We start from the raw sequence: 50,649 nt of genomic DNA on the forward strand, positions 1-50,649 counted from the left end.
CATTATCTGATATCCGTCCTGTACAGTAAAAATCACAATTCATCCATGAAGGTCACACCTAACGTGCCATCGACTGAGCATTTAGCCACTCAAGTCGTTTACGAAGACAGACTGCAGGTCGATGTAAAGTGCAATACAAATAATTGCATATTCAGCAAACGGGTCTTGTGCTGGTTGGAGGGAGAATGAATGCAAGTTGTCTATTCTTTGATTTTAATGCATCACAAACCTGAGTTTAACTGGATGTAAGAATTTCAATCAGTGCAATTAAGGAATCTCCACAACCACACGTTGAATTAAAAGATTTATTTTCCATATTACAACATACAATGTCACTGCAAAAAGATTTCCAGGGAGACTTGAAACTTTACAAATGTGCTAGAAAAAGGTGAAAACGCGAGAATATCAAAGTGATTCCATTGTTTAAAAGAAAGAAAAAAACCAAACACCAAGGCACTGACAAACAAGAAGAATGTAGAAAAATGCTTTCTGCTGTGTCGATAAGGTTGCAGTTTGAATAACCCATGTAAAAATACAGTACTTTGAATATTTGTAAAGTGAGGTAAGCATCCGTGAGAGCGATCCAGCACGTTGAGTGTCTGTGGCTGCTTCTGAGAACCAAAGGAAATGTCACAGATTCCATCCCCGACACAGAATTTACTATATCGGCGGGAGAAACGTTAAGGAGAGGAAGTCTGTTAAAAACTCCCCCATTATGTTAAACAGGAGATTCAGTCTGCCATTTTGTAAAAATCATGACTTTTTTTGTTTTATATACCAATGGAAAACAAAACTTTGCACACGAGTCTCTGGCCTGGCACCTTTATTGTTGCCTGAGAAAAGGTTCAACAGATCTGGAGAGAAATGGTAGAAATAACTGATTGGAACTGTACTTGGAGGTGTGAGTTTTCATCATCTACAGGATACATGAAATGAATGAAGAGAGTGGGGACGATCAACAAAACAAGGTGCATGAAGAAAAGAAACCCATAAAATTAAACAAAACAACCCCCCCCCCCACCCAACCCCACCTATAAGACGAAACTTCTTAATTACATGAAAAACAGAAAGCAGTGACTTGTTCTGAAATCAAGTAACTCCAATGCCTTGTAAAAAATAAATTACTTAAAAAGCATTCCTTGTTCAAATCTGACACCGTCTGCAGCCACGCACGTTGTGCATTTCATTACATGCTGCTCACTTCCTCTGCGGCCTTCAGAGATCGTGGGGCAAGACGGCGCTCAACATCCAACGCGCCTGTCCTCGCATGTGAATGGTGAGACAATGAGCGCTTCTTCAAATACGAGCTCTTCCTGTTCAGCTTGTTCACTCCATCGCGTCTTCTGTTGTCTTTCAGATATTTTCGCTTTATATATGCTGTTGTCGACCCTGTCCCCGGTTTTTCTCGCTGCCGGTTCTTTCCCGTCTTCCTCCTCCTCTTCTCTTCACGAGACGCCGCTCACAACTTGCGAATGACGAGGACGGTGGTGAGAACTCCCGCCAGGAAGACCCCCACCGTCTGCCATGTGGGAGTCCCGAAGTGAGAGCGGATCCCCTCCTGAGGGGATCATGAACAGATCAGAACAGACAACAACTCCTACGTCAGCCCACGGTGGCACCAAACAGAAGCGTGGCTCACTTATTTGGTGCTTGTTTATCTCTTGATAGTTATCAAATGAGTTTCTTTTGGCTGCTGCTCTCTCTGAAATGGGCTCAGGGTGGAATGCACTTCGTATGGGACCACAACCTGAACTCTACACCAAATGGTTTCATGGTTTGGTTTTGTGAAAAAAAAAAAAATTTGCATCACGTATATTCTCACTTTAAAGTTTAAATTTAAAGGTTGTTATGGCACAACACGATTTGTGTGTGCGCACACACACGTTGACAGAGAGACCTCTGTTATACGACGCTCCAATAGGACACAAGATTCATTTGTAACATGAGCTCCTCAGTGCCATCAAAAACAAAGTGATACTGAAGAACTTCCAGATATTAAAAGGTGATATCACACTCCACAGCCTGCTATGCGTTCACACTGTCGTGTTTTAAAGTTAAAAAACATTTGAAGCGTCTTACCCAGCCACCTTGCTCCCTGATCCAGTTGATGACGTGCTCCCGGAGGTAGTCAATCGTCCAACAGATGATGGTTCGGATGATGTCGGGAACTTTGGTTACAAGAGCCTGGAAAGAAGTAGAGACGAAGTTAATGAACAACTCCATGAAACATTAAGAGTTGAACATTACAATTGCGACGCGGCTTACTTTGATGACGAGTCGACAGGCGAAGTAGAAGAGCGCCACCACCCTGCCCCAGTTAAATTTCCCATCTGAGAAGATCTCGATGGCAACTTTCATGAACATGTCCTTTGTTGGACTGAGTGGCGAGTCATTTATCAATCTGGAGAGAAAAAAAGAAACAGACGGCGATTACTCTACATCTATCTTGGTAAAACCTCAAAGATCTCAGCATGTTTAAACTTTTATTAAGTTGTGTTTTATGCACTTTGTCAACTTCACTCATATCCTATGATCAATCAATGTTCATAAAACATACATTGTTATTAATGGACCTCGGGCCTACCTTTGCAGTTCTACATTTCCATCCAGCTCGTCTCCGATCTGCTGCAGACACTGGGCGAGTTTCTTGTGGTTTGGGTCGCACAGTTCTGATGCACCCAGCTGTGCCCTGGTCACAAGGGCACTGTTCTCTCCATGCCTCTGGACTCGCTGATAGATGAAACTGCATGAACACAGTTACAGTAAGTGAGCACAGTCAACTCTCATCTCTGTTGTAGTTTCACTATGAAGAATCCAAACTGTGTGGCTTCGACTTACTCTTTTAACAACTCTGCTCCGATTTCCAATATCTGGTCTTTGGCATTTCCTGGAAGACAAACATATATGAGCGATAATTAATGCTATGGCTCAATCCGATTACAGCAATAAATTACATAAAAGCATGGTTGATTATTGGCACAAAATAATAATATACTACTGAATTAGAAAAAGATTAAACCAGAGAGGAAAGAAGCGCTCAGTCCACAAACATTACGTGACTGAAAATAAAAACAAAGAATCAAGTAACCGAAACCACGCAACGAAATAAAGAATTAAAAAGAGCCATTGCGCATTTTAAGCGATATATCCAGAGAATCCCTGAGTTTTTGGTCCACGAAATTTGATAGAAAGTTGATGTTTGGAGGCAGAACAAAGTGGAAACCGAGTCTTTTGTGTTGGAGTAGAGGGGGAGGTTATAACAAATACAACATGTTAAGTACGGATGTATTAAACTAAGGAAGTTCTCACGTGACATATCTTTATATATTGTGCTGAATAAATGACCGATTATCAGTGCTGTTGTTCAGATTACCTCGATGTTTATCTTCGTATTTTGATATTGAAAGAAAACCAGACCACATGAGACAAAGTGTGCTCAGCTAAGTTAATTCACCGAAGTTGAACAATCCTACTGTGACACTAACAGACCTCGACATTCTTCTTAAAGCATACTCTCTGCGTGTCAGGTTTTGTTCTTTTTACAAACAACATCCTCAAACTCACTGATAAGTTGATATTTGAACAGCCGCTCAGGAAAAACGCAGTGTAAGTGCATGCTAACCACGTCGCTAACAGTTAGCTTCTGTTGCTAAGCTAACATTTAGCGGGTAAACCTCGTTAGAAAACGACAAGCTTCAGCCACAAACTGAGAGACGATCACTAATCATTCCGATTATCCGTGTCTACCGTGCAGTTTATCGGCACTGTCACGATGTAATGGTATAAATTGCTGCTCGCTGCTACCTTGGTCGCCTCCTCCCGGGTGTGATGCCATCTTGTCTTCTGCCGCTTCTACTTCTGTAAAATCATGTGACAATATTTATATTGTTTCCCCGGCCGGCTTAGGCGTGTTGGGTCATGTGTGCCGAGGCCACAGTCAGAGTTAAATAAGAGGCCGTGACTCTTTTCGGGAAGTCCTATGTCGTTCCGGTTTTCACCACCGTGTTGTTTTTCAGAGATCATGCTAAAGTTAGCCTCCGATCCAGCGCAGCTGATTCGAGCCGTTTCAAGGGAAACTCAACTCACAACACCGGGAGGTTGATTCTCCGCTTTTTGAGAACTTTAAAGCGGCAAGAATCGTGTCAAGACATTTAAATTAAAGCTTCGGGAACATAACTGAAATACGATTGTATATTTATATTAGTGTAAATAATACATTAAAAAAAAGTTCCCTGTCAAACATGAGTGGATTAGGAGCGGTTTATAAAGTCTCTCTCTCTGTGTGTGTGTGTGTGTGTGTGTGTGTGTGTGTGTGTGTGTGTGTGTGTGTGTGTGTGTGGTTTGGTGTTTATCTTATGATACCGTCATTTATCTCCTTCAATCCAAAACAGCATTTCTCTGAGAAATGCTGTTTTGGATTGAAGCGCTTCACCCTCCGGCCAGGAGGTGGCAGCAGGTGGCGTGACGTCACGACGCTGAGGCGGCAGCGACAGAAGAAGTCGCATTGAAGTCGTCATTAAGCGGGAAGCGTTTGCCCTGTTTTTCATTATTTAGCTGCCAGTTTAGCTAAATAAGGGACGACTGAACTCCTAAATATGCCACGGGAGATCATCACCCTCCAGCTGGGACAATGCGGAAACCAAAGTATGTTACATTACGTTAGTTTTATGCTCTCGCGCTGACCGTTTTGCTAGCACCAGAGTTAGCTAGCAGAGCTGTGGAGCATCGTGAGATGTAATGTGACACGAATAGTCCATTCGGCTTCAAATGTAACACAAACAGCAACGCTGCTGTTGCTTCTCATCTTATTTATATCTCCATTTTGAATGTGCACGTTTGCTGTTGTATAGTCAGCTATAGGTGATGTATAATCCACATGCGACGTCCCACACACTGACTGGATAGAATAGATACTTTTTTAGTCCCGGAGTTTTGCGCCACACAATAAATACAATAGAAGTCGAAATGCCAATGTGACGGAATAAAAATAAATAAGTATTTACAAGCATGGATCTAAACAGTGATTGTTACGAGCGTAGAAAGCAATAAGTTACCAGGAATAACACTCCTGCTGCTGACCAGGACGTCGTTGTGTGGGAGGAGAGGCTTTGTTCAGGATGGAGCTCAGTTTGGACGAGATCCTCCTCTCTGTATATATATATATATATATATATATACATATATACACCCCAAGATATTTGTTCTCCAGGAACCAACACTGTCTTTTCTCTGATGTGTCCCTTATTTTGTTCTGCAGTCGGCTTCGAGTTCTGGAAGCAGCTGTGTGCAGAGCACGGCATCAGTCCAGAGGGGATCGTGGAGGACTTTGCAACAGAAGGCACAGACAGAAAGGATGTGTTCTTCTATCAGGTAATGATGGCCGGCATGTACACCTCCACTTCATCACCTGGATTCATTAACGTTAAACTCATGGAAAGGCACATACTGTATGCTGTATGTATCAAAGTCTGTTCGAGTTGCACCTAATCATGATGATTGTGTGGGAGCCATTTATGCCTAATGTTGACATGTTCACCCACAATTGGGTCAAATCTACAAGCTGCTACAACTAACCTGCAGGGAGACTGACTGGAAATTCGTTTTTTGGTTCAAACCTTTTTCACCTGTGTAGTAATGGCAATAACTAGACATTGAAAAATAGTCACTGCTGATTGGCTTGCTATGAAGCTTTCTGCAGAGCTTCATGATGATACCTCCATTAATTTTGGTTGTGGTTGAGCAGGGAAACATTGAAAACATGCAGAACTCCGCCCCCCCCCCCCCCCCCCGGATCAGGAGTGCCCATCCTTACAGTGGTGACTTGAGAAAACCATTCAATTACTTTAGTTTTGCAATCGAAAGAACAGTCCAGCCCATGACAAAGACAAAGGAACACTTATTGACTTCTGTGAAAGCATTCTTTAAAAAAATGTTTGGATGTTACTTCATCTAGAAATATGAGGAATGGTTTTCAGATCAGAAGAAACTTCTTTATAGAACCAGTAATTCTTAAATCTTGCACCCTGATGGAAGACGTTTCATTTAACATCCCCATTATTTAATGTTTGATGAGCCTCCACTGAGTACATCTGCTAGTTTTTTTACTATCTTAGTTGTGAGACTTCTCTGGACTGGTCATGTTTTCAATGTAATATTTACACCCACTACAGATAATTCTGGTCAATTCATATCTATTTCCATATCCTATTACTTTCTTCTTTTTTTTACAATATCTGATGACGCATCCTACATTTGAAGGCTTTTACAGATCCTGCCTGCAGTGGAAATTCATATGCAACACTGTTTGTGTCTCTTCTGCACTATTAGTAGCGCTTGCTTCAATTCAGACTGGTGGATAAATGCACAAATTAAATAAGAATGTGTCGCTTTTCACCTCACACTTTCTATTTTTACAACATAGCTCACAATTTTAAACCTTACTTGTATGTAGTTTGATCATGTTATTGTTTTAATTACTCGGGTTAAGATGTGGCAGAAGTTGCCCAGTCCTTCATTTGCCCTGCTATGAGTATAACACGAGTAGCCACTAGATGGCAGACTTGTTTTGTAGAAATAATGGTTAACAGCACATTCACAGGTACAGCCTGCTTAGCATCCCCACCTAACCTTTATGTGTTGATAAAACTCCACAGGCTGATGACGAGCACTACATCCCTCGAGCCGTTCTGTTGGATCTGGAGCCTCGTGTGATCCACTCCATCCTCAACTCCCCTTATGCAAACCTGTACAACCCGGAGAACATCTACCTGTCAGAGCACGGCGGCGGCGCTGGGAACAACTGGGCCAGTGGATATTCACAGGTAGATGCTCCACATAATGTTTCTTTTAGCCTTCCATCTTCCGCCCAAAATGAAATGCACACATGATCGAGATCAGTGTAGTTCCGACCTGATGCACATTCTTTTATCTGAAAATCAACTTTTACCATCAGGTAGGTACCGGAGAATGTATTTGTATTGACCAATCAGAACCCTGTGTGTGAAGATTTTAACAGATTATACAAGCAGTCTGCACACACACACATACGCACAGGCACACGGGTTGATAAAGTATAATATAAACTGCATGTGGGTTGTATTTGTATTGTGATTTTCTTAGTTTTTTTTTCTCTGAGCAGCGCCATGTTACTGCACTGAAATTTCCCCGAAGAGGCCAGAAAGTCATTCCTATCTGATATGATCTAGAAAGTGTATTGCCTCTGACGCTGTTGTTTGGATTTTATTTCGATTCTCAGGGCAAAAAAATTCAAGAGGACATCTTTGACATAATCGACCGGGAAGCAGACGGCAGCGACAGTCTGGAGGTGAGTTCATCACTTCTCACATGTTCACGGAGGACCGGGAGTGACTTGGCAGTCTGGCTTGCGATACGGCTGTGAGTCGTACGGTTATATTGTCATCACACTTAAAAGCAGCCGGCTACTGAAGTCTGAACCTCAAACCTGCAGGAAAGGATCAAGCATGTGATACTTGGAGCTGATGGTTATTTTTAGCGCGAGCCTGTAGACTTTCAGACTCGTGGATAGAATTGACTCTTGTAGTTTTTCTGTTTATTTGCGATCGTTTCGCATCTCTCTGTAATCATCTTTTATGGTCAATTTCATTGAGACGGTTTTGTTTTGTGCCTCTTGGCTGTCATTGTGTATCTTTGAAGTCGGTGTGTGTCTTTGTGGCAACACTGTGTTGCCTTGTAGTCGTGTGGCTGGTGTCGTTTCGTATCTTCGAGTTGTCACTGTGTGTTTCTGTGATCAAGTGTCTCTGTAGTTGTGTGGTTTTCTTTCCTCGTTGGTTTCAGCGACATTTTTCAGGTGACGCTCAAAGCGTCTAAAATCACAACGTGGCATTTTTAATTCCACTCGTACGTAACTTCTGCGCGGTTCAGACATAATCTAGTAATCTTTGCTGTGGTGACGTGCACGTAGAAATGAATGAGTTGATAGAAACAGCATGCTAAGCTGGTGCCGGAGCCTGTCATCTCACAACTAGCTGTGCTTCACTATTATTCTTAGCCTCTTTTTTTTTTTTTTTTGGTGCACTTTCTTCAGCTGCCAGCCTCCCATAAAATAACACTCCCATTTCCCCTTTAAGGTCTGCAATTTCTGTACCTCATTCACATTACGACCCCACATTATTATTTAGTGTGTGCACTGGTAGAGGAAGGTGGGCCGTGCTGCCGTGGGCATGTGTATGTTGGCAGGGTGTGGCGTGCAGCGCGTCTGGTGATAATAGCCGGGCGAGCGCAGAAGGCAGGTATTACAGGGCTGCGTTAGGGGGGTGAGGGAGCCTATTTGTGAGGTGGGGCCGCACTCCATTTATATAACTGCTAAGGAAGAGAGGCATTTGCTCACCCCCACACATACACACACACACACACTTGCTGGGCTTTTCTGCATCAGTAGTTTACAGTAAGCTCCACACACGCAGCGGTGGCGGCGCACGCTGCAGCCTGAAATTGCAGGCAATGAGTAACTCTTTTGTCCTCTGTAGGGATTTGTCCTGTGCCACTCGATTGCAGGGGGCACGGGCTCGGGCCTGGGGTCCTACCTACTGGAGAAGCTCAACGACAGGTCCACAAAACGCACATCAACCGGATTCCAATTTCTCTCGTGGCCGTGGTGTGTGAGCGTTGTATTCCCCGCCCTTCAGGTACCCGAAGAAGCTGGTGCAGACGTACTCCGTCTTCCCCAACCAGGATGAGATGAGCGACGTGGTTGTCCAGCCGTACAACTCCCTGCTCACCCTGAAGAGGCTCACTCAGAACGCAGACTGCGTGGTGAGCGCCGACACTCAAGGAATTACTTCATAACTTCACAGCGTAACATGAAAAGTGTGCCATTTCCTCTCCTCGAACAAGCGGTAGTTAGTTTATAACTGAGGAACTTCCACCAAGTGAAGTCACAACATGGAAGAAAACATCTCCCGCTGAGGTGAAGCAGGAAAGTGAAATAACTTCTCCAAACGACCGGACAGTGAAGCTGCCAGTAATGTAATGATGTGATGTCAGACTGTTAAAGGAGTCTGGCTTCAGGATGTAAACTTCAGCTTCTGCAGTAGAAATGCAGCAAGCACCTCTGAGCAAACTCGATCGACACATCAGAGAACACAAATTCATGCATAAATGTTTAATCTGTCTCCAAGGCCTGTTATTGTAGTGCATTAAAAACTTGTGTGTTTTATAACACAAAGTCACAGTGAGACAAACCAGCTTCTGCCAGGATTCGTTTATGAGAGTTTTTACAGATTAAAATGATTCTTCACACCCTAAAATAATGACTACTGATATGGAAACAGTGCTACGTTCTTGTTTAACAGCACCATTCTCATATTTGTCTTGAAAAATCAGTCTGTTGTTTTACTGGACTTATTTTAAGTCTGGTGTATGTAGTGAAAGGTGAAGATAATGTAATAATGAGGGATGAAGCCAGTGGATTATTTATGTCTATCCTATATATTTTATGACTGACGTAGAATTTCTACAACTTCCAAACGGCTACACTTATGTTCATGGTTTGTTTCTATTTGTAGTTTTTCCTGACTGACCGTACTTGTTTACAACCGTTAGTTCAGACCTTCTCTCCCATGAGTCGACCATATTAACTCTTAAGAAAGACTTGGAGAAAAACATTCACATCAGGATACTTTGATAGATTGAACAGGAAATGAGGAGAACTTTCACCCCTTCATTTGGTTTGGTTTTCTCTCCCTACTGCACAAAACAGACGGAACCACTCCAACAAGGTCATGGAGTTGAAACAAACGAGGCCCAGGATCTCGGTTTTGGGTGATATTTCAATAATTTCTCGTTGATCTGGAGAAGTTCTGTAAATTTACTGCAAATGTGCTTGGTTGGGTTTCCTTGAATCCATTTGTTAGTCTGAAAGGTTTTCTTGAATAAAACTCAAGAGGATTCGAAGCTTTGAGTCCTTCTGATCACTATATACACACACACACACACACACACACACACACACACACACACACACACACGGAAAACAAAGTGATGCCACAGTGTTTCTCCATTTATTGAAAACCTCCTTGTAGCAGACTAATAAAGACGCGGCTTTACCAGTCCAAGTTATTTAACATCAGACTTAAACTGGTTATTGTATCAGTCTGCGATGCTGCGACAGTCTAATGGTGTTTCCTCTTTAATGCCTTCTTCCTTCGGGCTCTCGCACAAGGCTCTCATGTTGATTAGATTAGCCGCAGGGCTAATAGAATCTGCCCAAGAAGCGGTCCCCCTGTTGCGACTGTACAGTGCGTCTGTTATGCGGAGCTCTGCTAACAACGGCTCACTGTGTGGCTCCTTGAGGTTCCTTCACTCCGCTGCGGTGCCGTCTCACTCTGTCGTCACCACCAGGCCAGTGGATTGACTTTCACTGTGCCGCTGCTCCTCTCGCAGGTTCTCTCCGGGTCCGTCCGCTAATCGCTCCCCCTGCCTTCCTCCCCTCCCTCCCTCAGGTGGTGTTGGATAACACGGCCCTGAACCGCATCGCCACAGACAGGCTGCACATCCAGAACCCCTCGTTCTCCCAGATCAATCAGCTGGTGAGTAACAGGAGAGCGGGCCACGCCACAGCCTCGGCAGGTTTTTACGGCCTACCTGTCTGAGTCTGAACAAAGACGAACTGTACAGGACGTGACAAAAAAAACAAAACAATAAAAAACCTCATAAGATTTCCCAAACTAGTTTGGCGAGTCAGTTGCACGTTGGACTGGATTTCAGTTTTCTTAGAAACAAGCCGCACATGGCTGCACTTTTCTATTGGTACGTTCACTGGCTTCAAAGGAGCCTCACTTGGAAGTTTAAGCTTTTTGGTCTCTGGTAGGACCAGCAGGCCAAAATCGACACTTCTTTTGATGAAAGATGAAACCTGTTAAAACGTGAGACTGAGCATTGTCTGTCACAACTTTCACTTCATGAGGTTTGATTAAATTCTTCTCACTAGTACAACCACAAAATAAGATTGAGCAGTAGTTGAACCGCTCCAGTCATATGGCCATGTAAGAGAAACGTCCTGGAAGTGACGTAAACGCCTCCACAGCCTCCTGATCAGAGTGTTCTGAACTTCCCTCTGTACAGGTTTCAACTATCATGTCCGCCAGCACCACCACCCTGCGCTACCCGGGCTACATGAACAACGACCTGATTGGCCTGATCGCCTCACTCATCCCCACGCCTCGCCTCCACTTCCTCATGACCGGATACACACCGCTGACCACCGACCAGTCGGTGAGTCGCGTGTCTTGTGGCGATGGTGCACGAGATCGAGACGCTCCAATGTTCTAAAAGACTTCACATCGCTCTGTCTTAGGTGGCGAGCGTGAGGAAAACCACCGTGCTGGACGTGATGAGGAGGCTCCTGCAGCCCAAGAACGTGATGGTGTCCACCGGCAGGGAGAGACAGCCCAGTCACTGCTACATCGCCATCCTGAACATCATCCAGGGAGAGGTGGACCCCACTCAGGTACCGTCAGAATGGAACCCCCTTCTCATGAAGATCAAACAGCTCCATGTGTGAGCTGGTTTTAAAATGCCGTCTGCTGTAGGTGCATAAAAGCCTCCAGAGGATCAGGGAGCGCAAACTGGCCAGTTTCATTCCCTGGGGTCCGGCCAGTATCCAGGTGGCTTTGTCCAGGAAGTCTCCTTACCTGCCCTCAGCGCACAGAGTCAGCGGCCTGATGATGGCCAACCACACAAGTATTTCCTCCGTAAGTACACAGGGTGACGTTGCGTCACCTCAGCCTGTTCTGTAGCATTCTCCTCCAGCTATGTGGTGTGGCGGAGCCGTCCGTCTGTCTTCCGTCGTGCTTTAGGGTGTCCAAAAAACCCCCAATAAGCTGGAGCTTTAACCACCACTGCAGCAGATCCAGGGACATTCCACCCAAAAAAAAAAAAAAATACCATTTTGGATTGTTTTGCCACTAAACTAGACGTTTCCTCAGATTTATTTTCTCTTCTTTTGTCCAAATCGTTCGCTGCGGAGTTGAAATACAGTGCAGCTTTGTTTTGGCTGTGGCTCAATTGGGAGCGCTGGTCGTCTTCCTGTCTGTCCAACTGTCCTCGTGTCCCTATGCCATAGATACTGAACTCCAGGCGAGTGCGTGGAATGCAAAGTGCAACTTAAAAGCAGTAGGATCAAAAAGTCTCAACTGAGACTTTCAGGACACATCATAAACAGACCACGACTTCTGTAGATGTCCACGGCATGTCTTTGTTGCAAATATGTTCACAATCAGGTTAAAATGGCGACCTTTCTCCACAGTACTCTGCAGGCTCAGTGTATCTATTTAATCTATTTCTGTTTATCAATGTGTTTCATTCTTTTACATCTGCACAAGTTGAAAAGCAGAAGCCACAGTCAGATTGTGAGCTGAAGACAAAATAAAGCAGCAGAGTCAAAGAGACACTTCTGCTTAAGAAAAGATTATTTTAATGTCAAATAGAATGAAAACCCTCAGCACAGCTAAGACGGTTCCAGATGTTTGGAGAATAACAGGAGCTTTGTGTCTGACATCACCTTGTATGTACTCCAGAATAAATCTTTTAATAGTTTTTCTCAATTAGTGCGTGTCAGTGCGTCAGATCCCGTTGTAATAATGTGACTTACGGTCATTTAAATCACTTGAGAAGAAAGCCAGCTGCATCCTGAAGGACTCTGCCCACTCTGGACGTCAGCTGTGTTCATGTTGCTCAAATCCATTCTGATTCCTTACAACTTTAGGTCTTTAATTTTACGTAATGGGAAATTGCAGCTATTAGGGGAAGTTAGTATATAGTATTAGTTGCAACACAGAGGGGAGGAGGAAACCGCATGAAATTTGTAGGGAAATTGGCCTGTGGCCTCCGAGAATCCTTCCTCATTGTCTGCCATCCCACAGTTGTTCGAGCGGACCTGCCGGCAGTACGACAAACTGCGTAAGCGCGAGGCCTTCCTGGAGCAGTTCCGCAAAGAGGACATATTCAAGGACAACTTCGACGAACTGGACAACTCCCGCGAAGTCGTCCAGCAGCTGATAGACGAGTACAGCGCGGCCACGCGGCCCGACTACATCTCCTGGGGCACACAGGAGCAGTAAACAGACTCTGTGTCGGCACACATGCTCAGATTCAGTTCATGTTCCGTCTTGACTCCCCAACAATGTGTCACCTACATTTAGGTGTCACCGTTCAGCTGAAGCTGCTGCTGTAAAAATGTATTTATTGGCTTCGTATAGCATGTTCTAAAGCATTTGTGTCTCAAAATGCAAGAGTGACATGAATCCATCGTATTAACCAAAAAAGTTAACTTTATTTGTAGACGTGTTGGTGATTCTTACTCCTGTTAACACTTCAGTGGAGCTCATCTTGGAACTTCTGTTGTCTACAAAGAAAAAACCACCTGTAAGCGTGTATTTTTGCCTGCTTGAGCCATGTGAAACAACCTGTTGCCTTGTTTCGGCCTATTTTTATACAGAGTACAATGCTTTAGTTTCTGCAGGTGATTTACAGTAGAACGTCCACAGCCTACAGAGCCATCGCCTCCTTTAAAAGATGGGCCAGATAGACCAGACATTTGTCTGCTGCCGACATACACAGTTCTCGGTCATCACCGCACACGACCAGCAGGAATGTCCTTGTTGAGGCCGGGCTCGAGCCATGAAATGAAAATACCTGCTTTGACATTCACTTGCTTAGGAAGAAAAACATTTGCACAGATGAACACGACGTACAGGATAAACCTTCAATGTCTCCGCCTGTAAAGACACTCTCCTGTGAATATACCATCTCATGTTGCTTTGCTTGTTGGACCTGTTTCAAAATGATTAATAAACGCATTTTCTAGACTTCTGTTCAGTGTTTGGTTTTTTTTCTGAAGGCATGCTCGCATCATTTGACTTCCTGTATCTGGGTACTAAATGAAGGCAAAGCGGGATCGTCTGCAATATGATATACGGCGTATTGCTCCTCACCTGGAGCCGAGTGGACCCTCCATCTCACTCGGTCAGGGCTCATTAGCACGAGGGAACTTTACGGCACTTAGCAACGCCCGCTCAACTGGCCATTGTTCTCCACCAGAAGACCTTGGAGGGAGGCAGCGCTCAGCTGAGCGGCTGGCGCCAAACTTCAGCCGTTTCTGAAGTGTGCCTGGCTGAAAAACAATAGTCTGAACACGGTACGACAAGTCTGGAAACACAACATGATTAAAATGGTGCAGTTTTTTTTTTTTTTTTTTTATTAATTACATACAGTATTTATAGTTTCTTATTGCACTCCCAAGTTAGTTAGAAACAATAGTGCAATTGACTGTACACATTACATAAAAAGGTACCATGCAGCATACAAACAAGCTTAATACAAAGCAACATCTGCAGTTTTGATTCTTCTTTACATACATGTAGCTTGGAGCTGCCTGCAGCTGCAGTAGAAAAAGCAAAAGACCTGCTTTGTGGGCAGGAGACGGGGCTGACTGTGCAATGACTTGTCAAGGCCTTTCATGGTGAGACAACTACAGTTCTGGTTATTGCAATGGGGTGGGGGGTGTAGCAGACAGTACAACAGTATTATCTTTATAAGTCTCTATGGTCACTACTATAAAAACATAAATTGTACAATCTACAGTACAGGAAGTCTGGTGTTTTTGGAAAAGTGAGAATAACTGAATAGAGGGTGTGGGACCTGTCTGTGTAAAGGGTTAATTTCTTGTTAAAGCTTATTTATTGAGGAAGAAAAAAAAAACGTCTTTGGTCCGTGCTCAAACCCATGACTTGGCAAAACTTTGGCTTCGCAAGAATACTCAGATGGTGAACACAAACAGGGAGCAACGCAGGATTCACATATGAGCTACTTCGGGGAAACCGAGCCACAAGAATCTGTTCAAGCAAACCTAATTAAAAGAAAAAAGTCTGGGTCTGCAATTAAGACATATAGGACAGTAAAAAAAGAGTTATAAAAATATCCACGGCCTGATTAGAAAAGTTTAAGAGGACAGACGGGGCACTGAGTGAGAAGCACAGAGCCAGTTCTTCTGTGAGTTTCTTCATTACTCTGGGAAAATAAACAAAGAAGCACCTGTTATTTTCAGCAGAACAGAGCTGAATAAGGATGGCAGCTGACGTACATAAAATTATCCAATCAGTCAAGTGTTAACCAAGTTTCCTGTCATGGATTACAGCCGAAGACAAGCAGCACGGACAACGGTGGAAACCAAACAGCTCGGAAATGCTTTGGTTTCGGTGCTCAAACAAAGGGGTGTCAAATCCACACGCAATACCAGCGTTCAGTCACAAAAATGATAATCCCGAAGGTAAAGAGGCTCCGTGGCGGCCGGAGTGACTTCACTGCAGAGCTCAACATCTGTTTCCAGTTCCAAGTTCACATGGCTCGCTGCATCAACAGTTCCAGGTAACGCTCGCCCGGCGGGGACCTCATGGGAACGGCCCATCTCCCGACGGACGTGTCAATGTGAGGGCATGTGAGTGAGTGTGTGTCACTGAGTGTTCTCAACACTATTCCAGCAGTGCAAGAAGAAGAAAGGCGACCCAGAAATGGCACACTTGGAGAGCGCGTGTGTGCGTGTGAGCGCACGTGTGTGTGTGTGTGTGTGTGTGAGTGTCTTTTCACTCCAAGTCAGCTTAATGTCGCCGCAAGGCTCGACTCTCCCCGATGTCACAGGAAGGCTCACGCCAAAGTCTCACATTCTCCAAGGAGGTGGCGAGGGGAGGTGTGCGTTGCCATGTAGGGGAACTGAGACGGTTGCGTGACAAGACGGGGTGGGGGTGTGTGTGCGCGACACCTCATCAGCAACCACATTGGTTTCTGTGGGTTTTCTGGCCCTCGCTTGCTAAACAGAGCCCCGTTGCCTTCCCCAACTGCCCCCCCCCCCCCCGCACCCCCCCTCCCCTCGCCCGACTTCTCTCCTTCATTGGCTGGCTCCTCGGACTGGAAAGCTCGAGCCAGGGGTTTATTTTTCATGGATGGGGAGTGAAAACAGCCCTCTCTTTGTTTTGGCTGTGCTGCCATTCCCAGCGGAGGAGGCGCCCAGGGTCCTAAAGGAACTGGGACTTGGCCTCATTGGGGGGGTGGTGGGAGGTGGTGGGAGGAGGTGGTGGTGGCGGCGGCGGTGGTTGAAGGAGGAGGCGAGACCACGTGCAGAGAAGTGAAGATGGTGGGAACCCGTGGTGGAGGTTGTGAAGGTTCCTTTTTTTTCCCTTTTAGACCGGGTGCGAGGGCAGCTCCAGGAGGGCGGTGGGGGGCGCGGTGCCCAGGTGACGGAAGCCCACCTCCGTGCCGCCTGTGATGGTGATGTCCGAGTCCTCCCCTTTGCCCCGCTGGTGATGGATGGCACTGAAATACGCATTCATCAGCTGCATGATCTCAGTCAGCTGTGGTAGAGAGAGAGAGAGAGAGAGAGAGAGAGAGAGAGACAGAGAGAGAGAGAGAGAGAGAGAGAGAGGTCAGATTGGTGGCAGTCTCTCAGTGTCTGTCTGGCGCTGTCGCAGCAGGGCGGTGAGCAATGATGTCATCCAGCTGCTAGAAAAACTGGATCCTCCAGAAGCAGCAGATGATGTCTTTTGGCGGGCGTTCCGAGGACGCGCGCACACCCCCTCGATCGGGAAAACTTTACAAGCCGTACATGTGTGTGCACATTTCAACACTTTGACATATTTTGTCCTGCAGCTGTTGCAGTAAAAAAAAAAAAAAGAAAGAAAAAAAAAAAAGAGGGCAGTGTTCCTGTCTCTTTCCATTACCCGGACCATGGCGACCCAGACCGCCGAATCACAACGAGAACAAACTTCTTGATTCTTTGGGGCTTTAACCGTCACCTGCTCTTCAACTTTAACGACAAGCCTCGAATCGGCGGCTAATCTTGCCCTCACCCTCAGCTCCAGGCAAAACCATAATCACCCCCTGCAAATCTGCTCCTTCCTCCTTCCTGCTCTTCGCCCAGCAGCGACCAGAGGCCCCGCGCACTCGTCTCACAGCCGCTTCATAAAAGCCTTTCTGAGCTGCACTTTAATTCGCCTGTGCCTCCAATAAATAAATAAAAGCCACTTTTGTGCCCCAGTAGAGATCACAGAGGGATTTTGTTTTTGTTCCATGTGGGAAGATGCAGGCGAAATCAGCCCAGTGAAAGGCGAGATTTGTTCTCAATGGAGGAAAAAAAAAAAAAAAAGTTTGGAAGAATGTCCATCTTTCTGAGAAATGTTTTGCCTAATATTTTAATCTAACCGCAGCAATAAAACTCAGCCGCGTGCAGTTTAATGGCAGGAAGTTGGACTCTTAGAGCTTGCCATAAGCTGCAGAGGAGACGCAGGTTGTGTACTCTCTATTTAGGACAAATTAACGTGCGTCTCTAAAGTGGGTCGAGGAGCTCGGGGGGGTGGGGGTGTGGGGGGTGGGGGTCATGAGCAGTGCAGAACAGTATGTGATGATAAGGCCACTTGGCGCTGCGCTGTAAACAAACCAGACCCTCAGCACACTGGAGACACAATGTCAAAGCTCATTACAGAAACATGGAGAGGGACTGTCGGTACGCAGGTGCGTCGCAATATATTTATGTACATATATATATATTTTACACTTTCACGCTCAAGATGGAATGTTTTTCCTTTTTTTAAACCTGAGGCTGCGATTATCACAATCTGAATTCCCCAAATAATTACAAAACTTTTCTTTTTAGTTTGTGAGTAACAGCAAATGTTTCTTTTAGACAAAGATCTGTATATTCTGATTTGGTTTGTACCTTGGTGGTTTCGAATAGCAGATCCCGATCCCCGGCTGTGATCTTGAAGGTGTTGCTGTCAGAAACACCGTAAGAGCAGATCTGACCATAAGGGAAGGACTCCAGCGCCTCCGACTCCCCTTGCTTGTAAAGAGACACAGATGTAGCAGCTACACCCAGCCACAGCTTCTGGGAAAAACTCCCCGTCGAACTCTGCAGGCAGGAAGAGGCAACGAATGTCAGAACTGCTCTGAGTTTATCCCTCCATTCACCTCAACATCCAAAGTGGCTCTGGAGCCCCGAGGGAGCAAAAAACCCCAGATTTTGTATTTTTTTTTTTTTTTTAAATACTCACAATATAAAAATCCACTTCGTAAAGAGTGCATCCAAAGCCTGACCACTGGCGTGCAATTGTGAGGTAGGCGGCGATGCTGTCCCTGCGGCTGTAACCGGCCAGCCCTTTCCAGCGCTCCAGGATGGATCCCATGACGGCCGCCGCCTCCTCCTTCAGCCGGCTCCGCAGGCGCAGGTCCTGCTCCACCCTCTGCTTGTGCGCCGCCGTCGCCGCGTGGCTCCACAGCGTCCCCGCCAGGAGGCCCGTGTGGAAGCGCTGCGTGGCGGGGCAGCCCTGAGCCGCCACCTGGCACGGGGGCAGCGTCGGCGGGGCGGCGAGCGACATGAGGACCCGGGCTTCCAGCATGTCGCCCGGGAACAGCTCGTCCAGGGGCGGGCAGGGCGCGTGCGTGCTGAAGTCCCCCATCAGGCACTGGAGCCTCAGGGCGGCCAGCGCCTGCAGGTCCTCCTCACAGGCCGGCAGCTGACCGCGCACCACCATCTCGTGGCACTGCGGCGCCGAGGTCAAAGGAAGGACAGAGAGAAGGTACAGATCATCAGTAAAAGCCCCAGTCCTGTCATCAACCCTCTCCGCCCCTCCCTGTTTTACTTTGTCCCATAAGTCTTTTTATAGGAGTCCTCAGGAAAAATGCTTTAATGAAGCCAGTGCTGGCTGTGTGTTTTACCCCCGCTGCACTCCAGCCAGTGCTCTTAGTCATGCTTTTTATTGCAATCACAGCCCGTAAGACATTACAAGCTGTGATTGCAGACTGTAAAGTAAAAACGTAAATGATCCCAATAAAATCTGAGGAATGAATCACTGCAGGACGATAAATTACGTCTCATTATCAGCACAGGAACGGTCACTTGTAACAAAGACGAACCGTCCGAGGAGCTTTTCTGCCCTTTTGAGGCTCGCGTTCTGCTCCATTACCTGCTCGAAGAGGAAGAAATATTCGATGCTGTCCACTGATATGCTGTCAGCATCGAGCAGGCAGTAGAGCTTGAAACACAGCTTCCACTGGGCTTTGGACTCCGACTCTTTGGCGGTGAGGCTGCGCAGGAGAGAGAGGAAGACATCAGGGAGGCAGACGCAGCGAGCTGGAGGCTCTGTGGCAATATGTTACGCAGTAATATGGTTACATAACATGTTGAAGTATCGCCGCCCCAATATGCAACCCCGTAGGTCACAGCTGTAAAATAACACGTTGATTCTTCAAACGGGCTTGTTTTAACCACTTCAAAACAGCAGGAACAGAAACTAACTTTGTATGTTTCATTGATAGACCCTTAAAGCAACTGTATAATGAGTGCCTTTAAAGTCATTCTCACACTCAATCTAAGTTATAACTATTACTTTGAACTCATTACAATTCTTATATTATACTTTATTTAAACTGTATGTCTTTTGAAATAATAAGTAATATTCTTATTAGTCAAGACACACAGTCATTACAGTTTAAAACACTGAATATGTTAAATCAGTACTTTCATCCCTCTCAGTGATATCTCAGTACTTTCTCCACCTCCGCTTCAATTCAGCTGGTTCAATGTTTGCCTGAATGCCACTCGATGCTTACTGGACCTGTTAGAAAAACAGGAGTCCTTTTTATTTCCTTATCTTCCAACTATGCCTTCAGCAATCATATGACATCAGGCTTCGCCGCGGTTATCCAACAGCGGGCCGGCTTCGCTGACACACATAAGGACACGAGTCCAGTTTCCCAGCAGAAACTTGTGTTTGACCAACCAGACCAGACAAGGTCGGCAGCTATCTGCTGGCTATACCAGATAACATTCTGGAGAAAACAAATACAGTGTCAATCACAGTCGGGTGTGTTTTCCTTGAACTGGTGACAAAGTCCTCTGCTGCACTTTCAGACGAGGTGTTTTGACTGCCCGACTGTCCACTTGGGTTAACTGTGTCGTCACTTCTGTTGTGTTTTTAAATCCCCATGAAATCAAAACTGCATCTTTACAGTTATAAGCATGGGATTATGTTTCGGTTATCTTTTGATCGGTGTTGAATAATTGTCAAAACAGACAAGGGTCCATACCTGGTCAGGATGTCTGCGATCAGAGCGCCCCCTGTGACCGGCTGCTCCCACAGTGCATTCTGCTTGTACAGTGCAAATGTGTTTTTACTGTCCTGCAGGCCGAGCTTCTCCTGTATCCTTCGAACCAGCTGGAGAGGGGGCAACGGGGACGAGTGGTGAAAAAAAGAAGAAAGCAGACGGGACAGAGAACTGGTTAAACTCGCGTGTGTCAAGAATCACAAAGAAGGCAGGAAGTCAATTTTGGCGATTCTCACGGCATCAGGCTACGCTAAGAAGTTCTGAGCAGGAACACATGAGAAGCTGGAAGAGTGGGAGAATCTGCTCTGCCAAGTGGAATACACATAAATGCTCCCAAACCTCATTGGCAGTGGTGTGAGAGCTGATGTAGAGCTGGCAGGATCCGGGGCCAGGGTAGTGCACAGTGCACAGCATCTCCTGTCGGCTCATCAGCATCTGGATCTCCTCCCAGGATGGAACGCACTCCCGACACTTGGTCTTCTCCAGGGCCTCGCTGATGAATGACGCGTAGTTATCCATCTCCGACTCGGGACTCTGGCTCTGGATTCTGCAGAGAAATGCGACCAGCGTGAGGGCGTGACACAGACTGGTGCGTTTGTTGGTGTTTTTCCACATATTTCCCATCGAAATTAAAACGTTTAATCCCCAAATAAGAGAGAATGAGTTAATCCCAGTGATGTCATCTGTGACTGCGAACCTGCAAAGTATTATGCTGCGATTACAGACCCTGCGTCATCCTTTTTTGATTCGTTATTTTCTTTTGGCCGGCGATGCTAAAGCGTCAATGAGGCGAAGAATGACAAATGTTCTCACTTGAGCTGTGAGGAACTTAAAAGCCTCAACATCCCTCAATCCTTCAAAGAAAGGGAAAATAGCAAAGAAAACATGTTTGACTTTGGGTAGCGCACGAAACAGGAAGAGGAGTTTCCGTTCCTGTGAACCAGAGTGACCTGCAACTTCCTCCCAGAGGAGTGTCCAGGAGTGATCAGTGTGTGTGTGTGTGTGTGTGTGTGTGTGTGTGTGTGTGTGTGTGTGTGTGTGTGTGTGTGTGTGTGTGTGTGTGTGTGTGTGTGTGTGTGTGTGTGTGTGTGTGTTGTTTCAAAAACACAGCACACACAAGCAGCAGACAACACGCTCCGCCTGGAGTCGGAGGCCTCGCACACTTTGTGAGTGTGAAAGGTGCGAAACACAACCTGCCCGAGTTATGAGCTCGGCCTTGTGTAAACACCGAGGGACAAATAGGAAGGAAACAATTATCCTCCAGAATACACAAAGCAACTTGGAGGGAAGAGGTGGACAGCAGGGCCTCAAACTTTTTTAACCGGATCCGGAGCAAGCCGCTCAGTCACCCTGACGTCTTGATATCTCATAACTCTGTGGCCGCAGGGTGGGATTTGTCCTACTGAAACATAATTAGGAATGTTCCACTGAGTCGCTGCGATCCTTCCCCTCTCCTCTCTTTGCCCCTTCGCTGCTGTTTCCTGCCTCCTACCCCCCCCCCCCCCCCCCCCCCCCCTGCTTTCTCCCGGCCCGGCCTATTCTCTCTGACAGCAGACATTCCCTGGGGGTTTCTCAGGGCACTGGGGAAATGGAGGAGGGTTTCTGGGCCCGCTGCCCAGCTCCAGTCTCAGCTCTGCCCAGCTGCAGCCTCAGCGCTGATCCGCCGAGCGAGAGAGTGCGTGAGAGCGACAGCAGGGCATATCAAAACACAGAGCCAGCGAGTTCCACAGCGTTATTATGAATTGCCATTGCATGCAACTGTTCCATTAGCTCGAAGGCGATTCCCAGTACAGAAATATAGATAGAAGGCAGTAGTGGGTTGATGGCACGGCGTTACACAAGGAATCTGGAGCAGGAGATTAACGCTGCTAAAAACTTAGATTAGCATGCTCGACAGCGGGGGCTAATTCAGACCTGCAAATCCAGCAGTCAAACACTGGATCTGTTCGGGGGGCACGCTAACAATGTGACGGCATATCATGCTACTATATCTAAACTGGTGGTTAGGGATGCTGGCGCCTGCTTTCTTGTCCGATGTCTGGACCTCAGGTTTTTGCTGCTACTGCAAACTGCTGCTCCACGTGCCAGTTCAACCTGTTCTCTATCTACCGCCGCTATAAACAGCAGACTTGACGAAAGTGATGATATCTTGTGGCTTCAACTCAGTCTCACCATCACTGCGTCCTGCTGCCAAATGCTGGAAGTTAAATCCAGAAGTTGTGAGACACAGTTACTCCTTATGTGTTTTTAAATCTTGAATACATGTCTGAGTCACCCGTGGACTTCAGGTGCAAGTCCGTCAAATCCCTTTTGTCGATGTAAAAACAACCCGCGTCTCTGCAGTGAACTGACCGCTGCAGTTTATTACCTCAAACTGTCAACATGGGCGGATACGCTGAAGTGTTTTGCACCTGTCTTCTAAAAAGTCATGTTTCCCAGTGGGTCCAACCAGAGCCAGGAAAAACAACCCAGTGTTTCCACTTTTAATTACAAAGTAGGAGATGATGTCAACAGCTTTCTCCAGTCAGGATGATGCCAAATCAAATATGAATAAATGCAACCTGAATGATGGTCGTAAGCTCTATGAAGGAAAAACTCATAGAGGGCGCATGTTTAACCAGGGCCGGTCGCGTGTCTCTCACCTCTTGAGGTGGAATCGGAGGTACTTGAGCACAGTGGGCCCGGGCAGGAAGGTGCAGCTCATGCAGGTGAGGAGCTGCCAGTAACGGAGATGCGCGGCGGTGTACGGGGAAGGCGTGTAGCTGGTCTGCTTCACCAGCTGGCAGTAGACCTCGTCGCGGAGCGGCCGCAGGTCCAGGCAGGTCTGCAGCACACCCTGGATAATGGGAACCGGCTCTCGTGTCGACTCCAATTGCTGCAGGCAGTTGAAGAGCTTCACGGCCTCCTCACGCACCGAGCCGTAGCCTTTCCCACTGTGGTCTGCAGAGAGGAAGAGGACGAGAAGCAGAGCAACACGGTTTTAGACTTTCTGTTGCCGCCATCCTTTTTTAAAATCATATTTCTAAGAAATGTTGGTGCTTTTGGAAGAACGACATTGTGTGTTTGACAGAGTTTGCCGCCACAAATTGCACAACAGACAGTGCTAGTTTTTATGTTGTTTGTCCTTTTTGCTGCAACCAAGATCTGAACCCGGGGGGGGGGACTGCACATGGTATAATTTGGCCATATTGACATCACTAAAGTCTGCCAATGACACAAAAAAGCCACAAATCAAAGTGAAGCAGCAGTAAATCTCACATGGAGCACAGGATTTATTTTACAATTTACATTCAGTTTTTAAAAAAAATGTAGGTTTGTTTTTAATAACTCCACTAACCAACTTTTAATAAAACATCCCCCCTTAAGGCTGCAGCTTGAATCGCAGCCTTGATATACTAAAGCTTTGAGTATCTTGTCTCATCTATTTTAAGTGCACCTGTTGGCACTTGTTTTCATGAGGCAGCCGAGCCAGAAGAGGTGGTTGTATTGACCTAAATTACGCTGCTTAATACTGCCTCTCAGCAAATCAAATAACCCCGTAATCATAGCGATTACACTTCCACTTGGAAAAACTGCAGCTATAGAAAACGAAGGCTTCATCAGACAGAGCCGGCAGTGTAGCAGTGCCTGGAGAAGTGAGCGCACGCCTAATAAAATACAACAAATAGATTATTTTTCTTTAGGCAACCTCATTATAGATAAACACCTGTGGCGCAAACATTACTTGCATATTGGGTTAACCTAAAAATAGGCCAATGTTATGTATACACAGTCTCACTTAAACTTTGCCTACATTCCTGCAGCATGGAAAGACGATTACCATTTCATTATTAGACACAGAAAAGTAGAAGAATGCGCCCAACTGACTACAAACTACTAAATAAAAATGACATATTCATGTATTCTTAGAAAACTCTCCTTTTATCTTTAGTCCACTTACAAAGGAAAGTAACATGTCGTCTGCAGTTTCTTTTTTTAAACCCTCTCTTGGGACAATGTCACTCTGACTGTGCCACCATTGTTTACACAGCTTTTCATTAAAACTAAGTTTGGTAGAAAATGCAAATCGTCGAGGATTGAAAAGTGGCTGCACACAACACTTACTGAGCAATGAGTTGGTAAATGGCGTAGGCCTGCGTACAACTAGCACTGGGCTAAATCAAAAATGGTGTCAAACTTTTAGGCAGGTGTAGGTAAAAAAGTGCAACTTATCCATTTATTCATACAAGAAAGGTCTCTGATCGGGTATAGATTTATTCTGCAAGATCTGGACAACACACACTCATAGTCACACTTTCTTTTTGAAAATATCTGATGTCTGAAAATGTACCAGGGGTCACCAAATACTCCCTTTTACACACTCTGCATTTAAAAATAAAAAGAACACCGTTGTCACGAACGAGTTCTTGTTTTTGCGCCAATGCATAAACATCGGACAGACTTTTACTGTACATTTGACATTGATTTCATGTCAAAGTGAAGGCAGATTCCACTCGTCAGCTCTTCCACGACGTGGTGTAAACATGTACCACCATATCATTTTCACCTGCGACTGCACAAGTTCCGGTAGAGTACGACATGTAAATGTAGAGTACTCACACGTGTGCTCCAGGCTGCCGTAGGGGAAGGGCAGCAGCGGTGCGTACAGGGGCCCCTGGGTGTACTTCAGAATGGCGTTGTGCTGGTAGATGTGCTCCACTACCTCGGGGTTGAACTTGTTCTCCTAAAGCACACATGGAACGGAATCAGTAAACACGGAGCTGAACAAACACTCACATGCATTCAATAAATCTGAAGGTAATCATTGAGTGAACGGTTGTGTGCCTGAGTGTGTGTGTTTGTGTGCTCGGGGTGAGCGGGGTCGATCTGACAGGGGGGGGGGTCCACAATTCGGCGCTGGCAACTTTCAAAGAAGCGGAAAGGTCAGGTGATGACCCAGCAAACCGCACTTGCGCGACTGACACAGTATATATTTTATCTGCTAGTGTCAATGAGTTTAGTGTGCGTGTGTTTGTGTCTTTCACTGCCCGTGTGGATAGATGCCTTCCAGCGGTACAGATGGCTTCCACGCCGCTGCCCTCCAGCACCTGTTGCTCATTAGTAACGTTGCCACTGGTCTGGCTCTCTCCTGACTCTGCAACCCCCCCCCCCCCTTCCCGATCTTGCCGCCCTTTCTCTCCGGCTACGAGACGAGCCAGCTTTCCCCCGTCTCAGTGGGGCAAAGTTGACACATTCTTCTCAAGTGTTTGGTGCAGGCTGGTGACAGGATTGTCTGTTTGAACTGTGGGAATAAAATGCTGCCCTGCGGACCATGTGCACTTGGATACCGTGACATGACTTCCTCGATGATACCCGTATGCTGCACGTGCATGCTCCAGCCCACAGACCCTCTCTCCTTCCATTTGGCCTTCTTGTGCCCCATGCAATAGTTTGACATTTTGGGAAATTTGCGGTCTTGGCAGCAGCAAGGTGAGAATACTGATACAGCTCACGTGCTTTGGCAGCGGTGGGAGAACTGCGCCAGACTAAACGATTCACTTCCTCTTTCTGTGCCGTTTTAGGTTAAACATGGATACAACTAACAGTTAGATTTTTTTCCCGATAAATATCTTGCCTGGCATTATTTGACTGTTTGGGTTTAACGATGCACTCATGCAACAGGGAACTGGAAAGCTACAAGTTGGGAAGTTCCCACTTCCCAGTTTACAGTGTTTACATGCAATTTACTCTAACATGACATTTTCTGTGTTCCTATAACTACTGCAGCAAAACTAGTGTAACTTCTTTCTATGAGTATCAAACAAAAATAAGATTTGCGCTGTCATGCAGAGTGACATCAATTCAGTGACTTCTCCAAAACACACCATCCTCCCAGTTCCCAGTTTCACCACATTTCAGATTCTACCCACTTAGATTTTATCCATTTCACCCTCTTACTCAAGATTTCAACATAAAGACTCAATAGAGTGTCATAGCAACCAAAGGGAGATTTCACTGTAGTTTTGTATTGAAAGAAGTTAAATATATGATTTTAACACCGAGGCTCATTCTATCTAAAAGAAAACAAAATACACTATTTTATCCTTCAGAATACTTCAAATAGCTCAAAATACTAATGTGTTTGATCCCCAATACAGGACGTCCACTGAATGTCTGAACTAATGTGTATGACAAGGAAAACTAGTGGCCACGTCTGAATCAGATAAAAGTGACAACAAAGGAAGTTCAGAGTAACAAGACCATGGTTGCCACTCTGGATTTGACTTAATTCCACATTCTGACACTACACATGCCCTCACGCACACAGAGCAGCAGTTATTAGTTGCGTTTCACATTAAAAGCCATTGTTATTAACTGTGGTGGGCGTTGTGACTTTCCCCAGTTATTTATTCAATCATAACTTACTCCCCTTACAGATCATATCCAACATTCCTGACTGGTCAAATTGTAGTTTTTATCAACAGTAAATAAAAATTTTTTTTAATGAAAACTTGAACTTATTCACTATTATTTTATGTCCTAAATTATCAGGAGCAAATCAGCTGGAACCTTTAATCTTTCTGGCGTCCAATCTTCTTTCATCTTTAAAAACGAACCTGCTTGGATTCACTGACGCATATTTTCAGTGTTTCAGAAATGGATGCAACTCAAAGTGTTTACATCCTGCACGCCTCAAATCATACTGCAAGCTGATGTGAAGAGTCCCTGAGCACCATATTCACCGTTCATAGATTACTCAGAATAAAAGAGTCAAGAATAACGGACAGTTTTTTTTTTTAGGTTCTGAACTCTACCTTTCACCAAATGTCACGTTTCTTCTTTTGGCTGGTCTCATACACATTTTAATAAAGTCATACTTTGGGAGAGCTCAGTTTTCCACATTTAATGTGTTCTTCAGATCCCCTCCATATTTTTCTCTCCCTGTCACACGTGGCCTCTGGCTGTGGGTCCAAGTCTAAAACTGGAGCCCCTCGCTCCTCTTTGTGTCTGCGGCTGGAACATGAATCTGTACTTGAAAGATAAGCGAGGCAGCCCTGTTCACACAAAGCCACTTCTGTTCATTCTCTCTTTGATTTTTTTTTCTTTTTTTTTTTTTACAGCTCCCTAATCTCATGCTGGAGAGGGAAAACGCCTTACCTATTCGACAGAGCGTGCCAGTGTGTAAAGGTGACAGAGAAAGTTTCAAAGACAAAGGAGGGAGTTTATGATGCAGTAAAAACACGAGATAAAGAGAGAGGAGCACCTTCATCGTAGGCCCCCTCTGTTAGACCAAAATATAAGCCTGGCCCCTCCTGGCCAAGCAGACGGGGCTAGACATAGGCGGGCAGATTAAGCACTTTCTTTGAGATTAGAGACTCTCGTTGGAAGATTAGTGCTGCAGGAGGCCAGGCAGAGGACTGCTTATCTGGTCCTGCTGCTTCACACTGAGCCCTCCTCCTCCTCCCCCCCCCAAAAAAACTGCCCCTCTCTTCACCCCGGGGACAGACTAACACAAGACGAGTCATCTGTCTACTCAATGAGATTCCAGCACGCTGTGTTCTCCAGCAACCCCGCGTCTAAAAATATGGCTGTCCCTTATAAACACGCTCCCTGCACGTGAGAGGGCAAAGCAAAATAACGCCCTTTCAAATCCCACTACGTTTGGAGGCCTTCAATAAGTGGAAATGCCATTATCTGAAGAGTGACCTTTCTGCTGCGGGTCTGTTATTGTTTCCTGTCCTGGTGTGGTGGAACACGATGAGGTCACTGAAAAGAGAAAGACCGGCGGGGTAAACTTTGGACTCCGGGTCCAATGTGGTCGTGTAGTTTTTATTGTAGCAGGCTGGGGGGGGGTGGGGGGGGGGCGAGTCCGACTGTTTGTGTTTGGTTGTTCTTATCGCAGGTAGTTTGGCAGTGTGTGTGGGTGTGTGTGTGCACGTGTGTTTGTGTTTTGTGTGCCTGCACTGTGTGGCCCACCTCGATGTCTCGGATCAGGAGCTGCGTCGGCGTTTCCACAGGCGATTTGGTATCAATGATTTTCTGGATGGCGCAGGCCCAGTGCACGGCCTCGTTGAAATGCTTGGTGAACAGCCTGTAGCAGTGTGCTCTCCCATAAACTGTAATGCTCCAGTAACCTGCAGGGAAACACACACATACACAGTCAAAATTCCCACCCATCCATATATCTGAATTTAAAATAGTTAAAGTTCTTTGTAATTAAATGGTCACCCTTATGGTATTGTGTTTAATCTGAACGGATATTTATACTGAACTCTGGTGTCAGCTCGCTTTCGTAATGGGGTTCAAGCTAACTTGTGTGCCAGTGAAAACATAATACAGCAACATCATACGAGCACCGGAAAGAAGCAAGAAGCAGGAGATAAGTAACTGTTATCAGACACCATAATCAATTCATAACACTACATAACCCGTTTATGGATATTTTCATTGAAAATATGTGATCTTGTATACATATATCTTAAAACATGTAATAGAATGTGGGGAAAACAAACATTACACTTTTTTTGTTTCATCTTTTATAATGTCAGGATATACTGGAGGTCATGACAATCAAAAATCAAAAATTATGAGAATATTACATAGGTGTTTTGCTTTTTATAACGAGAGGCCAAAAGTATAAACATTAAGATTAAAAAATGGTATTGAAATAATGGACAGAGCATATTTTTATTGATATTGTAATACTTGTTTCTGTACACCATTAAACCATCAATGTACGCCAGGAAATAGACAGTGCTGTTTGTAAATCGTGGGCACAGCCAAAACCAACAATACAATCTGCACATCATCTCACAGTGTGAATTAATTGAGAAAAAAAAAGAACAATGTGCTTTTTGTATTGGACAGCCTGCATAATGGCCAAGACTCCCTTTTCTTCACTTCCTCTCTCAGTTTCACTGAGGATCAAAGGTCAGCTTGTGGAGGAACCTCAGACCGCACCAAAACCAAAAAAAACAACAGTTATTCTGCAGATGTGTTCCTGCGCCAGCGTCAAGCCCCTATTCATTGGACAATACGCAATAAAAGTGAATACAGCGGCACGCTTCCCCCTCGTGTAGAGGAAGTCTTAGACGTGCCCCAGGCAGCATAACATGATCTGCAGCCCCACGGCTGTTATCAGCCTTTCCTGCTACGTGACTTAGCACCATGTTTCTCCCCCTGAAGTACAAACCCAACATATGGAGGTATTTCAACTGTAATCACAAGCAGGGTGCTAATTGTTTATTTTGAACCTGAGAGGAGCCTTTAAATTACTGTTGTAAAGGCTTAATGACACCAAAAACAGAGCTCTTGAAGGATGTGATATGACAAGAGGAACACATAGCTGTTTGGTATTGAAACAGAAGGGACTGCTGGATGCACACTTCTGTCCAGAAAAAAATCCCCTGGCATATTGAGTGAGGAGGAACTATATATGGCTTTTGGTTTACACAATGGTTTTGGCATTTTAAGTGGTTTGCTGATGTCAGCAGTGGCTAAATCCCGTGCACTGATGGACGGACAGGCAAGCGTGAATGTGAGAGGATGAGACGTGCAAAGTCATCCTGGTGACCTTTCCTGTACAGCAGACACTTTCCGTTTAGTTCTTTACGCCTTTTGTTTCCTGCATCCACGAGGGAGAAGGGAGATCCCCCCGCAGATTACAGAAATGAGAGGTTTGTAGACCAACCTTGGGTCAGGTTTGGAACTTCCCAAACAGGAAGGGACGAGGGCCGACAGCAGATTACCGACACACACTGACTTCAGAAAAAAAAAAAAATATTCCCAGGAACTTTTAAAAATGTCACTTCTCCATAAAGGGGATAACCACAGGTCTGACTGGATTTCACAGAAATTAGGGGCATGTATACATAGCTGTGAGTCAGCGGTGCCTCAGGCCAGACGTGTGTGCTTATGTACACTCACCTGTCTCCTTGTACGTCTGCTTGTCTGGCCAGATGACGGAGCAGAGGTTGGTGAGGACCAGCGTGCCCAGTCTGCGGGCGCCTTTCTCCGACCCCATGTAATAGTCGAGCGAGTCCTGGCTCAGCACAAACCAGTACCGACGCTGCTTGATCCACTTGCCTCGCACCTCCAGTAACAGCCAACCTTAAAATAGGACACACACACACACACACACACAGATAGCGGATCATGTGACGAGCCAACCTCAGAATGAAGCAACATGTGCCGTAATTGACTGGCAACAGAAATAAATCTGTTTTTAAAGCTGACTACTCAACCATTCACTTACACTTACCAGATCCCACCAAAGAAATGTGGATGTTGTGTACAACAGAAACAAAAGCAGGATACAACATTTCATAAATCAACTCAGTATTTACAACAGACACACTGTCAGATGTGAAATTTGAATTTCATGGCATCAACACGGATACACTCACGGAGACAAAGGTCAAGCGATGTTATAAAGAGATGTATTCCTTCATACAATGTGCAGCAGAGGACAACAAACTCGAATCATTAAGTGCTATCTTATGGTAACAATATGAATTAAGAGTCCTCAAAGTTCTGGTTAAGTTCTGATCTGAAGGTCTCTTAGGGTCCGTTTACATGAAAAGATGAAGAGATTTAAACCAGCCTACATCCTTGAGCGTCCTCTTTCCTGCAGAATTCCATTAAAAAAAATGAGCATTCACCTCAGGGAACTGATGCTTTTCAGGGTGCAAAGGGTAGTGATGCCAAAACGCTTCTGTTCATTCACTTTTGCATAGCTCTAAGTATCAACAATCAACTGTTAACATATCATTTAGAAATCAAGTAATCAGTACCTCCATCTGTATGCTCGAGTCCAGCGTGAGATACATTTTCACTCTCCCTACATGGTAGTGGTTAATACTCGCTACAACAACAGTGGAAAACACAAATAAAATCTGAATTACACACACCGAGACAGACATCTCCCTTTAAAAAGCTCTGTGGGTTCGGTTGCTGAAGAATTCAACCATTGCTGCAACTCCAAATCTCCATTTAGAATAAACCTAAAGGTATGTAATTGTTGGGGTAGATATGAGTGGATAAAAATGCAGCCAGATAATAGCACACGCTTTAAAGGTTGCGTGCAGCCAACGTAATTACCCCTTCAGAGGTTGAGAGAGAGAGAGAGAGATACTGTAACAGTGTGACAGAAGGAGACAAAGACTTGCTCAGAGGCATGACTGCTGGTCTCGTCGCCACAATGCAAGACTTTTGTGTCCAAAACTTCTGAGGGACTTTAAAATGACTGCACCAGCAGAGAGCCACTGTTCACAAAGCGGGGGCTTCTTACCCCCCTCGGCTATGCGTGCAAATTGTCCCACATACGTATTAAATCCCGGAGTAGATAAATGAACTACTTTAGTAAAGCTCCGTCTCGGTGCTGGCTGGAGGGAATCTGGCACAGGAGGATTGAAGAGTGCTGGCAGGAGGGTCAGAGTTTATCCAGAGGGCTGATGGAGAGTGATTAACAAGGACACCTGGACCAATATAAGGCTGAGTGGGGCTGCAGAAGGGGGCAGGGCACCGCCAGATACGGATAATGTCACTTACAGGGGGCAGGGTTGGAGAAATTGCACTACAGCCGGTGCAATTTAGTGATTATAGTTTACATTTTATCATGGTGTTGTGTAACAGGTTGATCAAACTTCCCTTTCACACACATCAAGCATGCGACTTCTCATCAAATACCTTTGCTTACCAGTGCTTGGGAATGGAGCTATGGCGGCTTAGGGAAATTCAATTTCTCTCGACCATTTTCTCAGTTAGGCTGCTCCAGGTTTAGAATGGAAATCTGATTCCATGCACTTTATGTATTACTATAAAAAAAAAAAAATAGCCCAAGTTCTCTTCATTAAAAGAAGGATCTGTGCTCATTATTAGAAGGAAAATAGGAACTTGGTAGCTATTATTTTCAGGATCGGCCAAAGCTCAGATGTGGTGGGAGCCGTTCATGTGACTGCATACGGCTTGTGACTGCTTTTCAAGCAACAATTAGGCAATTTCAAACCCTGTGAAAACAGTAATGACGCCACGCCAGCATCACTACTTCCTCTGTGGTCAGAAAGCTGCGTGCCACCTGTCAGCCGGCACTCATTTCAACAGCATCACTCTTCCCCCTGCTCACACTCGCCTCCTATTTACTTTCCTCTGCTCTATTTCTCCCCTCTCTCTCTCTGGTTTTTTTTTTAATCCCTGCCTCACAGTGGTTTTCCCAGGCAGTCGAAGATACTACTGCCTCGCTTCTGCTGTGAAATAAAAAAGAATAGAGAGGAGGGGATGAGGGCTGAGCCTCCCAGACTATGTTTTCCATTCTCAGAACGCCCGTATATGATATAAGTAGCAGCCTTGAACTCATCATAAACCCACCCAGTATAGCCCAAAGTCAAAACCCTGGAGGTACTTAACACCACGTCAGCAGGGGGAGGCGGCATCAAACCCAACGTGAAATGGATAAATAAAACTCATGAGGTAAGTCGGGCTGAGCTTGCTGACAGACGGCAGCGTCAGACAAGCCGACTGGGTGAGAAACACGGAGAGACGGGCACGCCTGGCACCGCGGCGCCCTGTCACAGACTCCCGACGTCCCACAGACGCCGCTCTTTAAAGCGACGGGGTAACGAGGAAAGCCACAAATGGGAGAGACGGAGAATAGAGGGAGAAAGAGCAGGAGACTCCACGGACCCCCTGCACACCCCTCCCGTGGACTTCCATCTGGATCCCATCTCTGCGGCCTGCTAATGTCTCCCCCGGGGGCCACGGCTCGCCCTTAATTTGTTTCATTTGTGACCTCTGACCCCTCACTGCCCCCCCCCCTTCAAACATCGACTGAGAAAACAATCTCTCTCTGTGCATTTTCATCTTTCTGCTGAAAGCCTGCTGTCACTGTCTGAGTACTCAGTGCTTGTTCCATACATTTACCTGCAAATCACATTAGAATTGAATGTGAACATTACAAATATGACTAAAAAAAGGATTTCAGTAAAAAAAACACAAAAAAACCACTAAGAAACTTTACCCAAACCTAAAAAAAATCAACTATACACTTAGCAAAAGCAGCCAAGTTAGTATTATTATCATCATTATCATTATCATTATCATTATCATTATTATGACTGCTGCATCAATTTCTTGGCATTTCATCAACACAAATAAATAGAATGAAAAAATATATATGCTTTCAAATCTTTGTGTGCAAGACACACAGCGTTAACTCTTGATGATATCCGACAGATCCAACGCGAGGTTACTGGAGCATGAGTGACTGAACCATGTGAGGAGTAATTTTCACTGGAAATCAACAAAGGTATGTCAATAATCCAATGTCGACATCTATCTTTATGATTCATCCTCACATCACCACTCTATATCTGCAATGTTGGTGTCCTATTTTAGATACGGGGGCGACATTCACCCCACATAGCCTCAGGATATCCTGCCAGAGAGAAAGAAAGGGACAAGGGAGGAGAGACCCTAATGGAGTCATTCTTCAAATCATATTCTAGTGCAGCGTATAGAGAAAAGGGATTATCTAACACCCCGAGGTGCCCTGCTGTGATTGTGCGGTCAAGTGAAGTGTAGCGGCCGATGATGATGATGAGGTGCAATAGCTCAGATCTGGCATGATGGCAGCTCAAAGGAAACCAGCTGTCCTGGTATTTTGGAGGGAAACCCTCCTCTTGTAACGGTGAGAGTGGGGACAGCACTGTGAGGGAGGGGCTCTCGCTGAGGGCGCATGGTAACTGCTGTCAGAATTAGGCAACGAGACTGTCGCCGCTCCAAACAGGACGTAACATATCCAAGCGCTGGCATATTCCCGCTCCAGTTCAGTGGCAGGCCAAGACAGAAAAAAAAACAATTAAAATGCGCGAGAATATCCTCTGAGATCATTCCTCAAAAGCATCAAACACCCGTGATGGGCCTCATGATGCCAGGAGCGAACCCTGACTTAAATACACACTCATGGTGGGAGGGACGAGGGGAAAGTAAGACGCTGGCTGCAGGAGCTGTGACACGAGACAATCAGGCCTGTGAAATCTACACCAACAACAAGAAACAGCAGCAGAGAGGGTTTATTTATTAACTGGAAACCAGATCAGAGTTGCTACTGGACATTTGTTGTTTGTTTTTTTACCTATTGCCCTACAGTTAAACTCCTGGGTTGGTAAAATTAAAAAGTCAAATGCACAATAGTAAAATACCAATGTACACAATACAAAAGTGGATCAAACAAAGTGGGGACTTCACATTTTTACTTCTAAAAAGACTAATGATTATTTGCCTATTTAACAATAAAATGTATTATTTTGTGTTATCAATGTGAAATTATGGTAAATAGCATGTGTATTTCACCTTACTTTTCTTACTGATTAAGCATCAAAACATCCTGATTGATTGGGAACCAATTACTCCTTTGCATATCCATGTTTATGTCAAGCAAAATGTATTTAAATACCTCAGTAAATTGTCCTTCTGGGAGCTTTATTTACTATAGTACAATGACTATAGTTAAGAGCCTATTTGTTTTTGAAGTGACCTCAGCATGGCAGTCTCATAACTGACTGTACAGGTACAGACCTTCAAATCAAGGAGTCGAGTACAGTGGTGTGATTTTCCGTGTGTGTGCTGCAGAAGTGAGACTCACCCTTCACCAGCACCTCGGGGTCCTCCTCCAGGCCCATCTTGCTCTTCTCAATGATCAGGCTCCTCATCTCGTCAGGCGCTTCAGAAACCGTATGCCTGTGAGGAGGAGTAGATGGAGAATGTAAATAACTCTGCTTCCCTCTCAACTCGAGCGTTCTCCTCGCCGCTCACTCCTATTGGACAGCTAATTGGCTCCTGGACACATGATTGGCTCGAACCAAGAGCCCCCTATCCTTCACGAGGCTCCATGCCAACTACTTTTAAAAGGGGGGGGAGTCGAAGGAGTGCCACGAATATCTGTCCTCCCCACTTTCCCTCCCTAGCAGCACGCAAGCCCACAACACACACTGATGTCTGCCACGCTCCCGCCGACAGCTCGTCCTTCTTTTATCACTCTGACCGGTGAGCCGATCGTGCGACTTAAAATAAACGTGACTCCGGCGACGCCGGGCTGACTCCCGGCCAGCCGGCTCACGCTGGTCCCAGGGAAGAGAGAAGGTTCACAAGGTCACAGCCTCGGGTAGTTAATACCGTACACATCAAAAACATCTGCAAAGCGCTGCTCGCTCTTCGTCTCTTTAATGCCCCGCCATCTGATTGCCTGGTTCGTCCTGTGAGCAAACTCAGCGTTGCTATCTGAAGGCAAGGAGCAATTCCAGCCAACTAGAACTGTGTGTGTTTTATCTCTCCTCGCTTGTTTATCTGATTACTTGTTTATTTTCTCTACTCCTCTGGGTGAGTAGTATCTGAAGTTTAGGTGACAAACGGCTTCTTCCTTCCTGTCCTCCTCCTCCTCCTCCTCCTCCTCCTGGTGGGATCACAGCTCAGGAAATGAATGGAGCAGTCCCTCCCACTGTTATTTGGCCTCTTTGTTACCTGTGGCTGATTTATGTGGTTATTGAGCAGTTGAATCTAGAAGGTTCCTCCTTATGGTACGTAGCGATAATCAATGAGTCCAAATATAGCCTTATCTGCTTCGACTCAGCTTACACGAGCCATTTCCGCTCTTCATGCGTGACCCGATCTCGTTGATATCACGGTTTGTCTGAGTGACCTCTGTGTCGTGACTTCTCATATGGACTCTATCACGCGTCCTCTCTCCATATGAGGTTGTTGATTCCAGCCGACTGGCATCTCTAATTCGAGCTAATGTCCAGACACTGTGAAACTCTATATGGAGGGCCAATTCTTCTATATGTGTGTGCAAACTGGTCTGGGGCATCACCAGAAAGCTGAAGACTCCGCAGTCTGTCACATTACACTCTGTTATGTTGTTTAACTAAGCCTGCTCGCCTGCGACTGCAGCAGCCTGCAGGGACCTCGTCAGTCCGCAGACTCCACTTAAAGGCATTAAAATAAACACAGAAATGTGAGGGCACCTCTTATATGAGGTTGTTAATAACCAGTGCTACATCATGGAGACATTCCCGATGCCCCGATGAGACAGCGGTGGGATCTACAGAAAAAAAATAAAACCCCAGCCAGAGATCAGTATGTAGACGGCTGTAAACAGGGCATGTAAATATTAAATGACTGGGATTACCGTCCGCTATTGTTTCAGCGTCTCAATTCCAAATTAGCCGGGTCCCGTCTGACCTTCTAACCGACCTATGCAACCACCAGCAGGATTCAAGTCGGTCATTGACAGAAATGAAAGGCGCAGCCTTCAGTTTCAGGCCATGATTGCTGCGGTGCAGTACCGTGCCCAGCGCAGAACAAGAAAAGATCGCGTGCTAGTTGGGTTTGTTTTGCACTCGCAATTTCATTTTCACATCAGACCATGACATGTCAACACAAGCCACGCTCTGTGGAAATTCTGCCAAAAACTTTAAAATCTTCCACAACGATCTTGTGTGCAGATCCTAATGCACTTGAGGAATTATTGTGTATTCGTACCAGCTGATGGCTCACCAAGACATAAACAGCAGAAAGGAGTCACAGTGTCCACATTCAGATCCCAATCTTCAGCATGTAAATAACACCAGCGCATGCACTGATATGCAAATCTCATGAAGCCATTATTTACTCAGAATAGACACCGTAAAACATATCAGATGTTGGAAGCGAGATATTTGACCAGCTCATTAGAAATATGACAGAAAATGCGACAAAAGCAACAATAGTGGGTCTTATTTATAATGATATTAAAAGAAAGATTCAATCTTATTAGCAATAGCCCAGTAACACATCAGGGTACCAAAAGAGCATTATGGAGAAGCAGACTCATTCTGATGTGTCATCTGAATACTTTTTGCCAAACTCGCACATAAATTTGAATTTCTGCCAGTTACAGGACTCTTCACATCTTTGATGAAATACGTCAACTTCAGGGATAAAATGGTTTATATTGATGTCAGGCCTCTGACATGATGGTGAAGATAATTAAAAACACATTAAATTGTGAATAACAAAGGGCTGAAGGAACCACTGTGGTTTGACAAAAAATATCATGGAGCCTCCTGGAAGCAGTTACTATTTTTAGGCTGCCTTCACACGACAAAGTCGTTATCTTGCGATAGTTAAAAAAAAAAAAAAAAAAATGATGCCCGTTTCTACAAAAATGGCAGAAATGCTGAAAACTATGTCGTTTTCATGACGGGTGCTGCTGTTTGTTTTCACACACACATGCACGTAGAGAACAACTTACCATAAACATTAAGTGTTTCATAAATGTTGCATTTTCCCCCCGTTTGAGTTGGAGCGTTGTCAAAGCGTTCCATCTTATGGCAGTTTCCAAAAAGTTGCATTTGCAGTGGTTTCAAGCATCATTGTCATGTACACAAACACCCAAAATGCAACAAAAGTTGAGCATTTTCACGACACCTTCATGTCTGTTAGTGTGGGCAGTTACTGCATTTCAGTTTGCACACGTGTCGCATGTCGCCATGCAAAAATCTTGTTGTTGATCTTAATAGACACAACTCTTTATCTATTTCACAATGCTGGATTTTTATCCTATCAATATTATTATGATTATGATTATGATTATGATTATTATTATTACACATTGTGGTTTCAGATGTGAGATCGTGAAGGGCTTCCAACAATTGGAGCTAACGTAACGTGGGCCAGACAATGCCACCCGTTCGCTGCTGTGGTAAACACACCCTGAAATTGAAGATCCACAAACAGTATAAAAAGGTCGTTCCCTGGGGTTTAAAGGGAATAAAAGACAACTGATTAAAAAAAAAAAAAAACCCAGAAGAAAATCCCTAATGGAGTTCAGGGTGAATGTCTGAGCCTTGTTGATGTGGGAGCTTTGGGTCTCCACAGCTGTCCAGCAGCCCTACAACCCCAACCCAGCCTCTGCCTCCGCCTCCTGCCCCCCTTTCTACCTCCCCCGCATTCCCAGAAGCTCCGACAGAGGTTGGATGGTGGGGCCTTTAGCGGGCAACTTCCTGTGGAGCGCAGGAAACAATTTGACATGGGGATTAGACAGTACGAAGAATAGAGCGACGCACATCCACAAATGGCACCCCTCTCTCTCCCTCTCCATCTCTCTCTCTTTTTTCCTTCCCCTTAAGGACTAAACATCAGGCGCTCCAGAGGAGGAGCATCATTTCAATGTCACGCTGCTCGTCCGGTGAAAAAACAAAACAAAACAACTTTTCCTCTGATTTGCAAAGTATAAACGATAAAGTAGCATCACGATTAGCTGTTAAGTTTAAGGAAGTAAAAGTGCAGTTGAGAAAACAGACTTTTGGGGAGTGAAAAGAATTTAGATCAGAGCAGGAGAGAGAAGGGAAGTTGCAAAAATAAAGCGTGATTTATGAGCGGGAAAAAAACCCATTTCTCTCCATGCATACAACCACAGATATCGCATGCAACAGCAAATCTAAAGCACATATTGACGTTCTGTGCAGTTGCCTCTGTAACACCATCTGTCTTTCATGCTGAAGTGAAAGGCCACATCGTCGACAGCCAGCGAGGCCTTGAGATATTGTGACATGTGGCTGGCAATGGCACAAACTGTTCAATTCAGATTTAACCACCATTATTTGTCAACACATACATACTGTGTTTCCCTTGCTCTGTCAGTTTCACAGATGATACTTCGTCTGTCTTTTATTTTGTTAAATAAACAACAACAATTGGAGAAAAAAAAAGATTCCACACATACACGCACACATATCAGCTTCCTGCTTAACCATACATACCAGGTCAACTGTCATACACTGTAGCTGCAATCATTACTGGAGCTTTTTCAACCTGCTCATTTGAAAACCTGTTTCGCTGCTTTTCTTGTGGGCTGTTAAGAATGACACATGTTAACAGTCGAGTGGCGGAAAAATGTCAAGCTGTTCAGAAACTGACTCCACTTCTAAACTGTGACATTATTGTACCAACCAAGCTGACAAACACATATATCATAAGCCTGTATTATTAAGTCAAACACAGGTAATAGGCGTTCCCACCCTGTGGTCAGGTCGAATTCGGCGAATATTTGCTGAAAATACGAGGCGATGGAACTCTGTGCAAAAACACTTTAAGGGAGAGGTGTCAAACATCAGGCCTAAAAACAGCCAACAAGAGGCTCCAATCTGGCCAAATTAAAAAAACCAACAACACTCAGACTCAAGCTGAGATATCAGTGATGCTGCTGTTAAAGATAGCAAACTACTCAAAGTCATGCTGTCAGGGTGAGTTTGTAAAAATGTGCATATGCGTCAGCTATAGGAGAACGTTTTTTGACATTTCACTGTGTCCCAGAAGGCTTCATTAAAATCTACTTAATGTTGAGCTTGGAGTAATTTTTTTGGGAAGTAATTGTTTTGTTTGGCAAAAATATGGACATTTTCATCATGTATACTCTGCACAACAACAAAATCTAAAGGTTATTATGGTACTATTTTAAGGTCTCCCTTCCGACCCACGGCCCCTCTCTCTGCCCCGCCCTTTGGGCGGGTGCAACACAACACACAAGCGAATCAGGGCGGTATCAGTCATGCACACGCCAACAAAGGCCTCAAGAGACGTCAAATCGGCCAAATCGGACGAGTGATAATGTGTAGTTGCCACTGTCTCGGTGCACCTTTATTTCGTGTGGAGTAATACATGCAATTACTGCTTTTGACGACTCTTTACGTGGCACTGGCCCCGTCCACTGTGCTGCTGCGTTAATGTCATATCATTCCAGGCTATAATTACAAGCAATTCAGTCAGAAATGCAATTTTTTTTAACTCGTTATAATTCCAGATTTGTGAATTAGTGAGAAGCAGAGTGAGGAAATACAGCCTTCGCTCATCAAATTTTCATTAAAAAATGTTGCCTGAAAATATTAAGCATTTTATATTGAAGTTTAGTAGAATTATCAAGATAGTTCCTAGTTATCTCTATTAATTTGCCAATACTCACTGGACTTCCCGCTGAACCCATTAAGTGGATGCATTGATTTCTTCAAATCAACTGCATGTATAGTATATATACATTAGTCCTCCATAGTGTGGAAGGTTCACCCCAATTCATGAGTAGATGAGTTTTCACGGTGACACACTTAAAGCCGGCTGTGTGAGCCGTTCAATGAGTCGATTACTCTGCGTCTGGTGGCTGCTGCTGGAACGATGAGCCATTGATTTCAGTCCAGGGTCTAATCATGAAGCCGAGACACTAATTAAAGTTGAAAAAAGCGGCGTCCTTGCTGTCGGGCTCGAACGACCGCAGCAGAGTGTCCTGGCTTCCAAAACGAGTCCTTGAACAAGTGGATATGCAGGAAATGATCCCTGTGTTGCAGGAATAGTGATCGGTTAGTTCAGGTGGGTGCAGCAGCAGGTAACATCTGAGGTTCAGGAGGATGAATTGACTTTTCATTTGGAGGATGAAATAGTTATTTTTCATCAAAACACACATTTGGGGATCAAAATGTTTCTTGGAGAATGATCAAAGTCTTTTTTGTTCAAAATCACAAGTGTCACAGTTATGACAGCTGCTGACTATATATAAAGGCTTACCAGACATTCAAAGAGTTTAGTTGTTTATTGCCAATTGGCTACAGCCTTTTAACAATAATATCTAATCTTATAAACTGGAACACATTAGGAAGTCCAGCATTAACCCACCCACATTTAGAAAACTTCATGTTAGAGGACAAACCGCAATATCTTTGACAATTGTTTTTAAATAAAATACAGCAAGTTAGACTGTAGCACTCAGTAATCACAGATTCTCTCTTTTTCTTTATCCAGTCCTGATCCCCTCCCCCACCGCTGACTGCATGGGCCTCTGGCTCAAACTGGGCTGGTGGGAAAATGGGAATGTGGTGATTAAGACTGGGCCTATATGACCTCCCAGCTAAAAATACACTGTTTACTCAAGACCACTGCCAAGAAACTCTGGACTAGGCAGAGGGAAAGGAGAAAAGTCATGTTTTGAGACCAGAGGAGGAGGGGTGTGCGACAGGAAGTCTGAGTTTGTGCCTTGGCGAATCAAGCGTGTGCTGTCAGCAAGAAATCCTACAATACGGGTAAGAAGACGAGCGAGTGAGTTTAGTCTGAATGAAGTCATTCTGATTGTGAACCGTGGAGGGTGCGAGTCAAAACCTTCTATTTCTGTTTGATGCTGCGGACGCGGCCGGTTTGTGATGACTGGACGGGTGACAGACAGGACGACAGACATCCAGACTGGCAATTAGCAGGGGCCCACTACTGAGCTTTATGCAAACACCCGCTTGTTTCACGCGCACACACACACACACACACACACACACACACACACACACACACACACACACACACACACACACACACACACACACACACACACACACACACACACACACACACACACACACACACACACACACACCCTCTCTTTTTCTCTTACGCATACATTCACACACACAGGAAACACATTACTAAACACTGAGGCCATTACTGCCACACAGCTCACATAAAGACACGTCCAGCGTCTGACAGTCAGAAGATGATGACAAAGCAGAGGGAACAGATCGGGAGATGGAAGTTCTCAAGTGTCACCTTTCTTTTTGGTACAGTTTGTTCTCAGCCACGAGTGCAAGGATATGAAAAGATAGTGACGATGTAAGACGGAGCCGAGTGTGAGCGCATGATGCCAACTGAAAGACGGGACAGGAGAGACATGTCCATCATCCACAGCTCCAGTAACAGGCCTGGAAGAGAATCTGGTGCAAACGCACATTTGTCAGGATGCTAAAAACTGCACCACCAGATTTATCTCTGGAGTTATACAAGTTATAGAACAAGTCAGCTAAATGACTTTTCTCTTTGCTTCACTACTTAATTCAATTCTGCTCATGGAATCACCTTTTCTGTCACTTTGTTTTCTTTTCTTGATCCACTGCTTCCAGTGTAGAGAGGTATTATTATACTAATTCTATGGATCCTCCTATAAAGCTGGTAGAATTCTTAGTATTACTCATGGTATTACCATTTATTCGTCTCAACATAGATTATGTATTTGTGAGTCGATGTAAATTACTGTTTGTTGACCTTTTTGTGTTGGATGTGTTTGGCTCATTTGTATGCATGCATGTCTGAAGCATGTCCAGACATGCCCGCCTGCTTACATGTTGCTGCAATGCTTATAACCTGTTTACACTGGAAATCCATCTTTTATTATCTGTTACAGGTGTTATTTTGTTTTTTGTTTTTAATTATCAGTTACCGTATATTTATTATTGTCATGAAAATTCATGTATGAACTTTTAACTCAGTGATTCTCTGACATGACAGGGACTAACAGGCCATGCTTAAAAATGGATATTTCCCCTTCTACAGTTTCAGAAATAACATTGTTCACACTAAAAATCTGCATAAAGGTGTTGTTAAGAGCTGCTGTCAGCATGCCATATCTGTTTGTGGCAGTCTAACACCAAGCATAAAGTTGCTGCTCCTCCACAAAATAATGCATTTGTTATTGTAAATGCAAAGAAGCCAAAAGCCTTTGCACAAATGCAAAAAACAACCAAGCTCTACTTTGTCCATTGAAACTCATCACAGTAGCCAAACTATAAGCATAGGTTATACATATGTATACATATGATACATACATATGATGCTAATGATGGCTGGAGTTTTCAGACAGAATAATTTTCGGTGACTTAAACAAATGGCCCAAATGCAATGAAATCGTATGTGGGGCCTCAGACATGTACCCACCGCTCTGAGGGGCAGGATCTATCTTCCTCCTTTATCACATGAAACCGAGAGAGGGACAAATGATCAACCTCAGTCCACCAGAACCAATTCCCTCTGTTTTTCACGGTCACATTAGAACTATAATTTAATATATAAACTTTTCTATTTTCAAACAATTAAAATATGGACAAAAAGAAATCAGGAAGTAATCCAGAGCTGCGTGTTACGTTAAGTGAAACATGATATGGCACATCACAGTGTTCCGACTAATCAGACCTTGATTTGGCTTTCCCCTCGCACGTCTGAAAATCTGGGTGTGTCTGCTCATTGGCCAGGTAATGACCAAGGACCCTGCTCTCTAATCTCTGCACCCTGCCTGATGATTACAGCCAGGCTTTCAACACACTCCCTTTAGAACCAGCAGTTAATTATGCCATGTGGCCCGAGGCCACCTCCACTAAGCCGTCGAAGTGACATACACACACGCACACACAGGCACGAGCCACACCTCTTCTGGGAGTGCTGCTGAGGTACGACTGAGTCACCCTGTCCTGTCCTCACTTCTTTCCTTCCTTCTTTCTCTCCAGAGGGAGTCCAGATACAGCGAGTCCTGTTTGACCGCAACAAAACGGGCCCTTTTTCAGCACACCTACACACTTCCTGAGGCAGCTCTATTTCTGTTAAGAGCCGTCGCCGACCCTCGTCTATTCATTTGTGGTACATTATATGTCTTACAAGTTGTGCTTTGTGACTCACCGCCTGTGATTCGGCAGATGTACAGCAAAGATTGTGGACAAGGGGGAAACAGGGGGAAGATAAGGGCATGATGCCAGAGATAGAGTGGAGCAGCGCCTGGCTACATCACTGTCTGAGATCACAGCCATGCACTAATAGTCTGGATCAAGCCCTCCGTGAATCACTGCTTTTCATTGTCACTAGCATTCACTTGCAAATCACATGACCAATTGAATTTCATTACATTGTAGGATGCATAGTGGCTCCTCAGTGCGCAGCCTACAAACTCACAGCTTAATTGAATTTGTTGATGTGGAAGCTGGGGAGAGTTAGCCTGACATTACAAGTTTGCTCACCATTGTATAGGCAGTTAAGTCACCCCGAAGACTGACATATTGGCAGATGTCGCCTCGAATGACAGCTCAGCTAACCTCGACAACAATCAGGAGTTAACCAAGCCAAGGATGACTTACAATGGGCACAATATCAGTCACCGAAGTGCAACTGCGGCTGGGAAATGTCCAATTATCTGCCAATGTCCATGTGACACTATACCATTCGCTTGAAAACTCGTGAGGAGAAGCTCATGAGATACTGCAGAGGAAGTGAGAAAACAACTATATACCACTGTGTTTGCCTGAGAACAAATTAACAAAAAAAAAAATCCACAACACTCAGAGGAACTAAACAAGAAAAAGAGGGAACTACGAGTTCCTATAATGCGGGGGAGAAACTTTTTCTTTCTCTTGTCTTACCCATTTGTCCCATTGGCTGTGCGTGTTGGCTGCGAAACAGTCACCTCAGCTGGAGTCTGTCAACAGAAGAGAGAGAGAAAAGGGTAAATAGACGATAATGTAACACAAACAGAAGTCTATCCTGCGAACCAGTGCACAGGTTGGAGCAATCCCTCAATGGTTTGCCTTCAGTGGCCATGTGACAGTAGAGCATGGAATCGTTGCTGGCAGCCTCAGCACATAGCTGCACTGTTCCTGTAATGCTTGGCTTTCACTTGCAAGGGGGTAAAGCTGGTGGGGAGAAATATGGCATGCAAAACACGATAGTTTAATGCAAGAGCTGGGAACACAGGGATCTTTTGTGCGAAAGCTGTTTGCACCCTGATCATCACAACCTCAAATATTGTTATTCAACAAACGATCCAACAGGGTTAACCTAAAAATAACCTCAGTTTTATAGATTGCGCTGAAAAAAAGGGAGCAATTGTCTTCAACTAGATAGTTAGAAATGCTAAAATCTCAGGGGGGAAAATCAGCACTTTTTCTTGTGAAAGCGACTATGTATAATGAGGATTATATGACAAACGCAGCTATAAATCTTGATCCCGAGCCAAATATGAGAGAACTGCATCCAGCGAATGTATTAAATTGCATGCATGCTTCTTGGACACAAGTTTTGTGTGGAAATTGGAGTTAGTGCTCCCACTGACTTCCATTGGCTGACATGTAAAATCAAATTTCATGGGTGGAACAATGACCTTTTCATACCAGGACTCCCCCTGTTAAGCAGAAGATGGGAGAGGATGTGTCATTTCAAAGTGCCCTGGCCCCTGGCTTCCCAACCTGACCTTGGAAAACCCCATCAGACATCAGAGCTCGCCTGTGTGCAGTTTGGACCGATTCCCTGGTGTGCAGAGTGGCCCTGTGTGTCCCCGTGGCCTGACTTGTTGTCTCTGTGAACCACAGCCTTGAGCCTGGTTCTGCGGCCGCCGCGGCCCAACCCGGGGGTGTTGGCCTACCTGAAACACTATCCAGGTCAGCTCTGGGCCCCCTCACAGTTCATACACCACACTTTACTACTGGGCAAACTATCCTAAGTATAGCCATGGTCCCACAAAAACAGTCCACCTCTTCTTTATAGATGGCTCCAAAATAACAAAGAAAACATGAACTGCAAATTTCAACTGCAAGTTTGTAACGCGTGCGTGTGTGTGTGTGTGTGTGTGTGTGTGTGTGTGTGTGTGTGTGTGTGTGTGTGTGTGTGTGTGTGTGTGTGTGTGTTGTGTGTGTGTGTGTGTGTGTGTGTGTGTGTGTGTGTGTGTCTGACAGATGGACTCTGAGAGCAATCGGGAAAGATGATGGTTTGGATGATGACATTTCAGTAATGTTTAACTCAGAGGAGGTATTGTAAATATCAAACGAGACAGACAAAAAAAAAAAACCTGAACAGTGTCATAAAGTTACTCATCAATGGAATAGAGTGTGTATGATAATTCCCTATCCTTGCTCATAACTGTACAGTAGATGATTCAGCCAAGCCAGAATCCCTCAAGAATAAATCGATACAGACAGCCATGACCAGGAAAAAAAGCATTTCAACTCCAATTACATCAAAAGCGAGAGAAATAAACCAATATTCTTTCAATATAAACTTATAGGCTGATCAAGAAACTACACGACAGGTAGATGAAGTCAGAATACTTTGATTCAACCTTCAGAAACTCCAAAAATTCACAGAAGACGAGCAGTCCAATAAGAGTTATTGGGCTGTGGGATGAGGAATAAGGATAGCGTGCGATGCAGAGCCCTGGCAGAAAATGTCTTTTGGACGGGCAAGGGATGAATCACTCCAGTCTTGAATGGAGCATGGAGGGAAAAGAGGGAAAGATGCCGTGATGTGTTCGTTCCGTAGCCGACTTCCGTTCTCGCTTTCCCCTAGTCCTCGCTCTCTTTTCTCTCTCCCTTCAGCTCTCCTGGGAGGCTGAGTAACCAGGAGGAAATGCTTGGGCTCAGCCAGTGTCGGCCTGAGGACCAGATGTGTGGCCTGGAGGTGGTGAGGCAGAGACGCAACGGAAACCAAATATAAACCAGCGTACCGTGACACCTCTGAAGGCAGAGGGCAGCAGTGATGGTTAATGGGACCCGCTCTCAGCGAAGCTTGGACTGTGCCCGTTTGTACATTCACGGGATCCGCTGCAGCGCTACAGCCCACGCTTACTACAGCGTTTTCGGGCCCAAACACTCTGCGGTGGTAGTTTATTGGTAAACGTGACTCCACATTGCATAAAACTCAATAAAGGTTTGAGTGGAAACATGGAAAGGAGAAAGAATGACGGATGTCCTGAACTAAAATTAGTTCCTCGCTGTCCCAACACTGGAGGCATTCAGCTCAGGGTGACTGTTTGGGCAGCTGTTGAAGAGCAGTTTCTTTGAATGAGGACTGTAAACATCAAGGAAAAAGGTCCTAACATGGCCCTGTGCACTCCAAGGCCAAGCCTTCGCTCGCGTCAGCACTGACTCACGATTCCAACCTCAGTGTGAAGAGTCCTGGCGAAAAGTGGCGTGTTACCTACGGTTTTGGTACTATTGGCGCGATGCAGCTTTGCGTCCACTCCGACAGGCTGCACTGCGTTGCGTGGCATCCCCTGGCTACATGTCGGAGGACAGTGGTGAGGCTTTTGGGAGATTCCATCAGGCCTGCGGGTCACCGTGGTCAGCCCTGGCAGGGAGCTGCACAAAGGCCCACTAAACAGTATGTTTGAGTATTTTGAAGTGGCGCTCGCAAGGAGGTTTGACGAGCTGTCTACAAGTGTGAGTGAATGTCGCCCAGATCAAACGATGGGCCATAGTCCTGAGGGGCTTTCCCCTCAAGCCACCTTCATCCTACTTCCACCCTACACCACCCCCTCTGCTGACACTATGGAAAGACAAACACTATCAGCTCAATCTGTTTATTCTGTGGGGAGCGGCTACAGGCAGTGCAACAGTTGTTCTGTCAAATATTGGTGCGCTGATGCTATTGGCTACGAACGTCCATCTGTCGTCTTAATTATTGGCCCAACCTCAGCAATTGATACTGAAATACAATTTTCTGTACTGAGCCGCGACACGGATACAGAGAATGAAGGACTCGCTGAAGTGAATCATTTGCCCGCAGGAAACAAAAGATCAATAGTCGACAACTCCACACAATCTGGGTGGGTTCATTCTGAGGAGGGCAAGTTCAGCCGAAGTGAATAATTCACAGCTTTTGGTTGCTAGAAAAATACAAGGCCAAATGCCACAATCAATAGGGTGAGTCCATCTATCAAGCCCTTATCTGCCAAACCAAACAACCCTAATCACGTGTCAAAGATTGACTGTTTCTCAAATAAAATATATCAAGTAGACACATTTAACAGCTATTTCAATATAAGGACACGCTCATTAATATTGATGTGGATGAATAAAGGAAGTCATGACTTTAAACATTAAATTGAATATTGCTGTTGCAACTAGCATAGAAAAAACATTCACCACCATACATAGTAAAGAATCATTTACTATCATTTACATTCACGTCTTTCCACATTCAACTTTCAAACAGAATTTTATTTAATCATTATATAAACTTTTTTGGGGCACAGTGTGATAGTTTAGGGTAGCTTTTGTACCATTGGCCTGGTGTTCATGGTCCACTGGTTAGGCTATAATCCAGTGAAAGGACCCTTCATCTTCTCTGATCACAAGGATTGAAAGTGGCAGCACTGACTTCAGAAGGCTTGGCTCAACACGCAAAGACTGATAGCGAATGACTAACAAAATCAAACATAGTTATTCTTTATTATAGCTATGCTACCACAGTTTCCCCCCGATCCAATCACTGTCCGGGTTAACATCTGCACATATCAGTGAATAATGTCAGTGTTGACGTCAGTGAGTGACTTTTTTTAAAAAAAAGAACCATGTTGGCTACTTTCATGAGAGCGGGGTGGGACTTTTGTGAGTTAAAACTGGCAGGTTTTGTCAACGTTTATCTTTATAGGAAAGACATTTTAATCCGACAGTCCATTTGATTCTTTGAATGATCTGCAATTCAATGAAACACATCAACCACGTACAATTTGGCACCCAGAGCACAGTGTCATTCTCATGACAGCCTGGGAAGGAACACAACCTCTGTATCTCACTTCAGAAAGCCATCAGGCAATTCCATTGGGACATGTCGCAGCGTCTTGTATTGATTGTGGATTTAAAGCACAGTTAGGTTCTTTTGACCCCCGATGTGGAACCAGATGGTACATTATGACCACGGTACGCTGTGCACACCACCTATCTGAATAACCCCCAACAACAGATGTTGCTGTTATCTGCTGGCTGTTGGAACACCGTTAGACTCCTGTTGGGCAAGGAACCATGCAAAACGTTTCTGTTCGCATTGTTGTCATGCAAATTGCTGTAGTGTTGCACTGGTTGGTTGCAAGCACACAAAAGGGCCAATAACAGATAAGCTAGATAATCAGGTGGCTTTAAGTAGTATTACCTATATCTGCAGAACTCCACTGCTGATGCAACACTTATCTTAGCTGCACATAATACCTATACAGCACAATACCAATTTAGTTTATGCTGCAGTTAAAGGCAAAATTATGTGAAAGTTGTCCTTATGAAAGTAAGTCTGATGTGTGTATTGGAAAGAAGTCCTGAAAAAATATTTTACAGTGGGTTTTTCTGAGACAGTGTAGCAAAAGAATTGCATGTTGGGTTATACAGAAAGGGCCTACCTCGATTCAAAGCAACAATGCCCCCTCACAAGTGGGTGGACAATGCTGAACTCTCTCTGGCTGATCAGATGACTAACATTACAGAGAAGACAAGGCCACTGTCTTACTTGCAATCCAGCAGATAGAGGCCAGATACACGGGGACGGGTCAACACACTGAGTTTTACAGCTTGCGACTGAGCATGCACGTGTGAATGTTATGGCTCAATGTTTCATATGAAACCGTGCAACATTTAAACTTAGTGGAACATCGTGCGGATATAGGGTTTCACCCTGCAAACACATGATTGCCCCAAAGTTAGCTGCTTACACAGGGTGCTTTTATTATCATAAATCCTAATCAATATTTACTCTGTCAGAAAAAGCAACTTTGCACAAACTGCATAAAGGTGTAATTACAGTCCTGATGCTGATCATCTTAATATGATGTGCAATGCAATCACTTGCTACTGACACTAAGTGCAGAGAGAAGCAGTGTGGTGCAGGTGGAGCGCAGTTTACCCGTCCATTGGGAGTCAAGTCCTCCTTGTTGCGCAACTCAAACGACTCTTCCTCCTCTTTCTCCCCATAGTCCCGTCCGAGCAAGCTGAAGCCCTGTCTGCAGCACAGAAACCAGCAAACTCCTTGCAAAGGCATTCAAATGGGGTTACGTGCGCCGGGTCGTGCAGCCCAGGTCGGTGAAGTTAACAGCCGCCGAGTCGCCTCGGCTGCAAGTGAGTCCAGGAGCTGCTGCGTCGGAGCAGAGCGCCTCTCCTCTCCATAGAGACCCAGCAAACAGGAGGAGGATGGGGAACTTCAGATTATTCTGTCATGCCTGCCACGGAGACTGAGACATGTCCATTCTCTAATAAAACCAACAAGATATTTAAAAAATAAAAAAAAAAGAAGAAAGAAAGAAATCCTCCGGCTTCCAGATGCGTCGACAACTTTGCTGTTCCTGTTTGGACTATTAAAAAACAAAAAGAAAAAAAACCCAAAGTACTTCACACAGAAACGCCAAAGCTCTGCGTCTGAGAAAATAGGCTCTGTTAAGTCTTTATATCTTTTTTTCTCCTGTCCTGCGCTCAGTAACGTGAGCGCGCACCTTCGTCGCGCTGCGACCGACTTGTGAGTTTGAACAAAAGCATGGAGACTGGATAGTAGAGCCAGGCGAGGCCACGCCCACTCAGCTCAGGTCCTCGCCTGCCATTGGCTGAGCGCACACACTCCCCAGAATGACCCGCCTCTGGCCACGCCCCCTACACACTGACAAGCGCATCACATGTCCGGATAACAGTAATGGAATAATCCAAAGCAGCAGATGGATCCATAATGCTCAATCTGTCGGACTCATCAGGCCAGGAGGTTTCAATATGTGGGATGAAAGCACAACCCAACACCCCACATCTCCCTCTTGTCTCGTGCCAAATACTAATTTATGAATGTTGAATTTAAAATGACCAATACTGTGGCATACTGTATATTGGGAAATACTTTTAAATTCCATGAAATGATATTGTCTTGCGCGTAGCACTCTTTCAATTTAAAATCCGCAACTGTTATTACAGATGTCTG

General features: G+C 45.0%; 3 protein-coding genes across 3 annotated transcripts; 1 reads left to right on the top strand and 2 right to left on the bottom strand.

Annotated features, from left to right (window-relative positions):
* Positions 1-1,032: 1,032 nt before the first annotated feature.
* On the bottom strand, positions 1,033-4,008 carry LOC308141160 (apoptosis regulator BAX-like). Its single transcript, XM_080511197.1, has 6 exons — positions 3,805-4,008; positions 2,839-2,887; positions 2,585-2,743; positions 2,266-2,401; positions 2,080-2,184; positions 1,033-1,558 (listed from the first exon to the last, which is right to left on the bottom strand). Exons 1-6 carry the CDS (start codon positions 3,833-3,835, stop codon positions 1,460-1,462), a joined length of 579 nt encoding a protein of 192 aa, XP_080367323.1. The 5' UTR covers positions 3,836-4,008; the 3' UTR covers positions 1,033-1,459.
* Positions 4,009-4,490: 482 nt separating this feature from the next.
* tubg1 (tubulin, gamma 1) lies at positions 4,491-13,852 on the top strand. Its single transcript, XM_080511377.1, has 11 exons — positions 4,491-4,644; positions 5,258-5,370; positions 6,654-6,821; positions 7,256-7,324; positions 8,508-8,587; positions 8,667-8,793; positions 10,482-10,568; positions 11,104-11,253; positions 11,336-11,488; positions 11,571-11,732; positions 12,903-13,852. The coding sequence occupies exons 1-11, from the start codon at positions 4,596-4,598 to the stop codon at positions 13,098-13,100; spliced, it is 1,356 nt and encodes a 451-aa protein (XP_080367503.1). The 5' UTR covers positions 4,491-4,595; the 3' UTR covers positions 13,101-13,852.
* Positions 13,853-15,912: 2,060 nt separating this feature from the next.
* On the bottom strand, positions 15,913-50,184 carry plekhh3 (pleckstrin homology, MyTH4 and FERM domain containing H3). The gene is made up of 13 exons (XM_080510793.1): positions 49,597-50,184; positions 44,355-44,410; positions 34,754-34,848; positions 30,040-30,222; positions 28,090-28,247; positions 24,733-24,856; positions 22,776-23,073; positions 20,473-20,680; positions 20,116-20,243; positions 18,993-19,113; positions 18,081-18,569; positions 17,747-17,938; positions 15,913-16,385 (listed from the first exon to the last, which is right to left on the bottom strand). Exons 1-13 carry the CDS (start codon positions 49,729-49,731, stop codon positions 16,215-16,217), a joined length of 2,358 nt encoding a protein of 785 aa, XP_080366919.1. The 5' UTR covers positions 49,732-50,184; the 3' UTR covers positions 15,913-16,214.
* Between the last annotated feature and the right edge of the window lie 465 nt (positions 50,185-50,649).

Source organism: Blennius ocellaris (genome assembly GCF_963422515.1).
Source record: "Blennius ocellaris genome assembly, chromosome: 16".
NCBI lineage: Eukaryota > Metazoa > Chordata > Actinopteri > Blenniiformes > Blenniidae > Blennius > Blennius ocellaris.

What these genes read in the sequence shown, in the direction of transcription:
- LOC308141160 (XM_080511197.1), bottom strand. Translation starts at nt 3,835, where the DNA reads ATGGCATCACACCCGGGAGGAGGCGACCAAG. An exon ending in GGAGCAGAGTTGTTAAAAGA is followed by an intron (nt 2,744 to 2,838) that starts GTAAGTCGAAGC and finishes GTGTTCATGCAG; the next exon opens with TTTCATCTATCAGCGAGTCC. An exon ending in TCAGGGAGCAAGGTGGCTGG is followed by an intron (nt 1,559 to 2,079) that starts GTAAGACGCTTC and finishes TGATCCCCTCAG; the next exon opens with GAGGGGATCCGCTCTCACTT.
- tubg1 (XM_080511377.1), top strand. Translation starts at nt 4,596, where the DNA reads ATGCCACGGGAGATCATCACCCTCCAGCTGGGACAATGCGGAAACCAA. An exon ending in GGGCCAGTGGATATTCACAG is followed by an intron (nt 6,822 to 7,255) that starts GTAGATGCTCCA and finishes TTCGATTCTCAG; the next exon opens with GGCAAAAAAATTCAAGAGGA. An exon ending in ACCACACAAGTATTTCCTCC is followed by an intron (nt 11,733 to 12,902) that starts GTAAGTACACAG and finishes GCCATCCCACAG; the next exon opens with TTGTTCGAGCGGACCTGCCG.
- plekhh3 (XM_080510793.1), bottom strand. Translation starts at nt 49,731, where the DNA reads ATGCCTTTGCAAGGAGTTTGCTGGTTTCTGTGCTGCAGACAGGGCTTC. An exon ending in ACTTGACTCCCAATGGACGG is followed by an intron (nt 44,411 to 49,596) that starts GTAAACTGCGCT and finishes TTCTGTTGACAG; the next exon opens with ACTCCAGCTGAGGTGACTGT. An exon ending in CTCACACCACTGCCAATGAG is followed by an intron (nt 20,244 to 20,472) that starts GTTTGGGAGCAT and finishes CCCCCTCTCCAG; the next exon opens with CTGGTTCGAAGGATACAGGA.